Below are 71,644 nucleotides of genomic sequence, written 5' to 3' on the forward strand. Positions count from 1 at the left end.
TTCTCCTCAGTATTTATCACCGTTTAATGCACTCCGTATTTAACTTATTTAATGTTTATTATCTCCCTTCACAAGAATGTAAACTCCTTAAAGGTGGGAATTTGTATCTACTTTCTTCCCTGCTCTATACCTATAGAACATGAATTAATCCAGTTTTTAAATTAATTATTTAATTTACAATATTACTATTTTTCTCGGTTTACTGCTCTAGTGAGAGCCTCCAATAAACTGTACAATAGACGATCTGGTATTTTACATCCTTACTCTCTTTGTTTTCACATCTGGCTAACTCCATTGTCTTTTGAGACTTCTACTTGCATCAGGTAAGGACTTGAAGCTCCAGAATTCAAGTCCTTACTTTTCTTTCAGGTCAATCACAATCTTGTTTGGGGGACAGATTAGTATAAAGGGCACCAAAACACATAGTGATGTCACATAGTAATATCTCACAAAATATGTGTATTTTTAATAGAATTATATGTTTATCGTATCAGGTATAGTCGTTTATTAGTATTGATATTTTCCCTAGTGTTCTTGTCACTACAGGCATACCTCAGAGATACTGTGGGTTCAATTCCAGACACCTCAATAAAGTGAATATTGCAATAAAGCTAGTCATACTAAATTTTTGGTTTCCCAGTGCATTAAAAGTTGCACTATACTGTAGCCTATTAAGTATGAAATAGGATTATATCTCAAAAAGTACATACCTTAATTTTAAAATATTTTATTGCTAAAATATGCTAACCATCATCTGAGCCTTCAGCAAATCTTAGTCTTTTTTCAATAGTAACATCAAAGATCACTGATCACAGATCACCATAACAAATATAGTTAAGTTTGAAATATTGCAAGAATTATCAAAATGTGTCACAGAGACACTAAATAAGCAAATGCTGTTGGGAAAACGGCGCTGATAGACTTACTGCATGCAGGATTGCCACAAACCTTTAATTTGTAGAAAAAAGCATTGTCTGAGAAACACAATAAAGCAAAGCACAATTAAACCAATAAAACCAGATACGCCAGTATTTTAACTTCAGTGAATTTTATTTTTGTGTATCAGAAATACATTTTTATTTTTATTTGAAAACAACCTAAATTTTTAGACAAATGATTTTAGTATATAAATTTGATTTTGTTTTTATATAGAATATAAAGATTTTCCTCACTGATCTTCCATGTGAAAGGGATTACAAGCCTGAAGGGAGATACCTTCTGCACACAAGTGTGTATCTTATGTGTAGGGTACTGGAAACCAGCGTGTAGTGCTTCCACACATAAATTAGGTCGTGACACCACCTATTAAAAAGGGGATAAGAGAAAAATTCTATTAATCAGACTCAAGAAGCAAACATGACACAAAAACTGCAGGTAAGACCAAATGAGTAATTTTAGTTAGAACACTGCAGGTTATACTGGAGTAACGGGTTTGTGAAGCTACAGTGTGTACCACATTAAAACAGCAAGAAAGGGCTATTTATATAGAAAGGCTGGAATGAGGGATTTTTTCACTAAAGCAAATTAACTTCTTGTCAACTGCCAAAACAAAACAAAACTGAGCATTATGAGTTTAGTATACTGAAGGCATATTATACCAGTTTTTATGCAGCATACTAAAGTTAGAGCTTCTTCACTGGTGCATATGAATCATTAATAGTCATGGAAAGTTTTTTTTGCCCCTTCTTGCCAAATTTCAGGCATGTCTTATTTTTGATGGAGCATTACTTGTATCTATAATTTCATCCTGTAAAAACATATGAAGACAACATTCATTCTGTGCCAAAGGATGACCAGCGACCTTGTTCATAAACTGCTCCAGCCCTTGCTTCCTTTCTTCAATAAAACTGTCATCAAATATTCCATCATCTCTTCTAAAAGAAAGTTGACGCAAAAATGCTTTCCCAGGGACTGGGGGAACTACAACCTTGATCTCTCTTTCTAATTCACTTCGCAGCTACTCAGTCACTGTATCTTCTAACGGCAGATTCCTTCAGCTTGAAAATAGGCAGATTTGTCTTGACCCTGATTTCGTAGGTGGTGAACCGACCCCGGCCTACCCGCACTGTCTGCGGGTTGCTCACATCGATCTCGAGGAAGTTGCTGCGAGGCCCGCAGGCGTCGTTCAGGTTCTGCGGCTTGGTGATCAGCCGCCGGGTACCCGCCACGGTCTCCGCCATTTCACGGCTGTAGCCGCCGCCGCCGCGGGCTCCCTCCTCCCCTTCCGCGTTCTGCCAACCTCGCCGCGGGGACGCCGAGCTCGCGCGCAACTTTAGTGAATTTTACAGTGCATTTTTAAGTACAGTCATTTGAAAATAATCGTTTTCAGTAAAGACTTTCTAATTAATGAAGGATGAATAAAAAATGATTCATCTACTGTTGCTATTCTGTTTCTCTTTTCTGTTTTCCTGTGATCCATGCTTGCTTCCCTCTGTTTAAAATGAGCAGTTGTGATCATATTTAATGATCTTTTTTTTTAAAATTAATTAATTTATTTTTATGGCTGTGTTGGGTCTTCGTTTCTGTGCGAGTGCTTTCTCTAGTTGCGGCAAGCGGGGGCCACTCTTTTTTTTTTTTTAATTTATTTATATTTTTATTTTTGGCTGTGTTGGGTCTTCGTTTCTGTGTGAGGGCTTTCTCTAGTTGTGGCAAGCGGGGACCACTCTTCATCATGGTGCACGGGCCTCTCACTGTTGCAGCCTCTCTTGTTGTGGAGCACAAGCTCCAGACGCACAGGCTCAGCAATTGTGGCTCACGGGCCTAGTTGCTCCGCGGCATGTGGGATCTTCCCAGACCGGGGCTTGAACCCGTGTCCCCTGCATTGGCAGGCAGATTCTCAACCGCTGCGCCACCAGGGAAGCCCCGGGGGCCACTCTTTATCGCGGTGCGCGGGCCTCTCACTATCGCAGCCTCTCTTGTTGCGGAGCACAGAGCACAGGCTCCAGACGCGCAGGCTCAGTAATTGTGGCTCACGGGCCCAGCTGCGCCGCGGCATGCGGGATCTTCCCAGAACCAGGGTTCGAACCCGTGTCGCCTGCATTGGCAGGCAGATTCTCAACCACTGCGCCACCAGGGAAGCCCTTTAATAATCTTTTTAAACTTTCATGGTGTCATGTTGAGTGGACTGTGTCTAATTAGAAGTTACAACCTCTCTTCTCTCCCTCTCTCACTGTATTTCTCTTGCTTTTTCCTGCTCTCTTCCTGGAATCCATGAATGCTACTTCATATTTACAAAATAAAACATATCAAGGTCATATAATGGATTTCTGGGGGAGAGGAGATTTTTCTTTAGAAATGTTCTTTTCTTTATATAATTCTGTTGGATATAAATAGTTGGCTGGTTGGGTAAGAGGGTCCTTGAACAATGCATTTTCTTCCACCTCACCCTGTCTTGAGGGCTCAGCAGGAGCTGATAGACAAGGGGTAGGAGGCATGGAGGTGGCAGCCTAGGCCTGTGCTTCTTAATCCTGGGTGCACAGTATAATCACTTGAGACTAATTTTTTTTAAAGTTTTATTGGAGTATAGTTGATTTACAATGTTTTTAAATTTCTGCTGTACAGCAAAGTGAATCAGTTATACATATACATATATCCACTCTTTTTTAGATTCTTTTCCCATACAGGTCATTATAGAGTATTGAGTAGAGTTCCCTGTGCTATACATTAGGTCCTTATTAGTTATTTTATGTACAGTAGTGTGTATATGTCAATCCCAATCTCCCAATGAAATTATTTTTAAATTACTGATTCATAGCCCTGTTCTTTTCCTCCCTTCCCCCTCCCCTCTCCCAAGAAATTTCTATCTGATTAGTCTATGATGGTACTTTTTACAAACACTTAGGGTAATTTTGGACAGGACAATCCTGTGCTCTATTTCACAAATTTTACATGTAAATGAATAACGCAAAGAATGGAAAGTGTTTTAAGTCTTTTGACAACACTGGAAAAAGAAAGGGAATTTCTCCTCTTTTCCCTGAAGGTCTTACATAATCTGTTGATGGGGAGGAAAAATTTGACCAGAAAGAATGTCATCAGTGCTAATTTCCAAGAATGTTCACCCAGAGACTAAAGCATAACTTATCTAGGCTACCTGCCTCAATCTTTCTTAGCTTGAAGTGACTTACTGGAGAATTACCCTCTTCAAAAATTCTTACCTTTCTAGCTTTATGAAAGGAGGTTGTGTATTCTCCTTATTTTCCCAACTTTATAGAAAGATGAGAGGTAACCCTAAGAGAGGCAGTCCCTATTGTTTCCACTGTTGTTCTCCTTTTTTTTAAATTGAAGTACAGTTAATTTACAATATTATATTGGTTTCAGGTGTACAATATAGTGATTCAATATTTGTATAGATTAAACTCCATTTAAAGTTATTACAAAACAATGGCTATCATAGCAATCAGAGAAGAAAAAGAAATAAAAGGAATCCAAATTGGAAAAGAAGAGGCAAAACTGTCACTGTTTGCAGATGACATGATATTATACATAGAGAATCCTAAAGATGCTACCAGAAAACTATTAGAGCTAATCAATGAATTTGGTAAAGTAGCAGGATACAAAATTAATGCACATAAATCTCTTGCATTCCTATACACTAATGATGAAAAATCTAAAAGAGAAATTAAGGAAACACTCCCATTTACCATTGCAACAAAAAGAATAAAATACCTAGGAATAAACCTACCTAAGGAGACAAAAGACCTGTATGCAGAAAACTATAAGACACTGATGAAAGAAAATAAGATGATACAAACAGATGGAGAGATATACTATGTTCTTGGATTGGAAGTATCAACACTGTGAAAATGACTATACTAGCCAAAGCAATGTACAGATTCAATGCAATCCCTATCAAACTACCAATAGCATTTTTAACAGAACTAGAACAAAAAATTTCACAATTTGTATGGAAACACAAAAGACCCCGAATAGCCAAAGCAATCTTGAGAAAGAAAAAAGGAGCTGGAAGAATCAGACTCCCTGACTTCAGACTATACTACAAAGCTACAGTAATCAAGACAGTATGGTACTGGCACAAAAACAGAAACGTAGATCAATGGAACAAGATAGAAAGCCCAGAGATAAACCCATGCACCCATGGTCACCTTATCTTTGATAAAGGAGGCAAGAATATATAATGGAGAAAAGACAACCTCTTCAATAAGTGGTGCTGGGAAAACTGGACAGCTACATGTAAAAGAATGAAATTAGAACACTCCCTAACACCATACACAAAAATAAACTCAAAATGGATTAAAGACCTAAATGTAAAGCCAGACACTATAAAATTCTTAGAGGAAAACATAGGCAGAACACTCTATGACATAAATCACAGCAAGATCCTTTATGACCCACCTCCTAGAAAAATGGAAATAAAAACAAAAATAAACAAATGGGACCTAATGAAACTTCAAAGCTTTTGCACAGCAAAGGAAACCATAAACAAGATGAAAAGACAACCCTCAGAATGGGAGAAAATATTTGCAAATGAAGCAACTGACAAAGGATTAATCTCCAAGATTTACAAGCAGCTCAATAACAAAAAAACAAACAACCCAATCCAAAAATGGGCAGAAGACCTAAACAGACATTTCTCCAAAGAAGATATACAGATGGTCAACAAACACATGAAAGAATGCTCAACGTCATTAATCATTAGAGAAATGCAAATCAAAACTACAATGAGATATCATCTCACACTGGTCAGAATGGCTGTCATCAAAAAATCTAGAAACAATAAATGCTGGAGAGGGTGTGGAGAAAAGGGAACACTCTTGCACTGTTGGTGGGAATGTAAATTGATACAGTCACTATGGAGAACGGTATGGAGGTTCCTTAAAAAACTAAAAATAGAACTACCATAAGACCCAGCAATCCCACTACTGGGCATATACCCTGAGAAAACCATAATTCAAAAAGAGTCATGTACCAAAATGTTCATTGCATCTCTATTTACAATAGCCAGGACATGGAAGCAACCTAAGTGTCCATCGACAGATGAATGGATAAAGAAAGTGTGGCACATATATACAATGGAATATTACTCAGCCATAAAAAGAAATGAAATTGAGTTATTTGTAGTGAGGTGGATAGACCTAGAGTCTGTCATACAGAGTGAAGTAAGTCAGAAAGAGAAAAACAAATACCGTATGCCAGCACATATATATGGAATCTAAGAAAAAAAAAAAAAAAAGGTCATGAAGAACCTCAGGGTAGGATGGGAATAAAGACACAGACCTACTAGAGAATGGACTTGAGGATATGGGGAAGGGGAAGGGTAAGCTGTGACAAAGTGAGAGAGTGGCATGGACATATATATACTACCAAATGTAAAATAGATAGCTAGTGGGAAGCACCCGCATAGCACAGGGAGATCAGCTCGGTGGTTTGTGACCACCTAGAGGGGTGGGATAAGGAGGGTGGGAGGGAGGGAGACGCAAGAGGGAAGAGATATGGGAACATATGTATATGTATAACTGATTCACTTTGTTATAAAGCAGAAACTAACACACGATTGTAAAGCAATTATACTCCAATAAAGATGTTAAAAAAATAAAAATAAAAAAATACTGAAAAATTCACAATTATGTAGAAATTAAACAACACACTCTTAAACACCAATGAGTCAAAGAAGAAATAACAAAAGAAAATTTTGCAAATATCTTGAGACCAGTGAAAACAAAAATGCAACACATCCAATGTCTGAGATACAGTGAAAGCAGGGAAATTTATGGCTGTAAACTATTAAAAGAAGAAGTAACATACCAAATCACAATTAAACTTTACAATTTAAGGGGCTTAAAAAAAAAGAACAGATTTATCCCACAGCTAGCAGAAGAAAGAAAATAATAAAGATTAGAGTGAAGACAAACAAAATAGTAGAAAAACAATAGTGAAAAGCAATGAAACAAAAAGTTGTTTCTTTAAAAAAAAAAGTTATTCACCATTTGATCTAAGATGGCCATTTTAACATTTTCAGTACTTATTGTGATTGCTGAATGCTAAGGACTTCCAATATTTGAAAACAGCTTTTACCTTCTCCACAATTTTCTCCATTCAAAGCTAAATGTCATTAGTCCCTTTAAATTTTCATCTTATTCCAAGTGTTCAGACCCTTCACAATTCTGTATATTATACCTTTGACATACTCCTTATTACATTTTTTTCAAATTCAATTTCCCAGCACTAAGCAAAGAACTCTAGCTAAAAATATGACCATAGAAAAGTACATTGACATCTCTTGCTTGGAGATTACTTCTGCACTGAGAAGCTCAGAATATGTTCATCTCTGTTCTCAACTCAAGGGTAAATTATTTTAGGAGGGGGGGTGGTATTCCCTTTAGATCACAAGATGATTCTGACTTACCGTTTTCATGTGGCTTCTAATACATGAAATAACATGTGATTGCTATCAGGATTTATATACATATGGCCAGACTGATATTGCATAAATTATTCCAAGATGGATATCTAAAAAATCCACTCCAGATGTGTTTATGGTGGACTCACTGATCAAACAATGTTACTTCTTAGTTCCTTCCTTTCAAGGACACTCTAGATACACAGCCGAGCTTGGGCCTCCCCCAGAGTTCAGGCAACCCCCATCTCTCTCCAGAAAGGAGACATTGAATTGATACTGGGGAGAGCTTGGGTAAATTGATTTATGAATTTGTGTGGCTATGAAGGATCCTCTTGCCTTGGTGGGCAATGAGTGTGTTACTTCATGTGGACCAGAGTAAGTGAAGATAACATGTCTACTCTCAGAGGAAGCTTCAAGCAGTTCACAGTGATAATCATATCCATAGAGGCAGAAAAAGTGTATAAATCTTATGTGAAGGTAACTTGAATGCCACCCCATTAATGGCAAGAAATAACTTTTCTTATTCGGGTAAACCTTTCCTCATTCACCAGTTGTGCATGAACAGACATTGGTAACCTGTAAACTTTGTCAAATCGTTGTTTATCTTTCAAGACAGAAAAGGTTAATCATTTGTTCAAAGTCTCATTTTATATACTTTTTCACTACTTAATATGAATTGGAACTATAATCACTAGAGACTGGATTTCTACTCCACCCTTAGAACCTCCAAATAGTGCACATTAAAATGTTTTGATCATGCATATTAATATCCACTTATAATTCCATATCAATATATTATTTTAAAGGTTTGATTTCGTTATTTTGCAAGGTGCCCAGTATGAGAGTATTGGTTTTCAATTTTACAAGGTGATTTTTCCCTACTTTTGGAATATAAAAATGGATGGATTAAAGTGAGATTACTCAAGGAGTTTGAATTGTGAGTTTGGAGTAGAGAGAAGATTCAGAATATGCAGGAAGCATATTACCAGAAGCATCACAGATATGAAGAGGAGAAATATGGGAAGAGTGATAGTATCCACAAATTAAAGTGTACTGAAAGAAGTGAGGTAGAAGAAAGAGGTGGAAGAAAAATCAGTATATAATGAGAGATAGATTGGTGAGGTAAGAACTATTTAAAGATGGCTAATTAGGGAATGAGAAGACAGGTTGACCAGACCTCAAAGTAACAGCTCCAACCCCTAGGCTTTGTACCCTGCGGTCTGCTCTATCTTTGTGGCCCAAATACTTTTACAGAGACTCTAGATACATAGATTCATACATACATATACATATAAAAACAAGCAATAACAGTAACAAAAAATCAAACTTAACTTCTCAACTCTCAGAGTTTGTAAACAGTTTTCTAAACCAACTCATTCTCTGAGTCAGAAGGGCGTTTGTTTCATGTCTGTCACTCTTGGTCCACAGGAAATTCCCGGCTTTATTCTGATCTGGGTTGCCAGAGTTTGAAATGTCTTTGTGCTTCCTATACCAGTACAGAAGAGAGGGACTGTACCACCCAGGGCGGTATCCTTGGGGCAGAGAGCTTCAGTGATGTGAACCACGTTTCTTGCTCCTGAGCTCTGTAGCCAGGTAGAGTATGGAGTATCTCAGAAGCAGGGAAGGAGACTCTGGAGTTTTGTCCTTGTAGGGTGATAAAACAATATTTTAGTTGCAGGTATCCATTTGCTCACTTGAATGCACACACAAATTATCACATATACACACCAAGTTCAGTTGATAAGTGGCTTTTTTTTACCCCCTTCATGCAGTTAAAGCCCAATGAGACTGTCTAGTGCTGGAAAAGGAAGAAATTTTATGTTCACTTGACAATCTATGAGAACCAATAAAACTTAAGCCAGGGTTGTTACAGAGTAGGCAGTGATTCTGGGTTCCTTTCCTTTTCCCCCAAACTTTATTTCCCCCAAACTTTTGATTCCAGTCCTTGCTCCAGGATTATACTTCTGCAGTCCAAATTTAGGACTAACCTCTATCCTTCTCAAATTCTGCCTGTCAATGTAAACCTAGACTCTGCTTTGTATATTTCTAATCCTTACATGGGTCCACATTAATTTTATGGTGGAAAAATGTGCCATGTGTGGCTGTACCACATTTTGTGTATGCATTGATAGACATTTGGGTTCTTTCCACTTTTTTGGCCATTGAGAAAAATGCTGCTATGAACATTTTTGTACACATTTTTTGTGAATGTATACTTTAATTTCTCTTGGGTATATAACTTGGAGTGGAATTACAGAGTGATGGTAGTTCTATGTATAACTTTTTGAGAAACTTCCAAACTGTTTTCCACAGTGATTGTGCCATTTTACATGCAACAGGCAATGTATAAAATTTAAAAAAAAATTCTATTGGGGTATAGTTGACTTATAATGTTGTGTTAGTTTCAGGTGTACAGTGAAGTGAATCTGTTATATGTATACATATATCCACTCTTTTTTAGATTCTTTTCCTATATAAACCATTACAGAGTACTGAGTAGAGTTCCCTGTGTTATACAGTAGGTCCTTATTAGTTATCTATTTTATATATAAAAGTGTGTATATGTCAGTCCCAATCTCCCAATTTATCCCTCCCCTCCTTACCCCCTGGTAACCGTAAGTTTATTTTCTATATCTGTAACTCTATTTCTGTTTTGTAGATAAGTTCATTTTTACCCTTTTTTTAGATTCCACATATAAGCGATATCATATGATATTTGTCTTTGTCTGACTTAACTTCACTCAGTATGGCAATCTCTAGGTCCATCCATGTTGCTGCAAATGGCATAATTTCATTCCTTTTTTATGGCTGAGTAATATTCCATTGTATATATGTACCATATCTTCTTTATCCATTCCTCTGTTGATGGACATTTAGGTTGCTTCCATATCCTGGCTATTGTAAATAGTGCTGCAATTAACATTGAGGTGCATGTATCTTTTCAAATTATGGCTTTTTCCAGATACATGCCCAGGAGGATCATACGGTAGCTCTATTTTAGTTTTTTAAGGAACCTCCATGCTGTTCTCCATAGTGGCTGTACCAGTTTACATTCCCACCAACAGTGCAGAAGGGCTCCCTTTTCCTCACACCCTCTCTAGAATTTGTTTGTAGAATTTTTGATGATGGCCAATCTGACCAATGTGAGGTGATACATCATTGTAGTTTTGATTTGCATAGCTGTATGAGATTTCTAATTTCTCCGCATCCTTTCCAATACTTGTTATTTTCATTTTTGGGGGGGGGTGTAGGGAGGGCATAGGATAGACATTCTAGAGGGTATGTGTGATATTACATTGTGGTTTACATTTCCCAAATGACTAATTGTGTTGTACATTTTTTCACGTGCTTATTGATCATTTGCACATCTTCTTCAGATGAATGTCTATTCAAATCATTTGTTCATTTAAAAAATTGAATTGCTTTTCTTTTTATTGTTTAGCATTAAGAATCTTTATATATTCTTCATACTAAACTCTGATAAATAATTTGTAAATATTTTTTCCCTTTCTATGAATTGCCTCTTCACTTTTTTGATAGTGTCTTTTTCAAAAATTTATTTATTTTATTTATTTTTGTCTGTGCTGGGTCTTCGTTGCTGCACACAGGCTTTCTCTAGCTGCAGCCAGCAGGGGCTACTCTTCGTTGTGGTGTGCAGGCTTCTCATTGTGGTGGCTTATCTTGTTGCAGAGCACGGGATCTAGGCGCACGGGCTTCAGTAGTTGTAGCACGTGGGCTCAGTAGTTGTGGCGCACAGGCTTAATTGCTCCTCAGCATGTGGGATCTTCTTGGACCAGGGCTTGAACCCGTGTCCCCGGTGTTGGCAGGTGGATTCTTAACCACTGTGCCACCAGGGAAACCCCTGATAGTGTCTTTTCAGACACAAAGCTTTTAATAAAGTCAAATTTATTTATTTTTCCTCTGTTTGGTTGTGCTCTTAGTATAATATCTAAGAAGCCAGTGTCTAAGTCAAGATTTATACATATGCTTACATTTAGATCTTTAATCCATTTTGAGTTGATGTTCTATATATGATGTGAGATAGAGGGCAACTTCATTCTTTTGCCTGTGGATGTTTATTGTTTCTTCACCATTTATTGAAAAGGGTATTCTTTTCCTATCAAATGGATGAAGTGATTTTTTTGATGCTTGTGAAAAATCAATTGGCCATAAAAGTGTGAGCTTATCCTGGATTCTCAATAAATTCCATTGACTTATATGTTTATCCTTATGCCAGAACCACACTGTATTGATCACTGCAGCTTTGTAGTAAGTTTTGAAATTGAGAGATGTGAGTTTTCCAACTTTATTCTTCATCAAACCATCTTGAGATGGTTTTGGCTTTTCTGGGTCCCTTGAACTTTCATCTGAACTTTACAATCAGATTGTCTATTTCTTCAAAAAATGTGTTTGGCATTTTGACAAAGATTGCATTGAATCTGTAGGTCACTTTGGATAGTATTATCATCTTAAAAATATTGAGTTTTCCAATCCATGTACACAGAATATCTTTCCATTTATCTATATCTTTGTTAATTTCTTCCAACAATATTTTGTAATTTTCAATTTGTAATCTTGCACTTCCTTGATTATATTTATTCCTAAGTATTTTATTATTTTGATGCTGCTATAAATAAAACTTTTTCTTAATTTTATCTTTGGATTGTTCATTGCTAGTGCGTAGAAATGCAACTGAATTTTGTATGTTGATCTTAAACTTTGCAACTTTGCTGAATTTCTTTATTACCTCTAATAGTGTGTGTGAGTGGGGATGTGTGTGTGTGTGTACTGTATGTATTTTCTGTATAAGAGGCTTTTGAGTCTATAAATGATGTAGACTTCAGGAAGTTTTTTCATGTGCCAGGAGCTGCTCTGTAGTCCTTCCAGGTGCATAAGGCACAGGTAATATCTGTCACTGTAAAAGGATACTTCTGAATATATTCAGCTTAACAAGATGCATGTTCAACTTCAACTTAAGGAATTTAAAGAATTCTTATATTTAATAAATACATTATCTAGACTCTGCAGTTTTTATGAGGTCTCAATTGATGACCATAGATATTTTCCATATATTTTAAAATGTAACAATGTTTCAACGTGTGGTTGTGAGATTGTAAAACTTTAATTCTTGTTCACCTTAATGGGATGGCTTCCTAGCCTCTAGAACTGTGAGAAATAAATTTACACTGTTTACAAGCCACTGAGTCTATGGTGTTTTTTGTTATAGCAGTCTGAACAGACTAAGAGTGATTTCTTTTCTTTTTTTTTTTTTTTTGCTGTGTGGCTTGTGGGATCTTATTCCCCCAACCGGGAGTCGAACCCGGGCACCCTGCAGTGAGAGCACGGAGTCCTAACCACTGGACCACCAGGGAATTCCCCTAAGAGTGATATTTGGATCTTGAGTTTATAATGATCAAATTTAGAATATATTTTAGACTCTCATTTTCTCAAATCTTTTTTCTGTTCACACACCTCTCTCTTCAAGGTCTCTAATTACTTTTGTTTTAGGCCCTTTAAAGTTTTCCATCAAATCACTGATACTCTTCATTTTTTAAATTATTTTTTCTGTACATTTCATTTTAGATAGTTTGAATTTCTGTCTTCAAGTTCACTAACCATTTATTTCTGCAATGACTAATCTACCGTTAATCATAGCCAGTGAAATTTTCATCTCACACATTGTACTTTTCATGTCTAGAAGTTCAATTTGGGTCCTTCTTTTAAATGTATATCTCTAGTGAATTGTTTGAACATATTTTAAACTATTTGGAATATCGTTATAACGTCTGTCCATGTCTATAAATTTGAATACCTGTACCAGTTCCATGTCAATTTTAACTTATTGATTTTCTGTTCATTATATGTTGTATTTTCTTGCTTCTTTCCTTGCCTGGTAATTTTTGATTGAATGTCAGTGTGAATTTTTTATCCTGTTGAGCTTTGCTCTGGAATGAATTTATGATATTTGTAAACGATTTGGTCCATTTGAATCTTGCTTTTAAATTTGTTCATCAATATTGGATCAATATTTAGTCTAGTGCTAATTATTCCCCGTTACTAGGGAAGGACTTTTGTGGGTACTCGATACAGTGTCCACTGCATTTACAAGGTTTTCTAGTCTGGGTGGTAGGATCACACTCTCTTCTCACCCTTGTTTAAGTATTAGTTACTGTTTCCTCTAATCATTTCATTTTAACCTAATAGATAGTTTTGATTGGAGGGAGAAGAAGGGCCTTTCCTTACCTTTGCTGGTGGACATACTTAGAATTCCCCAGAATACAAAGTAGTCATTCTCCTTATTAACATCTTAAGCAAAGCAATAACATTTCTCTCTCATCATTCAATAGGATAAATACCTCAATGTGCTCTCAATTGTTTCTAGTTTTCCCAGACCTCCAACATGTTCACATCATCACATTTGTTAGAATTGGATTGTGATTGATATTTATTTTTTTCTCTCTCAAATTATCCTTGCATTTAAGATATAGTTTAGCTTGTTATCAAATTGTAGTTTAACTTTTCTCCTTCAACATTTGAAAATAGAACTCTTTTGTCATTTTTATTCAGTGTTGCTGTTGAGAAATGTGAGGAAGTGTATCTAATTTTTATTCCTTGAGCAGTGCTACTAAAGTGTGATCCTCAGACCAGTGCATATTTATAAAACGTTTCTTACTAGTTCTTTATGAAACAAATACAGAAATATAGTATTACAAAACTTTAGAGCAAATTGACAGAAAATATTAGTTATATTTTATCTAATAATGATATTACCACTTGTATGTCAGTTTTTAACTCACTTCATTATTTCCAGTAATTTATTCAGAAAAGTATGTCTGTGATATATAATATATAATGCAAGAAACATTTACAACAATAACCAAAAGAAAGAAAAAGATTCTTCTCTGCAGATTGTTTGAGAAACACTGCTTGATGTGGTTAGAAACTTTGGTCATGCAGATTCATGGAGCCTTAAGCCAAGAGGCCTCATAATCAGTGGTCCTAGGGTTTACAGAGAATGGGCTACTATCTCCATGGTTTATAGGTTCTTCTTCTAAGTCACTTAATATTGTACAGATGGGGAGAGCTCCATGGATTTAAGTTTGAAGTAAGGATAGAGTGACCCAGAGAATTTGGCCTGAGTGAAAGAGAAGATGTGGGTTCCATCAGTCATGTTATAGAAAGAAATGTCACTATCCTCATAATCCAAGAAAATCACAATCTTTCGTGGACACTTTTCTATCAGGAGAGGCTCTCCCAGGAAAATGTTTTGGGGAGAACAGGTGAGAGCCCTGTATTCACGTCCCTTCTTCTCTAAGACGCTGAACTTCCTCTGTGGTAGATGGCTGAGTAACCCACTGCTCTCCGTGGGCGTCTCATAAATGCCTAGAGTCCATTCATCAGTGTCCTCAATGTCCACCTCCCAGTAATGTCTCCCTGAAGTGAATTCTTTCTGACCAAGTTTGATAAGGTTGCAGTCTCCTTGCTTATTACATAATAATACCCGTGTTTCCTCTCTGACGTCCTCTTCTCTCTCTGGGTCAGAATTGTTCTGATGAAAGCTTTCATGATTTAGAGTCACAAGAGCTGGAAGAAAAAAAAAGGAAAGGAAAAGGCCAACGTTGTATATTTCAGAAAACTGTTTCCCCTGTAACTGTTTTGTTACAGGGGAAACCTTAACAAAACAGAGCAAATGGGTAAGGAGTAGGGATAGAATGCGTCTCCTCTGAACATGTGTGTTGGGGGAGGTGGTGCTGGGAGGCGCTGATGTGCTCCCATCTTGAGTTCTAGGCTACTTATCTTATCCTATCTATGCAGTCATATAGGTCAGTGTCTTGGCAGAATGCCAGAGTGAGCAGGGGACTTGAAGTGTTTATTGGAGAATGGTGTTCTTTCCATGTTCTCTGCAAATTAGACCTATGTTCCTCAATTAGTAACAGGCTCCAAGTGAGCTGACCTCTCTACAAAGAACAGCTGAATTGCTATTTTGAGCACTTCTTACTTAGTTTGGGGTCTCCTCAGCTGAGGGGCTATCTTAATTTCTGTTTTAGAACCAAGTGGACCCCATAGACGAGGAAGCTGTGCCAATATTTGAAAGTGGAATCACGACCAGAGTAGCTAAGCCTAGCAGCAATTTGCAGTTCAGGCTAATATTTAATGATTTTTATGTTCTTCCCTGTCTTTACCAGAACAATAGTGCCTCTGTCTTTTCAGCGAGGAGATGATGTTTGGAAAGAAAAGCGGGGTCTCAGAGGGCAGGTTGGAAGGGAGCCCAAAAGATAAATAAAGAACAACTTACCAGGTTGGAAATGTTCTTTCCTCCAGTCTGAAAAAGAGCAATACAAGTTGAAACTGGGACGGAAGCATACCCAGGGAATGAAAAGGAGGTAAGATTCTTCCTTCCCTGACTCATCACGTTCTCCTGTCAACATTCTCTTCCTCCTCTAAACCCCTCAAACTCTGGTAGTATCCAGAAACTACAGGACAAATAGTATGCTTTTTGCGCTCTGTCTCAGACTAGAAACTATCACATATTTCAGCCCGAAGCTGGGACGTATTCTCCAGTCTCAGCCAGGTTTGGAGACCCCTGGAGCAGGGTCTAATGTTCTACATGCCCCTCTACTATGCTCTCAAGACCTTTATGGACCTCCTCACTGACGATGAGAGCTATAAAGTGTATTTTTAAATTAAATTAAATTTTATTTTATTTTATTCTATTCCATTTTATTTATAGTTTTTCTAGCCTGTGATCTCCTCAGAGTAGAGTTTAAGCTTATGACTAAGGCATTTAAATGGGCCCTTATTACTTTGACCCAGATTGTAATCAGATTACTTATATTTTTCTCCAGAGACAGATTCCTCATGAGAAATAGAATTGCATCTGCTTCTGCCTGTGGCCACTTCTCTTATGACAGGACTTGTGATTTTATTTAAACATTGGGTATTCTCATAAAGTCTTGGGACAATAGGCAGATAAGGACATATCCATAGTTCTTGATTGAAGCAGCACTGTGGTCTCTCACTAAACTGCCCTCCTGTCAGAAATGTAGCACTCAGATGCATAGAATCTATGAATATATGAGTCAAGGAGGACATCTGCGATCACGTATTCCAGTCTTTTTGTCTTAGAGATAAGGACACTGAGCTCAAAAAAAGAGAAAATAACCTGACTTCTCAGCTGTAATCGGTAGAGTTGGAACTGAAAGTCAAAAGTCATTCTTAGTACTTTGCTCACTCCTTTAGAAACACGGGAACATTTTTCAGTATCTCATGAAAGAAAACTCAACAGAAACTGCTTAATCAACCTTAATCCTTGGGAGGACCTCCTCTTATCAAAGCACTTATCAGGCTGTGTGTAGTTGCCTGGTTCCTGGCTTACTTCTCCCAATGGACTTTAAGTTTCACAGGGTCAGACTATAACAGTTTGTACCACCAACATCTAGCACAAGGTCTGGCATATAAAAATTGCACAGATACATATTCAAGAAATGACCTGGTGTGCTTTTGAGGTCCAACTCTATATTACACACACACACACAAGTTATAAACTCACAGAATACATGGACAAATTTTAGAAAGTATAAATATAGCCAATTCCCCCACCACCAGATAAACATATTTTTGCAAATGATATTCAAATATTTTTAAAAGTTGTTTTTCAACTTTTTCACACATAAACCTTCTCCTTATATATTGAATTTTACTTTTTTTATTTCAAATAGGTAAAATAAGTGAAATCATAGTTAATATATATTTTTCCAAATATAAAATATAATACATTTTCTGCTCTTTTAAACTTTATTTGTAGAATAGAAATGCTGATATAATATATTCTTTATTGTTCCCAAATCACCCTTTATTCATCAAAATCACTCTGTGTTCTGTCCCTTCCTTCTTCATAGTGGATGAGCTAACAATTCTTGCTGAGTCCTACCCTAGCCTTGTGGTGGAACTGACCGGGCAGCAGTTACTTCTCCTTCATCATTAGCTCTGGAAGACAACTGATTATTTGAGCCTCCAAATACAAAATACTACAGAGTGATACCAAATAAATTTTCACAACGTTCAAGTGTGTGTGTGTGTGTGTGTGTGTGTGTGTGTGTGTTTATGACTCTGCTTATTATGCTCAGAATACCAAAGGCACTTGGCAAGACTAGGTCCATAGAGTTACGTACCAGGATATAGCAAGGCCTTCTTCCAATCTAAAACAGAATGAATAGAGGTAAGACAAGATGAGACATTAATCTGGGGCCTTGAATTTTTCTTCCTTCCCCTTATTTCTCTTCCACTAATCATCATTCAATCCTTTAGTCTTTTCCTCTAAGGATAGGGAGCTGAGAACTTGTTGGTCATCAGGACATCAATTGACATGACAGAGTCTCTTACCTTCATTGTATAATGCCTTTCGCCTTTCTGAAAGAAACAACATTCAATGAGAGACCCAGAACAGGTGTGAAAAGGGGAACAACTTCTACACAGGGCATGAGAAGAAGCAAGACTCACCAAGCTCTGCCTTGAGGTTCACTGGAAGAGGAGGAGATATAAAATCCATCAAATTGGGTTTTAGCTGCTCCTAAGTTCGGCGACTAGCTAAATGATTTCAATTTGACCTTCTCTTAAGGGTCCCATAGTTAAGTAGGTGAGGAAGATTAGCAAACATATTAGTCAAATGTAAAAGGACAGGCGCTAAGAAAAGTTACGTGGGAAGTATCATGGGGTCACACAGGAAGGAGAGCCCATGCTTCATAGGAGTTTAAGATTTCTTAGGTGTTTCTAAAGCCTATTCTTGAAGGACAAAAAGGAAGAGAAGATAAGGGAAGACATTTCCACAAAGAGAAACAGGTTGAGGCACAGTGGTGTGAAAAGGTATGGTGTGGGTTGAGCTGCAATTTGGAGGCTTCGTGACCACTTCCCACAGACCTCCTAACTTCCCAAATGATTTTCTCCTTTCCATAGGACTCCCAGCTCTGTGGAATTCTTGGTACCCTGCGTTTCCCTTGGGGTTCTTCAGCAATCTTTTATTTCCCCATCCACCCTACACAACCTGTATCTGCAGCTTTTCCATGAACCTCTGATTTGACCTGCTGCCCTGATTTACTTTTGAATCTAAGTGCCGCTTCCTTTTCTCTCTTCATCTTCTCTGTTTCATGTGATTCTTCCTGCCTTTTCTTTACTTCTCTCTCTTTGGCTTTATGTTCTCTCCAGCCAGTGTAGCTGATCCCGACGAGGAGAAGCACCAGCAAAGGCAGTGTCCCAGCCAGGGCTGTCTTCCACGGAGACGTCCTGGGGAAGAAGGGCTCTGACACAGGCATGTGGAGACACAGTGAGAGACTGACCTGGAGGAAGCCCTGCCCTCTCTCCAAGGCTCCCTTCAGCCTTCCTTCACTCACTCCTCCTTGCCCTTAATGCACCCAACTCTGCCTTGGAGTTTGTGCCTTACTGACCTGGGAGGAAGATGGCTGACACTTTCTCCTGGCCAGAGAAGGGGTTCTGGATGGAGCAGGTCACATTGTCCAGAGAGCTGTCCGTGACCACAAGCGATGCCTCCACATGGAACAGCCCATCTCCATCTTGGGTCTGAGACTCAGAGACGGATGGTAGCTTCACTCCCACCATGTCTCTCCACTGCACCCTGGGTTTTGGGAACCAGCCACCTGAGGAGCACAGAACTCGGATCCCGCGATCCTCAGGCCCCATCATGTACACGTGAGGGGCAGAGCCCAAGCCTGAGGAGAGAAGACATGTGCCTGAGGGCTGTGGTCCTTGGGGCTCAGGAGTCCCTGAGGCTGAAGGTCTAACTGCCTTTCACTAGGCTGGTGAGCAAACTGAAGCTCAGAATTCAAAACTGCTCACAGCCAAAGTTAGGCTTACCTGTGATTCAGTGTTTAAATCAACTTAATGCTTTTGCACTTTACTTGGACTGAGAGAGCTTTGGGGTCATTCCAAGAAGAAAAAAGAACAGGGACAATGAAAGTTAGAAAAAAGCAGTTTAATTCTACAAGTTGTCTCTCTCTCCTGATTGGGTCAAAAATATTTGAAGGCCTCAGTACCTATCTGAATTAATACTAGTTAATTAATTTTTATGATCCTTTGGATACCAAAATATCTTCAGAAGGATTGCCTCCTTTACTGTTTAAAAGCAGAGTATGTAGTCTTATCCTCACTGTACAGTTTAGGAAATTGACATTCTGCAAGGCAAAATATTATATCAACATATGGAAGATCACGAGAAATGCCAAGTTAGGAATCCATATGTTCTCACCCTTCCCTTTGCTCTACACCATGACACATACATTGTGTGCTAAGTTAACTTACCTATCACACGCAGCTCCACAATGGCTTCTTGGGAGATGTGACCATCCTTAAAATGACACCGATATTGGCCATCATCAGAGGCACGGATGTGTTGGATCAGCAGGGCCACAGCGCCTTTGCCAATGGAGTCGCCCACCAACTCTGTCCTGCCCCGGTACTCCAGCATTTGCTCCCCTCCTTGTTCCTGTCCGTTCTGGTACACAAGCACCGTGGAGGAGAGCTTGGCTCGGTACCACCGGATCTGCATGTGGGCTGCACTCTGCTCAGGAGACAGCTGGCAGGGCAGACTGGCATCTGCCCCTAGCAGGACCATGATGGGCTGAGCTGGTCCCTTCACGGAAAACCCAGACACTGCATGAACATTAGAGACAAATTGGGGGAATGAATGGGGGTGGGGGGCAGGATGAGATGGTAGACCCACCTGCATTCTTTATGTAGGGACCCAAACGTATTTCTCTCTTATTTGTGTTATTTTTTGACCTCAAATTAAAGAGACAATAGCAGAAAATGTCATTATTGTGACTTCATAGCTGGTTCTCTTCAAACCTGGAGTCTGAAAACTTCATCTTGAGGGGGCCCTTTTATTTTATGAAGAAAGGACTTATGTCCCAGAAAGAATAAATGGGTTGTCCAAGGTCATAACCAGATAGAGCTCAGGGATCCTGAGTCCAAATTCTTTGTGCTCAGACTTGGGTTTTCTTGGCAGTGAAAACATTACAAAGTATGTTTTAACAAACAGGGCTTCTCTGGTGGCGCAGTGGTTGAGAATCTGCCTGCCAATGCAGGGGACACGGGTTCGAGCCCTGGTCTGGGAAGATCCCAAATGCCGCGGAGCAACTGGGCCCGTGAGCCACAATTACTGAGCCTGCGCTGCGCAACAAGAGAGGCCGCGACAGTGAGAGGTCCGCGCACCGCGATTAAGAGTGGCCCCCACTCGCCGCAACTAGAGAAAGCCCACGCACGGAAACGAAGACCCAACACAGCCAAAAGTAAATAAATAAATAAAATTAAAAACAAACAAAAAACAAACAGTTACATCAAATTTAAACAGGCTAAAATCAGTCATACTCAATAAAGACTTAGATAAATATTATAGCTATGAGTTTAATGAGGTCTGCTCAAAGGAGTAAGGTGTGTTGATGTGAAGGAGATCACTCCCACCCTTCGCCCGACCCTTCAAGCCTTCTGTTAGCAGCAGGCACAGCCACAGTTTCCCCAGAAATAACTGCTTTGAGAAGATGCAGAGTTGGGACTGATGGACCATTATATGAGAAGAGCCACTGAAAACACACCTACAGATAAAAAGCATGAGGGAGAACACTGACCTGGGGAGCACCACGTGGACACCTGGAGAAGGAGAAGAGTGGGGAGAAAGCCAGCAGGAAGGAAGCTGGGAAAACCCGCCATCTTCTTCAGAGCAGAAATTGCAGCAGGTGGAAGCACAAGATGTTCACTCTGACAATGAGGTGCTCTGTTGGAGAAGGTGCTGAGAAGCTAGCCGAGTGAAAGTGCTTAGAAAACAAAAATCCCGTGTTCAAAGACATACTTTTACACACAGGTTTTTGGCTATTTTCCCTCACAGACCTTGAGACAAACACCACCAACGCCCACCCCTTCCCAATGGGTTTTTTGTTTTTCTTCCCTCCCTCTTTTTTTTTTTTCTGAAAACCGTTTCCCCAGCAGGTGTAGAAAACTGTAAACTGTTCTCTTGTGTCCTGTGGGCTCACTTGCTTATCTACAGATTCACCGTCTCACCGGGACTCTCTTGAAACTGAAAACCCTGAGTTCAATGTTGAGAGATGAAGTCAGACACAAAATTTGTCCACTCCACTCAGCCAAACTATTTTCCCCCTTCATTCATTCATTCATACATTTATTTATTTATTTTGACTGCAAATACTCTTGTGGCTTAACTCCTGAAAGGGAAGGGAGTTTTGTCACCACATGACCCAGAGCTCAAGCCCTTCTTTTTTCAGGACCCACATGTCCCACAGACACACCTGCACATCACCATATGTTTCTCTCTCACCATCCAGATTGAGCCAAGGGGGGTTGCTGGAAGCTCCTGGAAGCTTCAAGACCTGGCATCTACAAGACCCAGCTCTAGAGACAATTTGCACCTGGTTGTTCTTGAGGTCAGCCTCCAACGGTGTGACTTCAGGGGCTGGAAACAGCAGGTTTCTAACCCATTCCTGGATTAGGAAAATATTCTTAGGAAGGAGGACAAACAGGGCTGCCAGTAGGCACTGGCATTTGAATGCCTCTCCTGGAATGGGTTTAACGAGAAAGCCTGCCTGCAGCTCTTTTACTTACTTTGAAAGTGGAAGTAATAAAGGTCACCCCAGGGGACTTTGGACTGGGCTGAGCTATAGAATGATAGGAACTCTAAAGTTGCTTTGGTCAAAAATGCTCAGTGTAGCTCCCCCCTCCCACTTGCAAAGGACTGAAATGACATTATTTGGGGAGAGGGAATCATCTTCCTGTATAATACTCAGTTCGGCCGGTAATCCAAATGTCCATCTAACAAAGCTAGCTGATTTAGAGAATAAGCCCGGGAGAAGCACGCTTACTCTCACCACACTATGATTGACATTGGAAGCCACGTGCAGAGCTGCACAATATTGGGGGAAATAAGAGGTTGGAAATGGAGGGCTCTGTGCTCAAAGAATAGAAGGTCTGTATTTCCAAAAACCTTAGGGCTCCCCAAAGTAGAATAGATATAACTACACAGTTTTACTGTGCTAGATACAGAACGCTCACATGGCATTTTCTTTCCATTTCACACGCTTTCCAAGTTTAATTCATGTTTCTTCGTGTCATACAAGGTTTACAGATAATCAGGGACACAAATAGCAATTGCATAAATATTAGTATGTAAGCCCCTAACAGTCTGGCCAAATGAATACCAAGATCCTAAATAAATATTTTCTAGAGACAATGAGGTACATTTCCCTTTTTAAGAAATCAAATGTCTTGAGATATAATTTGCATGCAACAGAATGCATGGTTTTAAAACATGCATTTGAATGAGGTTTCACAAATGCTTACACTCATGTAACCACCACCTCCATCAAACTGTGGAATTTTTTTGTCTCTTAAAAATTTTCCTCATGTCCATTGTCCATCAATCCATTCCAGGGGGTGGGAAAACAGTATTCTAATATAAATCATGATAGCTTAATCTTGCCTATTCTAAAACATCAACAAAAATGGAGTCATACAGTATGTATGCTTTTGTGCTTGGCTTCTTTGGCTAAACAAAATGTTTTTTGAGATTCAACCATGTTGTGTGTATCAGTACATTAAAATTTTTTTTTTATTGTTGCATAATATTACATTGTTTGAATATAGGACCATATAGTCTTCCGCAATTCTCTTCGGTGCTGTCTCCCCACCTCGTGCATGACCTCTCTTTCCACTCAAATTATTTCCCACCAAGCTGGGCAGCCCTCCTCCATAAGGCCCTCCTGTCTCATTTGGGGTCTGACACCTACCGTATGGTTAGGGTCTGAAATATTGAGGAATGGGAAGGGAAAACTGAAGGAGAGAAGGAATGGGCTGAAGACATGACTTGCTTTTTTTGTTTACTTTGAAATGTATATGTTTGTGTGTGTATTCTATCTCAAACTGTAAATATTCTATTCTCAAAATAAATTTGAAAAATTTATATACATACTTATATATTTTTCCCACTAATAGAGAATTGTTGCATAAAATCAATTAATCTGTGGAGAATATTTTGAGGAATTTCATTGAGTACATACCAGTGTTCGTGTGAGAGAGAAAAGTGAAGAGGGAGCGAGAGAGAACTACAAGATATTATTGATTTCAAAGAGCAGTTTTTAAAACAGTGTAAACAGTATGATCTTGTTTGAGAAAAATAGAAGGATAGACATCAAAATCACAGAAAAATAATGATATGGTATTTCTTTCTTTTTTTTATGCAAAGTACTTTTTCTTTTTTTTTTAAATTTAATTATTTTTATTTATTTGTGGCTGCCTTGAGTCTTTGTTGCTGTGCATGGCGCTACTCTTCATTGCGGTGCACGGGCTTCTCATTGTGGTGGCTTCTTTTGTTGAGAAGCACGGGCTCTAGGCACGCGGGCTTCAGTAGTTGCAGCACACGGGCTTAGTTGCTCCGTGGCATGTGGGATCTTCCCGGACCAGGGATTGAACCCATGTCCCCTGCATTGGCAGGCGGATTCTTAACCACTGCACCACCAGGAAGTCCAGGGTATTTATTTCTGAGTAGTGCAAATATGGGTGTTTCTATCTATTATTTTTGCTTATCTCTAATTTTCAGATTTCTCTAACATAAAAAGGTAAAGAATAGTGTGTGTATATGAAGATTTTTAATACAAATATGAAGTATATTAGGAAGGATTCCTTCATAGGAGATACAGGATTGAAGAAATAATCAGCATTCTTGGGAATGAAAAATTGGCTTAAAGTAGAAAACAAATGGAAATGTCAAATATCAGAGTAGACACTCCTGAAGGTCAAAATATTGGGTTAGGAAAATGGAGTTACTACATGATACTTTAAGTCAAAGAGATTTAAAAAATTAGCAAATATAAGTTAAGCAAATAGATCCAGAACTTCAACATTCACCTAGTACACTTTCCAAAATAGAAAGGAGATTAGGGGCAAGAATCAAAAGGAAGGGTACTTCACAAAAAGTTGGAGTATTGCAAAAAAAACACAAAAAACAGTCATTTATACATGAATTCTTATAAAGTTTTAGAGCTCCAAACAAACAACTAAACAAAAAACAAAAACCTCAAAGCTTCCAGAGTCCAGAAAAATGTGTTATGTACAAAAGAAATAAATCAGATTCCATCATACATCTGTCATTCATTATTAATTACTAGAAAACAATTGAAATTAGTCATTATTTTTGTCGACAAAAATTCAACTAACAATCAAGTTAAGAAAAAAAAGTGGAATTTTATTTGAGCCAAACTAAGGATTATAACTTAGGAGGCAGATTCAGAAGTTCTGAGAACTGTTCCACCTGTTAGAAGTTGAAGGCACAGTCACACATATTTTTGAGACAAAGGATCACACATATTTTTGAGACATACTGACATTTTACATAAAAGTTCACCAAAGATACATAGTCCAGGTAAACATGTACAAAGCAAGCAGCAAGTCTCCATGATCCCCTACAGAGTAGGGAAAGAATGCTATTCTTTTAGGAAGTTACATTGCTGTCATCACAAGAAAGAAAAAAAAGAATTGATCTTTACAATCAAGCGGGCATTCCCACCTTTGAGGAGGTCTGGTTAATGTATAATGCAGATACACATTGCATGTTACAGGGGGAAGAAGGAGGCCCAAACAGACAGAGAGAGAGAGAATTTTTGTTTAAATTTTCTTGTCCTGCTTTAAAATATAAATTTTATTTTATCACTTTCCTGAGTAGAAACTAGAATTATCTAAGCAACAAAACATTAAGTGTAAGGGCAAAAGAAAGAAAATTCTGGACAAGCAAAGAATCAGAAGTTTTCTCCTCACTAAACTTCTCTTAATGAAGAAGGAAGGTTGCAGGTTTTGAACACAGGGGATTGGAGCAGGGAAAAGGTACAAATAATTTTGAGATACATCCCACATTCTGTTTACACCCGCCCTTTGTGGGGTACTGTTATTTGACTTGGAGTAAAGTGGAAGATAGGAGATTTCAGATATTGTGTCCTGGCATTAGTCACCTAGGAATGGAGGAATCAAGGACTGACTTATTCTCCTTTTCTGATAGCTTCTTCCAATAGAGTAGTTGCCTCCACGGAGACTGCGTGGCTTTCCTGCGGTAGTGATTTACTTCATAAATTTAAATCATTTTCCCAAAGCATGATAGTATTATTCATACTCATGTCAAATCCCTGCCTGTTTAGGAAATGCAAATCCAAATCTCTAATGAGATTAGATACTTGAGCAAGTTTCAAAAGGAATACTTAGAATAAGCAGATATTTTGGTATTAATTTTATAGGCAGACCGGGGAGAGGCTTGGCATTCCAAGCACGGTGGAGGAAAGGGTTAGGTTAAGTATCACACTGACTCATTCTACTAATCCATCTTAATTGCCTGAAGTGGATTTCTGTTAATCAAAAACTAAGAGAAATTGTTAGATCCCACCAAGTCATAAAGTAAAAGATTTGATATAGCATAGTTGTTTAAATGTAGCATATTATTTAAAATCTCTATGACTTCATTTATACGTTCTGGAATGATTCTGTTCATTTCTGGTTAATTATAATTATAAAGTTTTTTGAGTTCCCAACTGATTTTGCGTTTTTAAATTCTGCTGTATGCCGTTAGCACCATGCAATCCTCGGAAGTTATATGCTCTTAATGGATGTCCCTATTTGAAGGCACAATCTTGTTTCTTTGAATGATTTCTCTCTGAATTTTACTTTTATTTTAAAATTAATACTACCATATCTAAAATTTTGTTAGAATATATCTGGTTTATATTTGTTTATTTCTTGTTTTACTATGTCTCTTACAATTTATACATAGATGTTCAATCTTAGATCCAGAATTTCAAAAAATCTAAATTAGAACTTTAATTTTTTCAGGCTCTAACTCAGAATGTCTTTCTGTCATTCTAAGCAAGAAAAACAATTATTCTAGAACTCATAGGATTTGAAGGATCTTCAAAACAAAAATCAATTATGTAAACAGAGGACAGCGATCTCATCCTCACCTCTTCTCATTGTTTACACTATGGAAGGAGGATGAAAGTTTGCAGAGAATCATTTTGGGAATTTTATACCGCTTTTCTTTCATCCTGGTTGAGATGGATATAACCCCCATGTCAGTGGAGGAAATTTCTTTGTCTGGGAGAAGGTATGAATATACCCGTGTCTTTTCAATTCCCTGTCTAATGGAATGAGGGGCCTAACTGATAGATGAAAATTTTCATCAGAATGGCAGATATATTGAGATCAATTGAACAAGACATTAAAATAAAAATTGCCAACACTTACACAGAACGTAAAAGTTACTGACGCTCTTCTAAGTGCTTTGCCTATATTAATTCATGTAATCCTCATGAAAACTTAGGGTAGGTACTATTATGAAACCCATTGTCAGATGAGGAAACTGAGGCACAGAGAGCTTATATAACTTGCTCAAAACCGTGAGCTTGGAAGTAGCCTTACCAGGCTTTTAACTCAGGCAGTCAAGTTCTAATATTTATGTTATTAGCCTGGATACTATACTTCTCAGAGAGAAAGAAATCACTTGTTTTTGATCCTCTCCTTTAAGAATGTAATTATTAGATAGATTTATTATTCATACAAGGTCAAAGTTCTCTTTCCTTATCTTATTTTACTTTCAATTTTGAATATGTCGGTGTGACAGAGGAGAATCGCACTGCTGAGAGGTTCCTGAGCAGGGGCGGTCTTTCTTCCCGTTTTCTGAAACCTTTTAAAAAAAAATACCTAAGGTTTCCTTCGGGACCCCAAGCTTTCTAACGTCTGGTATTCCCCTGGCTTCTTGGAGCAAGTGTCACAGGAGAGACCTGTAGGCAGCCAACAAAAGGTAACCTGGAGGAATGACGGAGAGCATATATTCCTGGTGCCTGCGGCAGTGAGGGTGAGAAGTTCCAGGATGCCTTCATCTCTGTAAGAAACACTTCGGAGATGTGGGAGTTGCATTTTCTTGGTGACGGGCAAGAGGGAGGGAAGTGAGAGAATCTGGGCAAGGACCCTGGGGGTTGACAGAGGAGAAGCCAAGTTATATATGTTCCTTCCTCCCATAGGAATGTGTGGGGAGAAAATTGGTTGAGGCCAGAGTCATGTTTATGCTAAAGCCTTCTCTCTCAGTGACTGCTCATTGCCTTTGCTCTGTCTTTCCGTCCATTGGATAAAATGTTCTTCTTGAGAGAGGAGTTTAGAGACATTGTGGTCAGATTTATCACATCAGAGCATGGCTATTGAGATAAAGACCTTTTTCTTGGATAAGGGAAACAAAAGGTCTTTTTTGGGAATGTCAAAGTCTTCCCTGATGTTCCCTGAGAGAGACACTACGGTCATTTGAGCGCTTCAGGAGGCCATTTCTTAGAAGCACTGTGAACCCCCTTGGCTATAATCTTTTTTACCTTGTGGGTCCCATTTTTGTCTTCACTCCAGCTATTTTCAGGGCCTCCCTCTGGGTCGTACTGTTCTCTGCTCTGGGAAAGATGGTGTGTTCCCTGGACTTCTCTCTGCCAAGAGACCTCTTCTTTATCCTGCTTCTCCAGGTGTCCATATGGGGCTCAGGTGAGAATATTTTATATTTTCTATACCTGGATTCTCTTGCTCTCTGAACAGAAGCATTAAACTACTCCATCATGTCTCCTATATACCTAGGTTAATTCCAAATCTTTTATTTTGATACAATAATGTATTTGTCCATATACGAGGACAAATAAATCATTATATGATTATTTTAGAGGGCAGGACCAGGTAGAATTACTTTACTCATGTCTTGTAATTCATTTAGCTCTCAGATTCTGGAGGAATGCATTTTCTGATGCCCAAGACCTGATTAAAAACCCTATAGCTTCTTGATTTTCCAGCACTCTCCCCTCCTCCTTCATTGAATTTACCACCATGGCAATTTAAAAATCTTCTGTTTAATATGAGATCACTCTGTTGATTGTAAGCTCCACAAGGGTGGAAATCCTCCTTGTCTTGTTCACTGCCTTCTTCAGCCTGAATGTGTGCTACAAATTATTGCTGTATGAATGAGAGAGAGAATGTCTATGGGGCTCTACTGGACCAATAATGATGCTGTGCTCTAAAAGGTCCAGGCAGGGTATTCTGATATTCTTTTCACTTGTGGCTCTATTTCACAGATTCCTTTTTGGTGATTGGTCCCTCGGAGCCCATTGTGGCCATGCTGGGTGCAGACACGGTGCTGCCCTGTCACGTGTCCCCAGCCATGAGCGTGGAGAATATGGAGATCCGGTGGTTCCACTCCCAGTTCTCAGATGCTGTGTATGTGTATCAGAATGGAATGGAGCAGGTGGGAGAACAACTAGTAGATTTCAAAGGGAGAGCAGAGTTGGTGAAAGACTACATCACTGAGGGAAGAGTAGCTGTGAGAATCCACAGCCTCCAGGTCTCAGACAATGGAATGTACAAGTGTTTTTTTAAAAAAGGAAGTGATTTTGAAGAAGCCCTTTTGGAGCTAAAGGTGATAAGTGAGTAATATCTGAGAATACATATCACTCTAAGGGAAATCTAAGTCTTCTGTACTTGATTTTGGGGACAAGGATGGTGAACAGGACAGAAGCAAAAAAGCAGTTATCCTTAGAGCTGGTCAACATCTTAGACACTGGATTTAACCCCAAATCCTCTTCATCTATTTATACATTTATTGTGCTGTACTTTAAAATTAAACTATTTCCATAAATATCTACCATAAAAATTGATCATTTATTTCCCTCTATGTTTCTCCTCACATATTTTGAAGGAAGGCACCATGATTAGCAAAAAGTACCAGTACTCTCAGAGACCAGAATTCCAGCTGGGTACCATGATGGACAGAGGCTTAACAGGGAGTGTTAGTGGTCTGGAACCAAATCCACTGTTTGGAGGAAGTGACTGTGAGGGTTTGACAGAGGAGATTGAAGTGCTGGTTAGTTTTGCTTGTTTTTTAATTTCACATTCATAGGCTCTTTTATGTCTGGCTTTTTTTTCTTTTTTTTTGCTCACCATTATGTTTGAGATTTTTCTATGTAGTTAATTGAATGTAGCTGTAGTTCATTTCTATCTCTTTTTTATTGTTTTGCTTTTTACATTTAGATCTTTCATCTAATCTCTTTTTTATTGTTTTGCTTTTTACATTTAGATCTTTCATCTATAGAAATGTATTTTTGGTATAAAGTTTAATGAAAAGCTCAAAATATTTTTTCGTAATGTATATATTCACTTATCTCCATACCAGTAGTGAATAGTGTAGAAAATCTCCACCAGTTTTCAATGCATTGTTTCCCATAAACTTCTCATAGGTACCAGGGTAAGTCTAAATTTTCTGTGTGGTTATAATGATTTATCTGTCTATTTCTTTGGTGTTTCCATTTCTAAAGCTATATACTCTCTACCAAGACAAACATGTTGGTTTTTTTAGTTGTAATGTTTTTCTCATATTTTGACTATGTTGGGCCTACCTTAAATTAATACTTCTCATTTAATACTATCTGACAAGATATCTATATATTCATTTTATCCATCTTCTTTATGTATAACTTTAATGGAAAAAATTTAATCCATTAGATCTTGAACGAAAGAGTGACAAACTCTCCTGAGCCATGTTACTGTGATCTCACTTCAGTATCTTCCCAGTAAGGGGTCAAAGATTTCATAGTTATGGAAATAACCTCATTCAGGTGACAGCATTTTTCAGTACCTTTCCCATATCAGTTCTTAGACTTACTGGTGTAAAGACAAGTCCAACCTTTAGAAGCAGTTGTTTGATTATATATCCATGCTTATCTTTCACTCATTTAAACTTTGTCTATTACAGCCACTTCTAATGCTCGGAAATGCGTATTCCTTCTTTTTGCTCTTTCTCAACATAGATATAGGTTTCATCTGCTTACGTCAACTTGGAACTTCAATGATTATATTCTTCCAGGAAATGCAAAGTCTATTTGGTTTATTAATTCTTGCTTCCTAGGCTTTGATCTGTTCCATTTTGCTCAGGAGCAGTTTCACTCACTAATGTTTATTTCCTTTTTTCAAGAGAATTGGCAGCTCCCTCAGGCAATTCTGAGAAGATGGATTGTCTTTCAGACTGCTTTCTGTTTTCCAGAAGTATATTCCCCCAGGAAGGTCAGGGATTGGTAGTTAAAATTATTAGCTCTATTATAATTTTTAGCCAGAAAAAAGATGATGTAGCTGAGGTTCCTGATATATTTCCCACAACTGAGAAACTAGAATAGGACTGAGCTATTGGTGGTTCCATACTTTGTGATATCAAGTTTTAAAAAGACAAAATAATATATAGTCTTAGAAGTTAGAATAGCCATCATTCTTGAAGAGACAGTGAATTCATCTAGTATTCTGGTGCTGTTATATTTTGATATGGGTGTTGGTTATGTGAATTTACTAGCAGACCTAGCCTGTGTGGAGTTGAAGAAGAGGAGGGGTAGTGGAAGGAAAAGAAAGGAGTGAGAATGGAAAAGTAAATAGATCTTGACTCTTTCATGGACTCACTTCACCTTGTTACCTTCATGTTTTAGATAATCTTTACTCAGTGGAAGAAAGAAAATTTGGAAAAATGACAAAAGGAGATTGTTTAAGGAAGTGACTACATGTAGTCTCAATTTAAGCACAGAAGAAGTCTTCCTTGAGACTCCAATAAATGGAATAGACATATGATATAGATATAGAATAGATACAGTGGCAACATGTCTACATTGGCAAATTTTACTCTGTTCCTTCCCTATTATCCTTCTATGGCCAATTGCAGATATGCTTGTGTACAGGAGATATGACAGGCATTAGTATAAGTTTCAGTATCACCTTCAATGTTCTTGTAATTTTTGAACTTCAGATACCCATTTATCTCATGGGAAAAGAAAAGAACCCCCTTCCATCCACAGAGAGCTATGGTGCTTTGTCCATCTTCTCCCACTGGTGTAGCTGTGAAACACGAGGAGCTTTTGGACAAAAAATGTCCAAGTCTCAGATGAATGACTTTCCTCTCCAGGTTTGGGTTCTGGTCCTCATATTTTCATGGTGGGTCCAGAAGATGAAGGAATAAGGCTGAAGTGCACAGGCAAGGGATGGTTTCCCCAGCCTGAAATACAATGGGCAGATGCAAAGGGAGAGAAGATCCCATCGCTCTCTGAGGACGAGACACAAGATAATGATGGGTTGTTTCAGATTGAGGCATCCCTTCTTGTGAGAGACAGCTCAAAGACAGAAGTGTCCTGTTCCATGAAGAACCCTTTCTTTGGACAAGAGCAAGTGGAAACCATTTTTATCCCAGGTCAGTGTTGCTCATTTGGGGGACAGGACAGGAGTAAGGAGGGGATATTTAGGACCTGGGATGGGCTAGACTTGCTTGGTGTATGTTTTTAATCAGGTTTGGGGGGTCCTGTGTCAGAACCCTTCTTCCCTAGGACCTCTCCTTGGAAGATAGCATTCGTTGTGACTTTGGTGATACTTGGGGTTTTCGTTGGTGCTGTTGTGTATTTGGCTCGGAAAGAACGACAGAAAAAGAAGAAACTATCAGAAGTCAAGAAGGAAAAGGAGAAAGAAAGTAAAGCCAAAGGTAAAACTGTGAATCAGACTTGGTGGGGATCTCTGAATTTATGGGTTTGTTAACATGATTGTGCATGTGGATGGCATCTTTTGGGAACAAAGAGATATGTGTAAGGATGAGTTAGTGTGCCAAGACCTCCAACAAAACATGGAGCCCGGGACATCTATGAGAAAAAAAAAAAAGTATTATAAAGTCCATTGGAGAGAGAAAAATCACTGGTATAAAGATAGAGTTTTTTTTTTAATGGTCATAATAATTCTCAATTAAGGTAATTTTTTTGTTTTAGGTATATGGAAGTAGCACTTAGGATCTGGGCTTAGTAACATAGTCTAGAAAATATTTATTTTCTGTTAAATCCATTTTGTTATTTTCTTTCCTTTTTAGAATCATTTGAGAAAGAGCTTGGTAAGTTTTCTACTTTCTTTGCTCTAATAGAGGAAATAGAGTCATTATTGTATGCTGTATGTCTGGCATCTCACAGGCTGTTATTCCTTTCAGCCAGAAGGAAGAAATTGTATCAGCAAGGTGAGTTATACTGATGTTATGGTTGGATGAACCATTTCATTGGCCCCTCTGTTCTGGTCACCTCCTATTTACCTTGTTGGTGAGGGAGGGATCCCATACCCTAAACAGTATAAGATGCTCAAACGCATGACACCCAACACTGGACAAAAGAGATTGACAGCAGTTTTTTAGTCACATGTACTCACATCCTGGGGGAGAAAGACACCTCACACCATGCAGGACCACATGGAGGCTGCACTTGGGAGCAGAACAAATTAGCAAGGTCTGCAGGAGCCAGGCTTTTCAGGAACAAGAGAATGAGGTGGCCCTCTTTTCTGTGGAAGTATGTAATTGGCTTGTTTGAATAATTTTTGCAGGCTGACAGGGAGGTAAAGTTCATTAGGTTGAAGTCCAGCTGGGGTTCAGCTGTTTTGGCCAACAGGGAAATTAGCTGAGAGGGGGAGCTTTTCCTGCTGGGTGGAGGACATACCTGGTGAGAACAGGAGAACTCACAATTAGGCATTTGGAGCCCTGTGAAGCTCAAAGGTATCAAGGCAGCACATAGAATTTTAGGCTTTCCAATACACTCTCACAATGTAAGCCTACTTTTCTTTTCTCCCCGCAAAAAACCAGACCCTCGTATTTTATCATAGATGTAGACTGTGGAAAATGTGAGAAATAAAACAGGAGATGTGAAAGAGGGCAAGTACATCAGAATTGTCATTGAGATAATGAATGCAGAAATATAGTACTATCATAAACCCTCAGATTTCATGAGGTCACTGCAATTTCACACTCTGAAGTGGCATTCCAATGAATGAGAGAATCTAATTCCTTTGTTTTATTTCAGACTGGAGAAAAGCAGAGTTATATCCTGGTGAGTAACCGATGTTGTCTTGGGGCTTCAGGTACTTCAGGATTTCATGAGGCATTTCCAGAGAATTTTTCAGATAGGTGCCCTCATCTGGAGATTTTACTTTGAATCTGGGAGTCCAAAAAAATACAAGAGGTAAAGGGATAAGCATCTCACTAGTTTGGAGGACACGTCCTTAGCATATTTTCTCATATGATTTTCTTTTTAGACTGGAGAAAGGAACAGTTCAAAGCAGGTGAGTGCCCTTACTATTTTTTCTCACTTAATCTCTTTTATACAAATGAGAAACTACTCTATTTGTATAAACTCCCAGTAATACCTAACTGGTTATTCATTTCATGGCTTTCACTTCAATCTCATGCAGAAATGTTAACAGATTTCTTACTGTTCTGACACCGTTCGTTCATCAGCATAAAATTATACAACTATTTATTCAGTGCCAAATAAATAAAGTGGAGCTGGTCTCTAACTTCATGGGAAAGCGCGTGTGCAAACTCTGATGAATCTTATGAAGGAATAAAAGATTGCCATGAGAAAAAAATCGTGGATTAGAGGAATTACCCTGAGGAATTGATATTTAATCTGAGACTTAAGTGATATGGTAGATCTATTCATGTGAATAACATTGAAAGAATAGTTCAGTCAGAAGGAAGTCTATTACGTACCCAGTCTGAGACACAGAAGAGCCTGTTGCATCTCAGTGGAAAAATGGCGCCTGACCATTTTAGGGTCTTTCCAGAATTATGAGTCGACTCTCTATTTCTACTGCTTGCTACTTCACTCTGAATATCCCTGTATCCACACACATTTCCTAGTTAAGTTAATCCTCTGAAAATTAAAATATATTATAATTGCTAACATACAAATTCTTATGAGAAAAATTTTAATTATTGAAGATGTTTGGTTTGACAAGAAGCAGATTAATTACTACTAGTATTAGCACTATTGCTACTATGAGTACAGGTATTAGTGTTACTACAACCATCAGAAGCTAAAATTTACCAAGTGTTCATCATGGACAAGATGTAGTACTAAGTTCTCTGCACATTATCTTGTTGACTTTTCACACTAGTCCTGTATGTACTGAGGTACCATAATGATGTACATCTTCATGAGATTAAAGTGGGACAGAGAGAGACAAAGTAACTGCAAGATCACTGCTACTAAAGACAGAGTGATTATCAAAATTCAGCTCTTTCTGACCACAGAGCCTGGGATTTCAACCATTAGAAATATAATAAGAGTGTATGAGAAGTAGATGACTTAGTTTTTACAGAAGCCTAGAGAAAAATGACACCAAAGAAGCTTAAATGAAAGTGGGTACACTGTGATTGGAAATAAGGCATGGCTTAACTATTAAGAGCAAGCAGTAAAGCAACCAGCATTTGCAGGAGGTTAGAGAAACACCAACTTGAAATATATGATCCTGGAGATTTTCAGATGAGACAGACTTCTTGGCTAAATGGTCTCAGCCTGTCTGGAACACATGGTTACCCAAGGTCCTATCCAACCCTGGCCTTCTATGATCTACGCATCATGTGTCTCCTATGAATGAACATAGGATAGAACATGCATTGTTTAACCTAATCTTCCATTTCTCTCCCTCTTGTTTTTCTTCATTCTCCTTTCCCAGTAATTTTCATCTTTCCTAAAACCAACCAGTCTCCACTGTGGAATGACCTTTATTTTTTTTCCCCCATACCTACAGTGGTTTTTACTCTGGATCCAGCCACAACTCATCCCAACCTCATCTTATCTGAGAGCAGAAAACATATTTATTCAAAAGAGAATGTTTCTCAGAATGGTGACGCCCCAACACACCAAGAGCAAGGGGAGTCTAAAGCCATCTTCAGTGTTCTGGGCAAGATTTTTCTTACTGAGGAGAGACAATACTGGGAAGTAGAAGTAAATATTGGGACAGAAGTTGGATCTAGAACTAGATGGGCTCTGGGTGTTTGCTCAGACACAGCAAAGAGAGACGGGTGGTTTGTAGAATGTCCAGAGAAGAATTTCTGGGTGGTGGTATACAAGGCAGGAGAATTCATATTTCCCACCTCCCAGAGAAAGTCTCTGTCACTGAGGCAGCACTCCTGCAGGATAGGAGTTTTCTTGGACTGGGATGCTGGGAATGTGTCCTTTTACAATATGATCGATGGGTCCCACATCTATTCTTTTACTGGAATCATCTTCTGTGGGACCCTTCATCCTTATTTTAGCCTTCAGGGTGCTGGCGCATCTTTGACCATCTGTGCAGCTTCAGATCACACTGAAAATTGTCCTGATTCTTCTCCAAAGACCTCTCTAAATCATTTGAATAGTTGTGATGCAAGCGTCCCCCAAGAAACTAACTCTCTATTACCTCCATAAGAAGTGAAGTGTCAGCACCTCTGCAGCCTCTGCTCAAGCTTCTTATAGGTATGTTGTCCAAGAAAGCTCTTCTTCTTGAAGAGCTGCTTGTAGGTCATTCTCACTAGGTATAAATCCAACCCCTTTCAAAGAGAGGTAGAGGGAGAAAGAGAAATGGCACAGCTAGAAAATGTCTGGGGGAATTTCCTCCAGTGTTCCCTTTGGGGAAATACTCTTTCTGGGCAGCAACGATTTGTCACGAGAAAACTCCAAGTTAATTCATGGGCCTTTCTTCAGTTCTGGTACTTACTGTGTTTTGAAGTAAATATGTTTAAAGCTACATTTAAAGAGAAAATCTCTCTTCTTACTATTTTTGTTATCAAATATGGAGGAGGGAGTGATGTGTAAAGGGAAGGGTCTCAGTTGAGCAGTACTGTTGGAGATACACACAGAAATCTGTTCAAGTCTTTTAAAAGTTAATGGCTCAGCTTGTTCTTTCTTCAGACTTTGGTGTCCATCAACTTCTAAACTTGGACTTTGCCAAGGTGTGTTGAAGACTGATATATAACTGTAAAACCATTTGAGGAGAACAAGCCTCCTGGGAAGGAAGAGCCCTTTTTTTAAAAAAAAAAAACAAGTTCTTACTGGTCAGCAAGTCCAGAACTATATGTGAATAAAAAAGGAATGGATGTCACAATTTATGTTTTCAGAGAAAAAAAAAATCATCAAATAGGAATGAAGAAACGTCCTCAGCCTTCATGAAGAAACAATCATCATTAACATTGCCTTTTTTTTTTCTTTCTGACCAAGTTCTTCCTGCTGTTGAGGGTTTTTCCTTTGCCTTTAATGCATCTAAGCCTTCTCCAGGTGTTTATCACAAAGCTTACATTTTCAAGAATATAAAATATGAGCTTCTCCTGTTGAATGAACCCTCTCTTTCTGACAGTAGACGAGATCAACTTACATCCACTTAGATTTTTCTGCACTTCTAGCAGATCTTTAAGTGGCAAGTCCCTTTAACAACCTCTCTTGGAAGATACACCGCCATAGCAAAAGTTCCCTAACACACAGCCACTAAGTGGTAGTCAGTATTTGAACCCAAGAAGAATAAATCCAGAGCCCAGAATATTAACTTTACTGACAGTAAAGGAAGGGCTTAAATAACAAGCAAGAAATAATAAAAGCAGGAGAGAGGTAAATGAACAGTGGGGAAAATATTAATAGGTATAATCAAATGGACATGTGGATGAGGATATGTGAGGGTAACAACAGAATGGGTACAAATGGTATTGGAAGTATGGTATGGAACAGGAAGGACAATGGGTTCAGTTTGGGATATTTCACTTTTGTCATATATATATGTGTGTGTGTGTATGTATGTATATATTTCACACAAAATGTGAACCCTGATGTAAACTATGGACTTTAGTTGAAAATAACATACCAGTATCAGTTCATCAGCTGCAACAAATGTACCACACCAATGCAAGTTGTTAATAATAGAAGAAACTAAGGGGTGAGAGGGGAGGGATATGGGAGTGCTCTAGATTTTCCACTCAATTTTGCTGTAAACCTGAAACAACTTTAAAAAAAATAAAGTCTTTTAATTAAAAAAAAAAAAAAAGGATGAAGTACTGGTACATGCCACAACATGGATGAACTTTGAAAACATTACACTAAATTAAAAAAATACAGACACAAAGAAATCCATATATAGTATTTTATGATTCCATTTATATGAAATACCCAGTATAGGCAAATTCACAGAAACAAAGTATATTAGGGGCTGGAGGGAGGGAAAAATGGGTGTAACTGCTTAATGGTTATGGAGTTTCTTTTTAGAGTAATCAAAATATTCTGGAGCTGGATACTGATGAAGGTTGCACATATTGTGAAGGTAAAAATACCACAGAATTGGACACTTTATTTTTTTCTTTAAATAAAATTCTAATGGATATGAAAATTAAATACACTTTGATTACATTCCTTCCTAATTTTGACTGAACTCAGATTTGAGACATCATTTCAGTAATTATGTATCTTTCTCATCTTAGTAATAACATCTTTCCCATTTTGCATTCTGCCATTGAGATTTCCCTCTTCAAGAAACTGTAAACTCAGAGTCTAAAAAGGCCCGAAAACTGTTCATGATTTTTGGTTCCCTTTAAGTTAAAACAACAATAAGAATTGGGCACTTTAAAATGACTAAAATGATGAATTTTATGTGTATTTTACCACTACTGGAAAAATTAAAAAACTAAATAAAATAAATGTGAAAATACTTGTGAAATAATAATATTACATACTACAGTATTACACTACATAGCTTCAAACATAAATTTATGAGTTTAAAAATAGAGAAAACATATCATGACCCAAAAGAGAAAACTCCAGAATGCCGCAGATGAATAATCCTCAAAGGACAGCTAAAACCGTGACGTCTGCCTTCCTAGAAAGCAGCAGCCTGTCATTTGCAGGTATTCCTTATTCTCACTTCAGAAGATTTTAAGACTTTTTCCAAATCTTTATTTCTTCACATTCTTTCTTCTCCTATGTGTGGCTTCTCTATTTTGATTCATTGTGACTTTAAAATATTTTTATTTCCATTGCATTTTATTACTTGTGTTGCATTTATTGCTTATGCTTATTCTATAATTGTTAATTTTAAATTGTGTGCTTTTTTCACTCTAAAACAGAAATTGATATTTTCATATACATCACACATAACACATTTTTCTCTTGGACTAAAATTTCTGAAAAATGTCCTTCCTCCACATTCTTAATTAACTTTCTGAAAAAGTCTGGTGCAAGAATTACACACTTCATGTGATTTTCAAGATTATGTCTTAGTGATCAGATTTTTCTCCTTATATTCAGCTGTATTTTCTTTACCTCATTTTAACTGTATTTTTTGTTTTCTCAGCCCCACTTGGATAATTAATGGTCACCTTCCTAGAGAAAACGATCAAATATTTGATCATTCCTTGCACTTCCTCCTCTAGGCTAAATTGCATTTCCCATTGGATTTTCTAAGGGTCTTTTATCACCGGATATCAGATTGTGATCCGTAGGCAGGATGTCAGAGAGCTTGGGATATGATAGGTCACAGAAGGGATCAGTCTCCAGGTCAGATTTGATGCCAGAGTAAAGTTAAAGCCTCTTGATTGGGTAAATGGGTGATCGTGTGACTCCCCTTCAAGCGGTTGGTGAAAGGAGAAAAGAGCTGGGACTTAGAATATAATCCTGGTTTCCAGAATCCAGGGTTATTGTTTTCCTTGGAGGTGTCGCTGAGGCTCTCTTAGGTGCAGGGAAAATGTCAGGAGAACCTACAGTAGGGGACCAAAGAATGAAGGGGGGTGCAGAATTTCAGAGAAGAAAATTGGGGGGGGAGGTATAGATGAGGAGAGGAAATGGCCCAGTACTCATTTCCATAGCAACTCACTGCCCGAACCCGTTCTCAGTTGACACAAAGATGACTCCTTCACGACACCGTCCTTGGCAACACTCAGGACCCATACTGTCCGGTCCCTAACCTCCGCTTCTTGTAACCACCTTCCTGAGATGAGCCCCTCCTGGTCCATCGCAGTGAGGAGGCCGTCAGATCACTGTAGGAAGTCTGGCTGCGTGACTGTCTGTGGGCTACACGCTCATTTCCCTCAGAAAAGATCAGTTCTGAGTGAGATGTATTTGGATCCAATGTCTCATTCACTGCAGAGAAAGAAAATCCATTCTGATAATAATCAATACAGGAATATTTTAAAATATCAATTTCATGATATTAACGCCCAAACAGGAAAACAAAAGTTACAATGACTTAAGAAATTTAAAGTGAAAGAACTTTCTAGGGCACACAAAACAGCCTATCAATACATGGGAAGTCCTTCACTGGCAGAGCAGGAATAACCAATAAGCAAGTCACCATATTTGTAATGATCTTAGTGAAATGTTCATGCCAACAGAATCCCAGTTAAGTCTCAACTCTCAACTTCAAAGTAAGGATGGCTTTGCCCCTTTTTTTCTTCCTCTGCCTTAACTAGATCACTTGGGAATGTGCACTGGGAGATTAAATTATTGTCTTTTAATCCTTTTGCTTCTCTTATCACTGTAAACTGATCTCTTTCAACACTGATCCTCAATTACATGGATGTAAGCCATGAACTCTCATGTTTCATCAATTATTGACTATCCACTGAATGTCTCTGTGCTTCAGTGCCTGCTGAAAAGAGAGGTTAGGGAAAGTGTACAGTAAGGTTCCCATCACAAAGTGTGCTCCACGCTGTTTCTGTTTTCCTAACTTACCTTTTCTACAGCTCTTCCTCCAGATCAAGCCTACAGCCCCAACAAGAGGAAGCAATCCCAAAATAAGCAGTATCTTCCATGAAAAAGTCATCCCAGGCTCTAAAATGGAAACCCCAGAATCACATTAAATCATAAAACTGGGAAAATTTCAAGATCGTTCTTTTCATCTGATAGCTCCTAGACTGGAGAGGAAGGTGAGAATTAGTCCTGTCAAGAAGAAAGTGGGTCTGCTTCTCCCTGCTCTGCAGAGGCTGAGGAGAGGCTGGGGGTTTATGCTAGCTTTCCTGTTTGCTCCTCTCAGAAACACACACAGACGCACAGACACACTTCTGCCCCTTCTCTTTTCCAATTATACCACCACAATCACTGGAATAATGAGGGCGGCAAAAGGATAAATTTACCGAGTCCACAGCCATGAAGATGGTGTTAAGGAAAATTAATTTCTAATCCAGAAGAAAACCCATCATGAGGGGGAAAAAATGATGTCATTGTTTTCACATTAGAAGAAAAGAGATTGTAGATATAGTGATGATAGAATCAATTATTGGAATTCAGTAGATAACAATGTAACCATATAACCTTAGGGCTTTACTTGGGGATTTCAGGAAGAAACTCTAAAGAGTAGAATCTCTAGGTGTCCTGAAGACCAGCTTTGCAAGAGATAGCAAGAGACTTCATCAGAAAGAAAACATAAAAAACAAAAAATAGAAAAGCAATAAAATGAGTAAGTTTGGGTTGGTCTTCATATTTATTTCCCAAAGCTGAGAAGAGCACACGGAATCACTAACCTGAAGGAGAAAAAGTTGTCATTTTCTCCTCACCAAGAAGGGGATTGCTGATGGAGCAGGTCACATTCACAACAGAGCTGTTTGTGACCAGTAGAAACGCCTCCACATGGAACAGGCCCTGGCTGCCTTGAGTCAGGTCCTGGGAAACTGATGGTATTGTCTTTCCTTCCATGTCCCTCCATTGCACATGGGGCTGTGGGAACCACCCTTCTGAACTGCACTTCAGCTTTGTTTCTCCATCCTTCAGTGCCTCCATGGAGATCCGAGGGGAAGAACCCAAACCTGGGAACAGAGGTCAAGGAAGGCAATTTAGAGTCTCTGCAAGTGGTTACATAGTCAGTGATTGCACAGAGCAGGAAGAGAAGGGTTCAGAGGCTCAGAGAAGAAAGCAAAGCTTAGGAGGGAATTATACTCCACTCAGGAAGGAGACTAGCTGGAGCCTTTACTTGTTTCCTTTTGTTTGCAAATTTTTATTTTTATGCTTTGTATTCCTAAAATCATTCTGGGACAGATTAAGGGATACAATACATTTCAAATCCAATTTTTTTTCTTCTATATCTGAAACAAAATAACTTTGACCAGGTAGGTCATGAGTCACATGGCCAGAAAAAAAAAAAAAAAAAAAAAGACAGAGAGAATATCCTCAAAGAACAAAATCTTATAAATACATGTGTCCAATGGCAGAAAATGATGAAGCTCATTAAAACTTTTAACATGTGCTCTCATGGATGTTTTCTAAACATATTTATTAATTTGAATACACCATCAATGGGAGAAACAAGTAGATTTTCCACAATTTAGGCAATGTCCTCAATGGCATTTGCTAACCTTGGCAAATCAATTCTCACCCACAAACATAGGCAGTGGGAAATCATGATGCAGGGATTGATTTTGTCTTTCCTCCTCCGTCCTGCCAATACTGTCAACGTTTATGATTTTTGCTTATGTGGTGGATCTAGTTCAGCCTTCAAATCATCATGCTTCCTAATAACTACATATTTCCCAGAATTTTAAAAACACACTGAAATAATGAGTCCTGTGTACTTATGGAGTAAGAATCTCACATTTTACTAGGTGTATGGCCACTTTATGGAGATCCTGGGAAGGATACAAATTCTACACACAAAGAATCAAATCTGGTCCTTTAGGGTTTGTGGACTTTATGTATTTATTACAGCTCCTGCACATGGGAGAGTTTACCATAAATTTGATGAGTGAATGGACATTAAGAAAATTTCAGGTGCCAGAGAAATTTTCCATGAACTAGCAAGTTAAAGCAGTGGGAACAGATGTCGATTTCAAAACATCTATCTAGAATCCTTACCTATGATCTTCAGATCCAAATCAGCCTCCTGGTAGACACCATCTTTTTCAAAAAGGCACTGGTACTTCCCATCATCTGAAGTCTTGGCATTGTTTATCTGCAGGGTCAGCCTCCCCTCGTTGATAGCATCACTCACCAATGCAGTCCTCCCTCGATACTCGGCCATCTGCTCTCCAGCCACGTGGTCCCCATCCATATAGACATAAACAGCAGGATAACGGTGCCATCGCACCCACCTCACCTCCATGCTCTGTGCATCAGTCTTTGGGGACAGGGAACAGGTTAATTGTATGTCTTCTCCCACTCTGACAAGGATGGGTTGGGAAGGTCCAATCACTTTTAAGGAAGCTGTTAAATACAGCAGACAAAACACAATGAAAGATTCAAACTGGAGCAAATAGTGTCATCAGTAAGAACATCTTGAGTAGGATTTAGAACCCAGGGACATCCCAGGGGAGCCCTGAGGTTCAAAGTCATCCCCTGGAGAGGTAGAGGTTTGGTGGAATCAGGATAGAGGTTGTCCCTATTCAAGGCAGAACCATCCCATGATGTGTGTCTGTCTGAATATTATCACTAACTGAACCCACACCTGCAGCCCCTACCTATAATCTTATGCAGTTTTCAGCCCAATAAGAAAATAATTTTGCAATTAAAATTTTATCATTTTAAATTTGCACAACCTTAAACTACTTCTTAATCTGTGTATGTCTCAGCTTCTTATACCATAAGACAAATGTATCACTATCAAAATCATAAGGTTTTACTGGAGTTAAAATAATCCATATAAAGAGTTTGATGACCATGCAGTGTGAGTGGAGACCTGAGATTATAAGACTTGAGGTCATTGGAGCCAATCCCACTCTAGACTTTGATAATGGGGAGGGAACAAAACTGAGTCAGGTGGCCTTTTAGTAATGAAATGTGAAGAAACCTTCCCCTAGTTTGTTTTATAATACCTTATATGTCAGATCCAGCCACCGTATTTCAGTTCCCCAAGCTCCCACATATGTGGGGCTCTAAACACACACCAGTCAATGTTCTCAGGTGATCTTGAGAAATGTTATAAGATCAAGAATTGGGGAGACTGGCAAAATACGAAGCACAAAGCAAGAATGAATACATAAAAACGAGTCTAATTCCCCCATTATGAAGAATGGAGATTTTCTCTGAGGGCTTTCCTGGCTTTTCCTGGATCCAACTTCAGTTCTCATCAGGTCCTGGCCATGCTGATTATGCTCTATACTCTATTTAGTGTCATCCGTTTCCATCAAACGGTAGAATGTTTTTACCATTCTAATGCTGAAGTGTAATGATCATTTATAAAGAAATACAAGCATAAATTTGTAAACTGTCTGGATGGGGAGTCAATGATCAAAGGCAAAATGTCCTCATTATGTATTTAGCCAAAATCTTCTAGGTACTTCTCCAGAGAGGAAACTCATTGCCAACATAATTTTAATTTTCAGATTATTTCATTCTATTCTTGCTAAAATTTGACTCCCAGTTATATCCAGCATGTTGTTTGCTTTGTTCTGTAATTTTACCTAAAACGTATTATCTCTACTCCATATGTATCTGTTTAAATCTAAAGACAAAAGTAGGAGTCAGAAGAAAAAAAAAAGAACTAGTAGTTAGTTTGTTGCTATTTCTCCATCCATGTATCTTATAGTAATAAAGCAGATTGTTTCCTCATCTCTGTTATCCATATGAGGTTTTTTTTTTTCTCCTGTCCATGACCTGTGGTACAAATCAACTCTCAAACTGGATTACTCTTCCAGAGATTGGTAATTAAGAGCTAAAATTGACTGTTTCCCAACTGTAAAATGATGATAAATCTATTCACCTTTAAATTATTGTAAGAAAAGAAAATAATTCCTGAAAAGCACTTAGCATCGTCCCAGGCACGTTATTACCATTTCAAAAACTTGGTCATTATCTGTATAACCAACAACATTATTTGCCAGAGTAGGGAACTAGGACTTCAGTCTCAGGACTTCTAAGGAAATCTCGGTTCACCAGCAGCCTCTGAGCTCTAATTCACAAGCTCTAAAAACACGGAGGTAGCTGTGAATCTCCTACTCTACTCTCTATTAACAGCTCACCCTCAAAGCTCCTGAGGGCACAGCCCTCCTCCTGACAGGGAGCCCAGGGAAGCTTTGTCTTTTCATATTGTTTCAATTTGGGCCCAGAAGGTGTGCACAACCTAGAAACAACAGGACATCAGATTGTATTTTGTGTGCTAGGTGTCCAATGGGCATGTCAATTTGGTTCAGATAACTTAGAGAAATGAGTCTTCACTTACATTTTTCTTAAGGGCCAGAGACGTGGGTCAACCTGCCCAAACACTGGCTTGGCTTTCTGAGCTGTAACTAACAAGCTCTGCCAGCCAAGGTTTCTGTCCTATCACAAGCAGGTGTCAGCTGGGTGGGAGGGTATCCGACTTGGAAAGTAAGGTTCGCAGATGTGCACTCTCCTCAAACTGTGGAGTTACCTTTGACCGTCCCAAGGCCCTTTCCTTTATCTTTATGGTCCAAAGGGGTCCAAAGTGTCACACTAGACTCTGACAGAGATTGGGGTGTGTTGGTCACCCTAATTTTCCTCAAACACTCCGACATGGGCCGAAAAGTGTGCTTAAACTCACCTAACATGCGCACAGGCACGCACCCACATAAGCACATATTCCTGTAACAGGTGACTTGAGGGAGAGCAGAGTACTGATGCAAGGAGAAAACGAGCAGGTAGGGGGCAGGTTGGTTGTCATGGGCTGGGAGAAGAGGTCACAGAAATGAGGAACGGGAGGAAGATGATAAGGCAACAAAGGAGAAACTGAAAGACGTTCAAAAATCAGTTGGTTACTGTTTAAACCACTTATCTTAGGTACAGTAAAATCATACCTGCAGCCCAACGATCAAGTAAAGAAAAAAAAAGGAAAATGATCACCGCAAGCACAGGGTCCCAGGCTGCATCTAAGAAAGTCACAGCTCCCTCCCGAGAGTGATGAGGTCCGGCCTGCGGGGGTGAAGAGCAGGTGCAGAAACCGTAGCAGGGCCAGAGGTTGCAGGTGGTGGGTGAGGACCGCCAGTTATCACGATGGCACTGCTTCCTCACACTAGAAACTCACACTAGGGCCTCCAGAGCTGGGCCAGCTGTCCTTTGCCTTGCCCTACACACTCCCTTTCCTCCCACCCAGAAGGACAGAGCTTAGGTCTGCACCCATTTTAGGCATCCACCTGAGGCTCATTGGGGTCCCAGGAACACTGAAAGTGGCAGGTTACGAGGTGCAAAGACGCCTGCAGGAAGCTGCGCTTTGCTGGTCCCTCTAGCACTAAATGTGAGACTTGGGAAGGTCATGCCTCAGTTTCTCATCTGGATCACGAGGTGTCACCTTCTCTGTGCACGCTTTGTCCAAGGAGCACCACCTTCCCCTGGGGAGGGCGGAGGCTCGTGTATACTCGCGAGAGCCACCACCTCTACTTACCCAGCTCTGTCTGGAGTTTTTCTGGAAAGAGAATGAAAATAACATATCAAGGAATTTGGTCTAAGGGAAAGGAGAGAAAATATTTCCAAAAAAAAAAAAAAAAAAAAAACCCCAAAGTTCTACATTTTATGGAAACACTTGATTCCTAAGAAAGAAATAAAATGTAGAAAAATAATGATTTTTCCCCATCCACCTCCTGGTGGTCCAGCTGTTTTTCCCTTTCTCTGCACAACAAAAATGCTCTCAGTTCTACCACCCCATGATTCTGCTTGTTTCTGCTTATATTTAACATATCGATATTTAACTATTTCATAAAAATAATAATATTCTTTTTATACATGTATGAAAAGTATAAAAATATATGGACATAGACAATTATCACCCTTAATTACAAACTGAGAGAAATATAAATATCTAATATCTATGTGTGTTTTGCAATTATGTACATATATGTATTGTTCCTTTTAACATTAACATATAACATTTGTTTTAACTTTTTTTCCTGTATCCATTTATATGAATAACCATGTACTTATTTCTTTATATCTAAATGTAGAGGGTGTCCCAAAAGTCTTAGTGCAGTTTTAAGTTATTTAAAGCCAATAATCTTTCCATGATTGGAAATATCTATTTATAGAAAGATAGATGATAGATAGATAGATGATAGATAGATAGATAGATAGATAGATAGATAGATAGATGTAATCTTTATCATTTAAGTAGTCCATCAGGGGGATATTTTCAACCATTAAAATTTTTTGAAAATACCATTTTTCATCAATGCTATAAGTAACATAAGACACAACACTCCACTGTTGTATTGGGGTTTTGGCTATTGTTTTTGTTGCTATTTATAAATGAGGCTATAATAAAGATGCTGCTATGTAAACAGCTGTCTCCATCTCTGATTATCTTCAGATGATAAGCTCCTAGAGGTAACTGGCACAAATACAGCGCAAGAAAACATTTCAGTTGAAAGAATATAGTTGTATTTCCTTTACAATGTAACACATACTTGTGAGTAAAGAAAATTAATAAAGAAAGAAGTAAAGGCAGAATCTGAAAGAAACTGGAATGTCGTTAACAAGAGCTATACAGCGTATATATTTCCAGCCATAAATGTTTTATAGTTTTTAATGCATATTACAAAATATTAGATATTCTTCTTGATTAAAAAATATTAGGTGCTATGGAACAGTCCCTGCAAACTTTCCTGCTAATCAGAGCATCTTGGTCCTAGAGGCAGAGCACTGACCTGGGATGGAGATGTCTGACCCCCTCTCCTCAGTGAGTGTGGGGCTGTGGATAAAGCAGGACACAATCTCTGTAGAGACATTCCTGACCACAAGAGTGCTTTCTACATAGAACAAGCCATCTTCATCTTGGATGCTATGCTTAGAGATAGTCAGCAACTTTTCTCCCGTGATGTCTTGCCAAGAAATTTGAGGTTCTGGGAACCAGCCTTTTGCAGTGCACACAAGCTGGAGTCCGCTTTCCACAGATCCGTCCATGTGGATGTAAGGGTCAGACCCCAGACCTGTGGTGGAAAGACACAGCCCTGAGTCCCTAAGCCCATGGAGGCACAAATCACAGAGGCTGGGAGTCTAGTGACATTGTTCATAGGGAGAGAGCAGAAGTTCAAGGTTCTTGGGAGCAAAAGGTGGCCCAAAGTCCTCTTCCCATTCAAACTGGAGTTCACATACACTTTATTTATACCCCAGTCTCAATCCTTAAATTTTAGCATATGAGCAGTATTTTTATTCAGACCCAGACAGGAAAATAAGAGAAAGGGACATAATAACATTTTGCTTGTGTCTCTAGCACTGCAAACGAAGATGTGTTAAAATTTACTCATGAACTCCCTCATGCCACAGACTCTGCCCTTTTCATCTTAATATTATTGTGTCAGGCACTTTGACTTGTTGGATAATATCTTGACTCCAATTTAAGTAGAATATTTAATATAAAGTGAGACATCATTTCCAGGGAGAATATTCTTCTCATTTCTTTTGTTGGTGTTTGTGAACTTGGGGTGCAAATAGATAATCTGGGTTATGTAAAATGGGAAGCTTCATGTTGAGTTTCTGTATCTAAATATTCCATTCCATGGGAAAATGTTTTCGAGACATCCCAGTTTTATATAATCATGAAATTCTTTCTCTATTCAACACAACTCTCAAACCCAGATGAAGAGGATTCTATTTTCCATAGATGGTAGTTCTGTCTCTATCACTTGCTGGGGACAGAGACCCATTTTCTTCACCTAGAGCCTTAGAAAATGCATGGTTTCTTTTCAAATGTCCATGATAGTGAAATGCCTTAGTACGTGCCCTCCCCACTCCACATCTCAGAAGTATGTGGATTCTTTCATCCATCTTGAATCAACTTGAACATAATAACATTAATAATCATACATAGGTGTTAAGACAAAATGTGTTAGGGAACAGAAAGAGGTCACATCAGCTAGAGGTGTTAACATCTCCAGAGAACTATTTCCCTGATAAGGCAAATGGATTTGCCTGATTTTCTCTTTAGCACATGGAGGAGTTATTCCTGCCAGGGAACCATACGATAGTTTACTTTTCAGATATTTGTTTCTCCACAGAGACATCCTTTCTTCAGTTGTTCCCTTCTTCTGACTCTGTCCTACTTTGCTAACACAAAAACATCATGCAGACCCTTGTCACTCACAATGGGTATGTCCCCAAAGCATCTGTGAACCCCCAATTCACTGAACACTAGTATACGGTAATCTCCATAAAAGCATCATGTTCTTAACCTGTTAGTCTCATCACTAGCTTTCTAACTTGAGGCGGCGTTACACAAAGAAGCAATGTGTTCACATCTCAGTGACTGTGTACTTGAGGCTGAGTAGAGAACATGGGTGCGGGGCAGTCCACTAGGGTCGCTCGCCCAGCAATGGACTTGCCCTTGCGCACTAGCCTATATGGCACGAATTCTTGCCTCAGCCAAACTGCTAGTGACTACGTGTCATCAATGTTAAATAATCCTCAAGAATAGGCAAAACTGTATAAGTTAAATTTGGGGGAATTGTTTGTGAGTTCACTTTAAAGATTTCAGAACCACCTGCCTCCAAATGAATCAGGATAGAGGACTGGACAGGAGCAATTGCCTTGATGATTCGAAGGGAATTCTTCAATTGGAACTAAGCTTAACACAAATTAATATACTTCTCCTTCTGAGACCCTATGTCTTTTCTGAGATACTCACCTGCTACTTTGAGCAGCAAGCTTGTTTCTCCACAATAGTTTCCCTCTTGGAAACGGCACCAGTACTGCCCATGGTCAGATGGCCGGATGTTGTGTATCTTCAGAGCCACACTTCCCTCAGTAATGTTGTCCTCTATCCACTCTACCCGGCCTCTGTACTCCTGCATCTGCATCTCTGTCACCTCAGCTCCATCCCGATACAAAAACACAGGTGTGCTGAGCTCTGAGCGGTACCACCTCACCTCCATGTGCATCGTGGTCCTCTTGGGGAGGAGCTGACAGGTTAGTAGGGCATCTTCCCCGACCATGACCAGGGTAGGATGGGCAGAACCAATCACTCTAAAGTCATCTACAAAAGAGTGACAAAGAGAACCGGGAAATGCCAACTGGAGGATCAATATGATTGCTTTGGGATGTCTACTCTATGAAAATGGAGGCACCTGGAGGAGGGAAAGTTTTATTTGCAATGTTTTAGAGAAACCCAGCATTATGATTTGCATGTTTGGTTGTACAGAGACAATCTTGTGTACCAAAAATAACATGCAGTTCAAAAATTTTAGTGTGAGCGCTAAATCTATTACTTACCAGCTGTGTGATTTGGGGGCAAATCCATTATTCTCGATGAGATTTTGAGATTGCAATCTCAATTTCTTCTTTAAGATTTTAAAACCACCATCCTGGGTTGCTTTTATTCTCAAATAAGTTAATGTGTAAACTGATTTTTTTAAATGGGAACTTTATTAGTTAGTGATTTATTTTATATTTTACAGTGATTTATTTTCTAGTTAGTAATTTCACTTTGGTGACTGACATTGTAATCACTTTCCCTAAAATTTAGATAATAGATTTATTCAATAGATTTTTCAGCTTTTCAGAATTGTTTTTGTCTTGTCCTATGTAACGAACTGGGTTTGTTTTGCTTTGTTTTGTTTCGTTTTGTTTTTGTATGGACCTGGCAAGACTCCAGTTACTGGGGCTATGTAAAATGCAGTTTTTTTTTTTTTTTTTGGTAACTCTTTCTTGTTTTTAATGCTACTAGAACTTATACCCCATATATTTTCTGGTGTGTTAAAATTAAAACAGCCAATATTAACCACATGCATATTAGGAGGCCTATAATTATTTTGATACTTATGAGAATTTATAGAATATAGATATAATAAATGAATTTAAAGAGATGTTAATATTAACCATATTAACCAACATTATTGTTTGAATTTCATAAAAAGTTTGTTATTTTGAAAATATTTCCTGGTTGATTACTTCTAATACTTTGCAATTGAAATTTGGGGTGCACTTTGATGATAATTTTAGTAGTGGTGCTTTTGAAGGATGATTTTTTTTTTATATGAAGAATTACCTTTTGTGCTATACGAAACAAAATTTCTTCCCAGTTCCAACCTTCCCATTGTTCCCTGCTTCTTTCTTAGAAATTCTTACCTAAATTTTTGATTCAGATAATATCTTGTTTCTCTCAATGATAAAAAAAACTTGAAATATGTGTTATCCTTATAAAAGACTTCTACAGACAAGTTTATTGACCTAGCTGGGCCATAAAATGCAGTTTTTGCAAGGACATTTTGTGGTGGATTAAGGGTAGTGATTAGTGAAGTAAGTCAGAAAGAGAAAAACAAATATCGTATATTAATGCATATATGTGGAATCTAGAAAAATGGTACAGATGAACCTATTTGCAGGGCAGGAATAGAGATGCAGATGTAGACAATGGACATGTGGACACAGGGAGGAAGGGTAGGGTGGGACGAACTGGGAGATAAGGATTGACATATATACACTACCATGTATAAAACAGATAGCTAGTGGGAACCTGCTGTATAGCACAGGGAGCTCAGCTCCGTGCTCTGTGATGACCTAGACGGGTGGGATGGGGGGGAGGGGGTGGGAGGGAGGTCCAAGAGGGAGGGGATATATGTATACATATAGCTGATTCACTTCGTTGTACAGCAGAAACTAACATAACATTGTAAAGCAACTATACTCCATGTAAAAAAAAAAAAAACAGAAAAAAAAGGCAGTGATTAGTATAAAGAGTTCAAACCTTCCAATAAAATTTTAAGTCATGTTTGACGTCTTCTTTATCTGCAAATTGAAGAGCTGTTTAATGATTCTGTATGTTCCTATGCTTAATAATTTCATATGTCATGTATATTATGTTTTTTCTCATCCTAAAATGCTGTCCAGGGCCATTTGCACTTTGTGCAGATCCAACCCTCCTAAGAAGGAACTTCATCTCGTTTAGTTGCTGCTCAACATCAAGTAGATGGTGCTCAAAAGGTCACTATGGAACATAGGTAGACATCTGCTTGCATTGTGTTGATGGAATCTGAATATAAAGCTAGAACTGAAGCCATACCATCTGGGCGACTTCTTTTACAGGTTAGGAAGGTGCATCCCATAGCAGGGAGGGCAGCCTCACCACATCATATAGTTTCTGACAGCCTCATTCTGGAGCCTGTGTCTTCTGATGTCCTATCCAATGTTTTTTCCCACTTTGCAATCCTGCATTTTCCTTGGGGCTCTGATATTACCCACTGACATTGAATTTTCACAATCCCTTTTCAAAGTACAATATTTTGACCAACAAAATTCAGCTACTGAGACTTCCAAGCCCATTTCTTAGAAGTCTCCTTCTAGTTTCTTATTTCCAAGTACTTTTATGCTGTTTAATTTATGGTAAGAAGCAGCCACTTTTTTCTCACCCCAGAAGTGTTGTACTAAATAGAAGCAGGAGAATGGATGACTTACTGTGTTCCAGGTACTGATTTAAGTGTTTTCTATGTACAGCCTGATTTAATCTTAAAGGCTGTGCTAAGCTATGAGATGTAGGTAGGTTGTTATTCTTATAATAAAGATGAGAAAACTAAGGCAGAAGGTATTCAAGTAACTTTCCAAAGGTAACACAGCTGGAGGTGGAGGAACCCTTTTTATAACACAGGTGCTTTGACTCCTGAATCCCCACTCTTAATATTGTACTCGCCCTTTTGAATTTAGAACTCTGCACCCAGACTGGACCTCTGAGACACTCAAATATGCAGTAAAGGGAAGAAGAGCATCCTACCTGATTGCTTCATGCTGAGCAGTACAAAGAAGAAGGAGGCAACTACACCAGACAGACTGTATCCTAGAAAATCCACCATCTTCCCTGGAACAAACACAAGAGAAAATATGACTGTACCTAAATGAGGCTGTAATACAGCAAGCATTTCTGTGGTTTCCAGTGGTTACGTAGACATAAAGAGAAATCAACATCAACACCTTCCACAATCAAACGATGAAATGGGCTTGGTTCCCTTTCTCTGCATTTATCGATCATTTCCAACCTCTTACTTACTGTGTTGTACTTTAAACTATTTGGGGTCCCCGAGGGAAGATTTCTGATTTAAATGAAAATATCTTCTGGGCTAAAGGGACAATAATATTTAGATAATTTTAAAAAATCTCTTTAGACCCATTTATTCTGAGCATGCAGAATTCTAGAGCCCTCCTTCCAGTCCCTCCTGCAAAGTCCTTCATCTCTACGGTCTCCAAGATGTAAAGGAAAGAGCAGAAAGGCTCTGCATCCTAATGCTATAGCCAGGAAGCCATTACTAGGGCCTCGGGAGGACCCAGGGACAGGGGATGCCTTGAAAAGGAAAGGAAAGAATAGTGGAAATGGTGATACAGAAGAAGACGGGCAAAGAAATGACCTTGAATGACCTTTCAGTATCATCTAGAGGACATATAGAAATGAATTTTTAAAAATAGCCCAACTGGCAGAGATGGGCAAACCCAACATGCCCATTGTACCAGCATTATAAAAATACTTCTACACAGATTAAAAAAAGTTTTAAAACTATCCGGAAAAAAAAAAAATAGAATGCTAACTTTAGTTTTGGAAAATGAAGAATTCAGAGTGAAGCACGTTTAAGACTTATTCTACCTGCTGTGTCAAGTGTTTTATGGAAAGAAAAACTTGCTTCACACCAAATAGAAGAACCTGCATAGGAGCAATGATAAGTTACTGCTTCTCTCTCCCTGTAAACTAATGTCAATATGATTTTATAGAGCAGGGGGGAAAAACAACAGTCATCTGAAATGGGGATGATGAAATGTGGTTCAGGAGATTATTTTTACTCCATTATGACTATTTACTTTCTAAAGTGATGCATAATTTCATCTAAAATATCTCTAGGAAAAGTGATACAAGCCCAGTCACAAAGCCACAATACCTGAAAGAGTGCTCAACTATTTATGGAAAATTAGACTGAGCATTAGAAGACACCACAGAACAGTACTAGTTTGCCACTTGAACTAGATCAGTCAGGTTGCCTCAGATGAAAGGAAATTGCCTTCTTGACTCCTTGACTCCTCCTGTGAAAAGTAGAAACATGTTATTCCACCAAGTAAAAGCAAAGAAAACCCACAAAGACGGTGCTAAGCATCACTGCCCTTTCCTGTGAGATAAGAAGGACTCACACTTGCTACAAACCAGTTTATAGGTTTGTGTTCCTTTAGGCTCTTTATGTGAAAGCCGAGGGGAAACCTACAAATGCCCTCTAGAAAAAAAGCTGTCCAAATCATTGAAGCTTTTGAAGAAATTGTGAAAATGCATCTTAACCTTCAGTGATGCTCAGAAAGAGATTTGTAAGAGAGTATAAACAGGGTGAATAAATGCCTTAGACCAGGGTTCTCAATGGGGACGGAGATGGTTTTGCCCTTGGAGGACACTTGGCCAATGTCTGCAGACACGTTTGGTTGTCACACCTCAGGGGAGGGGACTCCCAGTGGGTATTAGCCAGGGATGTTGCTAAACATCCTACAATGCACAGGAAAGCCCCTACAGCAAAGAATTACACAGCCCAAAATGTCAATAATGCCAAGGAAAAGCATTGCCATAGACCATCAGCTGTCAGCGTGCTGAAAATCTTTGGCACATTTTTTTTGTAAATAAATAACTGGACTCACATTGTAATCGTTAAATCAAAACATTTTAATCATAAGCTTTTGACATCTCCGTGTTATGACTTGAGTGTAAGCCAAGAATCTTCTGAAACCGCCATTGATATTAAATATGGTAAACTTTGATATTGTAAAGTGATATGTCCTAATATGCATGTGTTTCATCAAATTCTCAAAAATCCATGTTTCAATTAGTTTTCTGGATAAAGTGCAACTGTTAAGATGAGGTGATAAGTGATGGTATTTAGGCATTGGGTAAGTAACAATTCCAGATTTCAAGGTCTACGTATGCGCTATTAAAATTCATGCCAAAGAAAATTACAAGTTTCTACATGTCATGGGTTGTTAGAGGATATTTTTTTTCAGTAAAAAACCTCAAAAGTTAAATTCTCAAAATGCCAAGTAACCGTAGTAATTAACTGGTGTTAATGAATTAAATCAGTTCATGAAGTTTGAAGCTTATTTATCTATATACACTTGAACAATAGATCCCCATTTTTAAAGAGAGAAAGCAAAGTAGCATGAGATTTCTTGCAACAAAGGTGACTTTGTGTTTACTTCCGTGACCTTGAGAATCTCACTCTATTTCCTTGAACCTCTCCTTTCTCTCCTCTCTGAAGGAGACAATCATTCCTAACATTTTTCCGGCTGTATCATCACCATGTGACAGACAAGGAAGCAAGGCTCAGAGGCACAAGCCCAACATCCGACATGACAAATGAGTCATGTGATCCTGGTTTTCTGAGGTTTAATCTAGAGCCCCTTCCTCACCCAGCCTGCTTCACAGCAATATTGTGAGCCTCGAATACACTATGGCAGCACTTTGAAAAACGTAAAATGGAGTTGAGTATAAAATACAAGTAGGGGGGACTTCCCTGGTGGCGCAGTGGTTAAGAATCCGCCTGCCAATGCAGGGGACACGGGTTCGAGCCCTGGTCCGGGAAGATCCCACATGCCCCAGAGCAACTAAGCCCGTGTGCCACAACTACTGAGCCTGCGCTCTAGAGCCCGCAAGCCACAACCACTGAGCCCGCGAGCCACAACTACTGAGCCCACGTGCCACAACTACTGAAGCCTGCATGCCTAGAGCCTGTGCTCCACAACAAGAGAAACCACCTCAATAAGACGCCCGTGCACGGCAACGAAGAGTAGCCCCCGCTCGCTGCAACTAGAGAAAAGCCCGTGCGCAGCAACGAAGACCCCACACAACCAAGATTAATTAATTAATTAAAAAAAAATACAAGTAGGTGATATGACGACAAGGGGCAGAGGGTCCCTGACAGGTGTCTCTATGCCCTGCTTCGTCATCTTAGTCAACTTCCCTTTCCTCCCCGAGCTGTCCTCCACCAGAGAGTCTCCAAACCACTCACGTGTCCCCGTCTTTGCTTGGGGGAGAAACCTGGGGCTGCTGGGGCTTCTCCTCACTGCGTCTCAGCTGTACCCTGCATCAACAGAGCAGATGTCCAAAGACAGGTCAGAGCTTGAAGTGCTGACTGGAGCAAGAATTGAGGGACAGCCAGATGGGGTGGAGGGAGCCCCCATCCCCCAGGGCTTTGGGTGAAGGAGGATTTAAGCCACCTCACCCAAACTGAAGGAAGAGCCAGATCCCTGAAGATGAGATTCCAGTCAGAATCGCATGTTAACCTCCTGGCTGTAATCCTCTGGAAAGTGAAACTGAGATGGCGAGTGAACTTTGGCTGGGTTTAGTTATGAGTTCTTTAGAGCTGCAGACCAAACCGTGACATTTACACTCCTCACCCTTCCCCAGAAAGCCAGGTCCCATTGGACACCCATCTGTGCCATCTCATCAGGTCTTCACACAGCACCTCAGGCTGGTGGTCTGTCTACAGCAACCCCTCTACCTACCCACACGTCAAGGACTTCCATCTAATGCCAAGTTTCCACCAGAATACAGTGTGCATGGGGCTTAGAGTAGGAAGCACGACTGAATACCTAATATCCTTCCCCTCTATTCACTGATGAGAAAACAGAGGCCCAGAGAAAGGCATTACCTTCTCCAGGATCAGAGCGCCAGGCCAAGGTCTCCTCCGTGCTAGTTTATTGCTCTTTTAACTTTGGTTCTTTATCTCCCTTTGCTGGGTAATAAAGAGCTTAATTATTCTCAGACATTAAACCAAAGAAATTTAATAAGCTTCTCAACACAACGTTTAGGCACAAAAATTATGATGATGGAAGTTATAGGCACATTTTGTGTGTGTGTGTCTGTTTTGGTTTAAGTTAGATTTTCTTTTAAAGTCCTCTTAAGTCCATTTTCTTGAATCAGAGTGCAAGTACCCCTGGGGATCTGCAGATACAGGCATACTTCCTTTAATTATGCTTCCCAGATATTGCTTTTTTTTTTTTTAAACAAATTGAAGTTTTGTGGCAACTCTCAGTCAAGCAAGTCTATTGGCACCATTTTCCCAACAGCATCTGTTCACTTCATGTCTCATGTCACATTTTGGTAATTCTTGCAATACTTCTAACTTGTTCATTATTATTATTTTTGAATGGTGATCTGTGATCAGTGATCTTTGATGCTACTCCTGCAGCTCACCGAAGGCACAGATGATGACTAGCATTTTTTAGCAATAACGTATTTTTAATTAAGATATGTACTTTTTTAGACATAATGCTACTGTACACTTAATAGGCTACAGCACAGTATAAACATAAATTTTATAAGCACTGAGAAGCCAAGAAATTTGTGTGACTCGCTTTATTGTGATACTTGCTTTATTGTGGTGGTCTGGAATCACACCTGCAGTATCTCCGAGGTATGCCTGTATATTCTCAGGAATTCAAGAGTTCTCCAGAACAATTTTTTCTTTTTTTCTTTTTTATTTATTTATTTATTTTTGGCGCGTTGTGTCTTTGTTGCTGCGCGCGGGCTTTCTCTAGTTGTGGTGAGCGGGGGATACTCTTCGTTGCGGTTTGCGGGCTTCTCATTGCGGTGGCTTCTCTTGCTGCTGAGCACAGGATCTCCGTGCGTGGGCTTCAGGAGTTGTGGCACACGGGCTCAGTAGTTGTGGCTCTCGGGCTCTAGAGCACAGGCTCTGTAGTTGTGGCGCATGGGCTTAATTGCTCCGCAGCATGTGGGATCTTCCCGGACCAGGGCTCGAACCTGTGTCCCCTGCATTGGCAGGCGGATTGTTAATCACCACGCCACCAGGGAATTCCCTCTCCAGAACAATTTAAATTTAATTTTAGGTGTTCATTTCAATGTAAAATAGAAGCATATGCAACATTATGGTGTGGTAGTGTTTAAGCTGATTTTTTTTCCTGAAGTTTCTTCCTCTCCTCTGGTATGATCAGCCCATATTTGGGCCATCTAACTTGAAACTGCTATTCTTAATGATGAATGTTTTCCCTCCAATCTTCAGTGTAGATAAAGACCCTTCCCATTGTGGAGGATGAGGGGTTTGAAGAGGAGACAAAAATAATTAAACATTGGTGAAAGTTCCTTTACCCTGTTTCTTTCTCTCAATGAGGGTAGAAGGGACCGTGCCCCACTTCACCTCTGATTCCCAGAACGGCAGCGGTGCCACAGACGTCTCTCTCCTACAACAGAACCAAAGAGCAGCAGGAAAGGGAAAGCTACCCAAGGCAAGAAGAATTGTGCCCTGGAAGCTTCAACTATTAGAATGAAAATTTGCTGCCTAAAATGCTGGCATGGGGTGATACAGGAAGAGGAGAGTGATGGTATGGATATAACAGTCATCATCACCAATATGGGAAGGACAGGGACGAGCAGGGGCAGTGTGACCATGACATACAGTGGGAGCCAACGCTGTAAGTATGAGGAGAGCCTTCTGCACCAGCCCTGCACCACCTCCTACCTGGGGACTTAGAAATAACCCTGGGCAGAGAGCTGTTTTTAAATTATTAATTGTTGTGAAAGCCACGGAATTTTCTGGAAATTACTAGATTGACCCCTTTGCTCTAAGACATTATAGGGCTTGACATAAAAATTAGGATCAGTAATAGGAAAACACAGAAATTTATTTTTTCACACCCAATTTTGTGGTATGAAAATATTCTACTCATGACACATATTCTGTATTGTCTTGATGGTATATGTTGTTGGAATTTTCCCAGGACCTTAGGACTTGTCTTTGCGTTTTGTTTATGGTCAGTCACATTAGCACCAACTGACCACTTAAAGAAGCTCTATTTAAAATTTTATGCATCTCTTCACAAAAGGCCCGTACATACACTTTTTCAAGGGGACCCCAGTTTTGAAATAAGGACTGTGTCCTGAATTATGCTGTGGATTATGGATATTCATTTTGTGTAGGGACATGTTGGTATGTGGAAGAGAGAGGCATGAAAACAAGACAAATTCTCCTATCAGTGAGGAAACCAGGGAAAATGAGGATTCCAGAGAAGGCAGGAGGATGGAGGGAAAGGGTGTCATGCATCAATATGGCCACCAGATGGCAGCAGAGACATGCTCACTGTCTGCCCCTCAAGGGCTTTTGTTCAAAACCTGATTCACTCCAGACCTTTCCTCTTCCAAATGCTACTGTCCTGTATGACACACATTCATGATTCTCTTAGCTAGTAGATGACAAAAGGAGCCCTGAGCTTAGGATGTCTGAGATTTAAATTCTAGTTTTGCTATAAATTTGGGCAAGCTTCTTCTTTGGATAATTCTGTTCATTTCTGAGGTTTCAATTTCATTAGCTTTAAAATGTACGCTACTCACATTTAAACATTCCTAAAGGGTATGTGAAAATATAACTGTGACACAAAATCCCTATTTAGGTTTCATTATTGGGAGTAGAGAGTCTTGGAAAGGTCGGAGGCTAAAACAATAGGAGAGATAAATGAAAATAAGAGAAAAAGCCTTATTGAGAGAGGACATCAGGACTCTTGCTATGAATTCAGAGAAATTCAGGTGATCACTGTCAACTTCTATTTGGGGGACCTGGTGGAAATCTATTTTGAGAGTTGTCAGGTGGACTCACCATAAAGGTAATAATTATTTCATGGAGTCCCCTAGCAATGGGTCTTATAAACGTAGAGTTCTCTCTGGGCAAAAGAAAGAAAAAGTATCAACTCAACTCTCATATCCTGGTGGCATAGCAGTCTATCATTCTACTGTCTTCTTGGTTTGTTTTCTGACTAGAGGGGAGAAAGCACTGGCAGGGCTCTGAGATGCCCACCCAGATGCTGAGGCACGTGTCTAATGTTCCCCAAAGCACAGAGTGGGGAGGGGGGTTGATGCTCAGAGTTGGATGGTGGGCTTTCTTCATATGCATGACCACAGTGCAGTTGGCACCTCGGGAAGGGTAACCTTCTATGTCTCTCTCCTCCATCACCTTTGACGCTCTGGAACAACTACAGATAGGAAAGTCTGACTCTCGCTATTGTTTGGAAGAAGCCCGAAGATCTAAAATCTTGTTTAAAATAACATTTCTTGGATCTGTTCCTCTCGCAAATGTGTTTTTCTGACACAGGATAAAAGATAATTAGCTTTGATAGAGGGGGATGATTCCCTCACTTGAAGGCAATATTCGAGCCTAAAATGAGAAGTTCAAGCTACCCGTAACAGGGACAGTAGGGGGAGGAAGTAGACCCACCAGGGGGGCTTTGTGTGGAGGAGGAAGCTGACCAAACAGGGGCAAGTCAGCAACCCTGACCTCTGGGAATGTTGCACCCCAAAGGGTGGTGTGTTCCCAGGTATAAACAGCCTGAAGATTAACCCAAGTCCTGAAGGGGTAGAAGCAAGTTACTCTGTGTCCGTGGCCATATTGGAGGCCCCGCTGTGATATCTCAGGTCCATAGAGATGAAGGTGATGTGGTAATAAATGCTCGGGGAAGATCTCTGAGGACTCCTTGGTGTGTATGCCTCCCTGTCCTACTCTACCTTATCCAGTGTCACCTTGGCCTCAGTAGGGGACACAATGGACATGGAATTGTGCTTCTCTTCCGGAGACCTGCGGGGCTTAGGGCCATGACCATGTTCCTTTAAATCAAAGGGAAGCACGGCATTGCCATCTGGCCAAAACCCAGGAGGAAAAAGAATCAGTGACAAAGTGAGATCCTACAGACTGAGGAATCATTTAAAGGAGAAGGAAGAATATAGTGATTTCTAAAGTTCCTGCCACAAAAATGGGGTAACTGTAATACTGTGATTGGCCCCAAGGACTCTCATTCAGATCCAGCTTTCTTAACAAAATCTCCCCATCTTACAGATTTTCCACCAGAAGTCAGTATAAAAATAAAAAGCAGTGGAACTTTTGCACAGTGGTGCTTAAAATACCGAAACATTTAGGGTTGGGGGGCTGAGCTAAATCCTAGCTGAAGAGCTCATTGTACTGTTAGAGCCATCCCAGTCTTAGAATCCAAAAAGTGTCTGACAAACCAATTACTCCTCTGAAGTGTTTAAATTTTTTAAAATGTACTTTTAAATTTCAGTTTTTACTTTGAAATTTACTTTTGTGAGAAAGTTACAGAATTGTAAACACAGTCACTAATTATCATCCATGACTTTTCGAAAGTGATAAAACTATGTAAAATTGATTCCGCTGCAGGTTTTAGCCTGTAGGAGTGAAGCTCATGGGAAGAGTTGGTGAAACACACACTAACGCACTAGCAAACTAGCACAGATGCCTCAGTTTGGGAATTAGGAGGACCACAGGATGTGTCTTAATAACTGCAAACTCCTCCCAGGACCCCAGAGAATGCACAATCACAGAGATAGCCAAGCATCTCACACCAGAAATAGGAGAACCTTCTGAATGTTGGGGAAAAGAGGGTTAAAGAAAAGCACACCAACCTAGCAAGCCTCCTGCCTTTGCACCCTTGTACCCTCCCATACTTCCTTGGTTCAAATACTGTGCTCGGCCCTCCTGGCAGTCCCAAGCAGGCTATTGCAGTTCCTCATGTGACCAGTAGATGGCATGTTTGTCCAAGAACGTGCACCAGGTTTCAAGGAGGCTAGCGACTTTCTGAGTGCGGTGGGGAGGGCTGAGAGCTGGGTCCTAAAATGTCCCAGATCCTAACTTCCAATCTCTTCCTTTCGTAAATTTTGCGAAATGGGAGCAGAAATAGGAAAACTGATGCTGCTGAATCTGCTCCAGTCTCCTGGGGCTCCAGAATTCGGTGACTGAACCACCCTATAGATACAGGTGGGGATGGGAAAAGAAGAGAAGGAGAGAAAGACACTGAAAGAGAGACTGAAGGGGAGGCGAAAGGAAAAAGGAAAGGTTTCTTGAGAGAGAGGCTGCTTCCTTATCTTACATTCATTGTTACCGTGTTTCATCACCAGGCACTCCTAAAGAAGCAACGCTGAAAAAATTATAAATCCAGTTCTCAAGGGCATTTACAGTTTTAAGAGGAGAGAACATAGGCACTAAATTATAATAGTTCAGTGACGAATGAGGGAGTCAAGAAAATCTTTATGGAGGAGATGCTTCACGGGATGGAACATACGGCATGGTTCATACTTCACTGAGAGCTGTGAGCCACGGGTGCAGGAGCTGGCGGAGGTGGAGCAACTGTCAGGGACAAGGAGCTTTCAACATCGGAGAAATATCTACTTGTGGACACACGTGAGAATAAAGAGTATTCCAGATATTGGCAGAGAGAAAGGAAATCTACACCCTGAAGGCTATGAAAATTATTTAAACTGGAACATGGAAACAATTGGTGACTAGTTCCATGATCACGTCTAAGATGTTTAATTAACTGTATCTGGTTGTAATTTAACATAAAATTGGGTATGAGAAACAATCTTTAAAATATTCTTTAATTGTTTTGATTAATCAGGCTTTATTTCTCAAAATAATATTACTTTAAAGTTTAATATAAGCCAAGCAGATTTCCCGTTGTTTCAGACTCTTTTGGACAAAGAATGAACATTGCAGCCTGGAAAGCATTTTATATGATTACATAGAAAACCCTAAGAAAGTTATTAAAATGTCCAGAATGTGTGAATTTAACGATGGCAATATACAACAAAACAATTGTAATCTTATATGCTAGCAGCAGAATACTGCGTATAAAATTAAAAGGTAATTCCAACAGCGATAAAAACATAAAATACTTAAAGATGAGTTTAACCAAAATATGTTTGCTCTCTCTACAGTGAAAACTATAAAGCTCTGATGAGAGAGATTAATGAAATCTCAAATATATGGAGAGATAGTATATGGCTGGTTGTGGAAGAATTGATATTGCTGAAACACCAGTTCTCCTCAACATAATCCTGATCAATGTTCCCAGCAGGTTTGCTGTGTAGAAATAAACAATTCTAAAACTTATAATGTGCAGGGTAAAAAAAAAAAAGTGGTAAAGGCAAGAAGAAACATTCTACAGCCAAGATACCTAAATTATGTACAAATATGAAAAGTCGTTCAACCTCCTCAGTACTAATCAGAGGAATGCAAACCAAAAACACACTGGAAAAATAATAAAAATGTCGAAACATATCAGTTGTAAGCAAGGATGTGGAACAATGTTTCTGCCAGTATACAGCTGATGGGAGTATAAATTGATGCAGTCATTTTGAAAGTCAAAATTACATAGTAATATTGAAAAGAGGTACATACTGCATTATACTCTTAAATATGCACCTAGAGAAACTGTTGTGAGCTCATAACAACTTTATTCATAAGAGCGAAACATTGAAAACAACTTAAGTATCTGTTAACCATTGAATGGTTACATAACTTTATATATCTTCATATAAATTATAGCTAAATTCACAAACATAAATAACTTTCTTAGGGCTATTGAAAGTGACCTTCACCTGGATTTTCGGAGTGGTGCATATTCAGCATTGGCTCTCTCCTGCTGGCCACTGTGTAGGGCATTAGAGTCACTCTCGCATGGTAACCAGTCACTTTCTGATAGCGTTCCGTGCTGACAGTGCTCTGTAAGCAGCACGATAATCATAATTCCCTTATGGACGTGACCACCTCCTGGAAGAACTCAGCAGTCCCACAATCCTCACTTCTTGCCTAAATAAGATCAGCTCAGCTAAAATTAATTCCTGGTGCATGATGACTGGTGTGTAGTTGACGTAATCAGAAGACACAAGAGCAGGAAATATCACCAAGGAGGAGCAGGTCCACGTGGGGAGAGCGCTGTCTGCAGCTGCTCACATGGTCAGATTTTTTTCTCCGGTCTGGAAACCATTCAGAGATTTTTATCATAAAGAAACATTTACATCAGCAGAGGAGAAGAGTGAGGGAAAATCCAGGAACCGTTGGCGAAATTAGGCAGCTCTCTGCGACGAGCTCTATGTTTGGCTCCATGGTCCAGTGACATTATTTCTTCTGGGCACCAGTTCCAGCCTCTGCCTTCAGTTGTAGCTTCTGCTGCTCCAGTTACCGATACCTGCAAAGCCCAGGCCAAAAGTCCCTTATTCTAGGGCTTCTCTGCTTGTCCTCCCCTCCCTCATGATTACTTTTAACAGCTTCATTGCACTGTTGTGTGTCTGTACTTTATTTGTTCAACCTGTCACTTGAAATGGACATCTGAGCTGTTTCCAGTCTTTTCCTACTGCACATAATTTTGCAATAACTAGACTCATATGCCCCTTGGGCAATTTTTCTTGGGGAGCAGTAAGACTGGTAGGACTGAGGAGCAATAAATCTAAACAGAGAAGAGGAATGGCAAAAAAATTTTGTCAGGAAAGTACCAAAGCCCCCTCCAACCCTGGCCTGCACCCTAGCGCATCAGAGCCTATCTAAGAGGCGAACTTTATAGGTTTATGGACCCTGACCTTCTGCACCAAACTTGCTCCAACTTTCCAGAGCCATCACCTTGAAGCATGCTGAACATATAGGCAGATTGTCAAGGGCGAGAGATGCCTCCAGAACAGGAATATAATCCAAAGAACCGGCTTCTCTCTCAGGGCAACTCACAATAATGTATCAGATCCTTCACAAAAGAAAAAAATATGTATATCTCTAGGGCTCCTACCTTTTCTCCAGGGTCTTCTGTGTTGTGTACTGGACCTCTGATGAGACCCATCCTTGTGATTTCAGATTTGGGGTCTGAACAGGCTGAGTGGGTATGGGGGTCATTGGCAGCCCTATCACCTCCCCTCCACCCTTATCTCACTGCCCAGCACCACACAGCCGTCCCTACTTGAAACTTTATCCTTATACCTTCTCCAGGTGGGAGCCAGCAGAAAGCAGAAATTGATTCTTTGTGCAGTTTAAGTGCCTGATCGTCACTCTTGGCTTTCTCTCTTGGCCTCCAGACGTGCCTACAAGGCTCTGCATAAGCAAGTATGGGTCTCTAGCTGCTGACCATTATCAGCAGTTGCTCTGCTGTCTCGTCCAGGGCAAAACAGCCCATACCGCAGCTGAATATGTTGAGTTGTTTCCCCACATGTGACATCAGTTTCACAGAAGCCTGACAGAAAGTCTACCCAATTGCAACAGGAGTGCCATTGAAACCAGCCTGATGAGGGGACACGTGGGAACGGTGTCATCCAGTGCCTGGTTGTTTAATGATGCCCAGTGAGTACACTGGTGTGTGATCCAGGTGTGACATGGTGCAAGCAATATGAATGGAACGTACCTCCACCATCCATATGGGGTCACCATCAGGGACACATCCTAAGTGTTATAAAAGCTCCTACCCAAGACTAGGTTTTCCAGATCATGGACTTTACGTGCCTAAAGGTTTAATGATGGTAACTCTCATCTCACTTTTTCACAGGAGACTTCCTGTTCACTGTATTCCCCACCCCTTTCCCCAGAATCCCAGGGACATCTGCAGAGTCCAGGTGAGCATCAATCCATGTGAGGGATGGAGGACCCTTTGCCCACACCTTCATTTGGGGGCTCTAGAGAGCTTCTTAAGGAAAGTCCCAGCTTTGTACGAGGGAGGAGGCTGCAGCGGTGGTACGTCTCCCTGGCATTGAGCATCAGGACGATCCCAGACAGGGTAACGCCAGAGGAAGAGGTGCTCTCCCGTGCTGTGAGTGCTTTCAGAGTAGACAGAAACGTGTTTCCTGCAATCCACATATATTGAAAACCTAAATTATCCATGCAGGTAGGAGCAAAGCAATTCACAAAGAGAAATGGTAGAATTTCTTGATTCCCAAAGCAGCGTTGATAGACAGCAAGAGTGACGTCATGCAAAAAAAAATTATGAGTCTAAAGATAAAAATAGCATCTTAAGGATATTCAAATACCGATTCCAAAAGTATTATTTTTAAAAAAAATTTTTTTAGTGTTTTCATGTGATGTACATTGGGACAAATCAGAAGAAATACAAATGTTAAATGTCATATGGAAGTTAAACCCATTGGTTATTAGACTTAATCATGAACATATAAGGAAACTACCTGCCTCAAACTTTCTGCCACTTTGATAAATCACAAGGTGGTGGTGATAAGGAGACTTGTTTGGGGCTATGGTCCCACTACAGGAAAATGGGGGAAGAGTGATCAAAGCAAGATGGGACATTAGTAACCCCTTTATCTGTGTAAATGTAGAAGCAGACACTTATTAGAGGGGGATCTCTAATAACACCGAGGATGTCTCATATACACATATATGTGCAAAAAATAAATAAAATGAAAACGGTCCATGTATGAAGGCCCAGGGAATCTTCTTAGGTTTAATCAAATATTCAGGCTTACTTAGCTCTCAGATTCACTCAGAAGGATAGCAGACAGAATCAAAGCATTTCAAGGGAGCAGCATCTTATCATTCTCTTCAGTGGGAGAAGTTCTTGAAACAGTCCATAATGCAGACCAGGTGCTGGTCTCTGCCCACCTCGCCCCTAAGTGACAGCTTAGGTGCAAGATGAATTTGCACCTGTGAAAGTGGCATCTACCCTGCGGTAGAATCCTCATCTTTTTGGAGTCAATGCCCTTTGCATCAAGTTCATGAGCAAAGCTTCCAGACCCCTGGTAAGTGCATGCCCAATTACAAGGGTCACTGCATTCAGAGATGCCCAAGCTATGTATGGGTTCCCACACTTGTTATAATTCATCAGATATTCCTCCTAGCCAAATACAACTTACCAAGCAAAAGCCATTTTTTACAATAGATAATTTTGTCTAGAAAGTTAGCTGACATTCTTCCTTTCTTAGGTTTCCTAAAAAGAGCTAGAGATTTAGTCTAAGATTAAATTTGTCCTGGAGAAATAGAAAGGGTATTAAACTTTTACCCACAAGAATGAAAGTGATTTACAGTTACTTGTTTTCTTTATCAAGCATCATTTTAGTTTTCAAATTACTTAAAAGAAACACATTCCATGTTTTGTTTGTGTGCTTATCCAAAAAAAAAGCATTGTGATGCTTGGTATAAAAAGGTTTTAAAGGTTTTTAAATTGCAAACCATTTAAGCAACCTAATTAGATCAAACACATCTGGGAATTTCTGAGTACGTACATGAGGAAAAAATTAGTTAAAGCATCCTGATTTTTAAAATCTTGGATCATTCACTAGCTCTCTGAATGCTCAATGTCAGAAAAACTGATATGAAGAATTAAATACTATTGACCACAAGAGGGAAGTCTAGTCCCACTTTCACTATGCTTTAGGGAAAAAAACCAAAACAAAAAACAAAAAAAACCCAAAACAGCCTCAAAGGAAAGCCACGTTTACTAAGAACTTTTAAAATATTCGCCAATAAATACGGTGTACAAGACAAAACAACTGTCATCCCCACCTGAGGCTGCATTTGTGGTGGGAGTGGTTTTAGCGTTTTGACTGGACTCGTTCTTGGACTCCACATATTACTTACTGGCTATAGAGTTAGAGACGTGATTTACAAAACTACCTTCCCACTTTCTAAGTGAGACATTGACCAAAGGGCTAGACTTCTGTAAATCTCGGTTTCCTCAGAATAAATTGGAAATATAATGGTAGAAAATATAATGGTAATATTTAATATGATATTTACTATTTTATTAGTAATATTTTAATTGGTAAGGGAGAAAGACCGCACCCAAAAAAAAAAAAAAAAAAAGACTTTCAGTAAAACCAATGACAGTTCTCTGGGCGATTTCTCACCTTTCTTTCTACCATAAAACTTCAAAGTTCAAAAGTAACCTTAGATCAAAAATAGGTAATTCTCTCTCATCATAGTTAGATAAAAACATGGATTTTGCTAAAGCATTTTACGGCATTGGTCATTTCTCATGTATTATCCTATCTAAGTCTTGAAATGCCCTGTGTGTTAGATGACATTCACACACTCATGTTCTCCCGTGTTCTACTGTGATTACCTAACAAACTTCCCTCTTACACTCTACGCTTGACCCGTGCTATGTCAATGCGCACGAGAGCCACCTTCTCATCATGACCTCTATTTTTTGAAAATTTCTTTCGTTTATCATAACATTCAGACTTGAAACCTAACTACAAGGTACTTTTTGATCATCTTCTACCACCTTCCTTATCCTAATCCAGCCAGTAAGCAGGCCTAGGGATTCATTCCTCATGTTTAACTTTGCCACGGGGTGGCAAAGATGATAGACGGAGCTGGAAATGGCTCTGAAAATAATTTGCCAAAACATGGAAGGAACAGAAAGTTGAAGGAGTGAATCAGCCATTGTCCAGGCACAAGGAGGCAGCTGGTGAAGGCAGCCACTCTCAGGCTTCGCTGGTGATTTTTCGAATGAAACTTTTCCTTCACAGTCTCTCAACTACCAAGTTCAGCCTATTAGAAGAGACAAGAAAATTGGGAATTATAGAACAATCTGACTCTAGATGCTCAAATCATAACAATGGGGCCTGTGGAAATACTCTGAGATGTGGATTTGAAGTTTCCAACCCCTCTCCCCACGTGTGTGTGAATGTGTGTGTGTGTGTGTTGGCAAATCCTTATTTACAAAAGCTACACAAAGAAAAGTGATTTCGCACCCCTGAGAGCCTGTACAAACTCAGGCCTTTGAAGCATCAGATTTCAAGTGGAGGTAAAGAAAAAAATGAATCAAACTCTCAAACTCTCATCCTCCCAGGGTAGAGATGAACCCAAACACCATGGACCCCTTTATTCACACAGGACATCTTAGGAAGGTCCATTAACCCATCATCCCAGCACATTTGTTGATGTCATCAGTTGGCAGTTTTCAGTCTGACACAGATTTATTTCAGCAGATTAGCCTTTGCCCCCTCTCAGGATGGAGAGGAGACATGATAGCGAACAAGGAGAGTTTTTTACATGGGGACTTGGGGAGGAAATGCCTAGATCAACATCCCCAAAGATCCTCTGGTAGGAAGTCCTCAGCAGGAGAAACACCATGAAGACTCTGAGTACTAGAGGGAAAAGGAGGGAAAGGCAGCTAAAGGAGGGGGTTGGAGGCTCTCAGAGCTCAAACCACACAAGCATGAAGCAGCGAGGTCCCAGACTTGACCTGGGTCCAAGGAGAAAGCGATCTCATTTCCAAGCCCTCGCCTTTTACTCCAAAATAACAATTTCTCCGGTTCTAAGTTTGGACTGTGGGGAGAACCCGAGTGAACTATGGGGGAAATAGAGATACAGAGATAGAGGTAGAGAGATATATTTGCATTTAGCAGTTTTTTTAAAAATTCCTATTTGCTTCTATGGTCTTGTCTGTATAGTAGGGAATAAAACCAAGAATATTACATTTCCCAGGCTCTCCCTACCCCCGGTTTCTGAATGTGGTCTACATTCTGCAAGTGAAACTTAGGATTGTGAGATTCGGGAAGCAGAGACAGGCTGAAGGTTTCTCAGGTCGTGGATACAAGGGTTCACGGACCGGGGTCTTGTGTTGGCGGCATCCTTGTGTTCCCGAGACATTCCCTCCCCCTGAGCTCTAGAGGAGCCATGATGCCAGCAGTGGCTCCTACAGGTCCCTCCCTCACAAAGTTAGGGGTCTGTAACTGACCTGTGCTCCTCCAGGCTTCCAACAGTTTTGAGGTATAATTCCCTACAATAGAGTAGAATTGTAACAAATAATCCCATTTAGGGTGTCCTCAGGGATTTCTATTTCCTGAACGAACTTCGACTAGTACAGAAGCTCCTCGCCTTTTAATGTTACCGAGACAACCTCGTTCAGGCGCCCTCAGAAATTCCCGCAAACACACAGGAAGTTAGAGGTCAGGAGAAAACAGGGAACCATGATTAATGTCCAAATAGAAACTTCTTTCTCATCACAGAGAAAGGGAACTGAAAGTCTATTCTAAAGACTCCCCAGTTTAGTAATCTCATGAGGAGAACCAATCAGTGTTTTAGGACTAAACGACATCATAAGTTGCTGAGCAACATCTTGGGTTGAAGGTGCTATTACAACATGTAGAACACAGAGACATATATATAGTCTCTGAGTTTACTGTACATATATTGAGCATCTTGTAAGAACAAGGCATTATGGCAGCCAGCAAAGGGCAAGCACAGAAAAATTATATTGGTTAAGTGTGATTAGAGGAGGTTAGGATAGAGGAGATGACAAACCGAAATTATAGGATCAGACTCTCAGCAGAGACTGATACTGTAGAAGTCTCCTCTGGCCCATTCCAGTGCCTCCAGGAAACACAGTCCTCAACAATTTTAGGGCAGAGCTGTGTGTGCATCCTCCCAGGCATCTAGAAGTCAGTATCAGAGGATGTCCAAAGCCCTTAGATACAATCAGAAAATCAGCCATGTGTAGAGTCTTGGCTCTTCTGAACTGGGAGGGGAGTTGTAGGGCAGGATAAGACCTCAGCAGTGTAGAAAACACTGTGGAAAACCCACCCTAAGTATATGTGTCATGACTGATCTTAAAGAGTAAACTCACCATCTCATGAGCTGCCTCACTGCCAGGTCTCTCCTCCTTGCAAGTATTTGGATTCCAGCCCTTTCTAGGGTTGGTTTAACACTTTCCTTTCTATTTTGCTATATTTTCAAAAAATGAGGGTCAGTCAACATGTGCTAACTTTCAGTATTCTCAACAGTGAACATCAAGATAAATTCTTTGAATCAGAACTTTCATCATGAGGAAGTAATGGTAAAGCCCTCCTACAGGTTATTATCTCTAGTCTTCCAGGTAAAATAAGCTCTGCCCCATTTACTCTCTTTATTCATCTATCTGATTCTTCAGGAAAGGTATGTGCCCAGAAGTCTTTTCCAATCTCAGGACATATTTAAGGTAACAGGAATTAGGAATAGAATTCCCCCTTTCCAGTCTACTGTCTCCAGTAACCACTACCTATGTTCCACGGTGTAGCTTTCCATACATCTCGAGCTTTGGGAGTGTTGGAACTCAGAGTTTCTCTTCTGATGTTCTCCTGAACTGTCAGGGATCCCAAACTCTTGGGCAGAGTTGGCCACCTTGGAGTCTAGGACACTGGAGGGAGCCTGAAGCAGTAAGAGGTGCCTTAAGGGCAGCTCTGTCACCGGACACTGCCAAGATTCAGGCATTCCTCATAGCCTGACCATTTACCTTCTTTTGAGATGAACTACTGTCCCTTAAATAAATTCCCCGGCTGTCACAGCACAGAGACATGATCTGCCATTAACTCTCATCTTAGGATATTTCCATTGATTCTATTCTCACTAATGTGCTTCAGGCAGATCCATTTCTGGCACTTGGATTGGGATGGAAGAGTCTCTGAGTGATTGCCCATCATTCTTGAAAACTCGATTTTTTTGTTCTTTTTGTTTGGTTGTGAGTTTGTTTGATTGATTAAGAAGTTCCTTTTCATCTAATGAACAAAGCATCACCTTTCCTGGACCCTTTGCAAAAGTCCTTCCCTTAGCAACAGCAGTGTCATCTCAAACGATTTTTCTGATTGGCTGCAGCTCAACTGATTCTAAATTTTAATCAGTCAGACTCTGACACCCTACATTCTCTTTACTTGTATTCCAGTCTGTTGTGACCCACCTTGAGCTCTACTGACCCTCATCGAGACGCCTAAAAAGAAAATGGCCATAATTGGAGTCCCAATACCAGGATTTTTCATCGCTGTTCTGATAAGCCTTCAGGAATCATGGGCTATCACAGGTAAGTGCTGAAAGAATCAAAAGTAGGGATAAATAAGTTCTGAGAGCATCGGAGAAGTGAATTGTGGACATTTGAAAGACAATCTTTGGAGTGAAAAAGAAGAGTGACAGGTATTTTCTGGGTCTAACTCTAACATTATAATAAATTGTAATTAGAAGAGTTCTCTGCTCACCAGCAATTGAAGTAAAATTTAGATTAGAGAAGCAAAACTGAATTGTATACTGATTAATACTATTGACTTTGATATAAGCCAAACTTTCAGGGAAATATTTTCTGACAGGCATTAACAAGATACGTTTCTGCTCTTTAACTTTTCATTCCTGGAAAATTAGTAAAAATTAAAAACCTCATGTAATTTCATGAGGATTAAGTCAGAAAAAAATATGAGATTTCTTGACACCTGTTCTTAACTATTTTTGCCACGGTAGCTATCTTTTGGCCTGTCAATTCTGTCAGCCTATTTGGAGCACAGACATTATACTAAAGATCACTAGAAAGGAAAATCACCAAAAAGCAACCATTCACCCAAGGGAGGGGGAAGGGCAGGCATGCTGATATGAATTGCATTTAATTTACTGTCTCTTGGGACGGTGATAACCCCAATTACAGTGGATCTTAAAAGGATCTTTGGTCACTGTAACTTAGTAATATTCTTAAGAGGGTAGAAAAATGAGTAAGGAAGTGAAGTGTCTGATATTACTCTCTACCATCTCCAGAGCAAATATTGTGCCGTTGTGAAGGTGTATTGTGAAAAAACATTCTTCGCCCAGAGTGCCCCCCAAAGAAGGTGGCAGGTAGACTGGAAATAGGTAAAGTAATAACCTAGCTCCAAGACCCATGATGACAGTGTAGGTTTCTATTGCCCAGAAAGAGCCACATACAAGGATGTCTTCCAGGAAAGATAGCTTCCCTTGGAGCTAAAAGAGGAAGTTAGAATGTGTGTGTGTGTGTGTAGCTGCAAATGCTAAATAAATCCCTAGGTTTATCA

The 71,644-nt window shown here is 39.6% G+C and overlaps 5 protein-coding genes across 5 annotated transcripts in view; 2 read left to right on the forward strand and 3 right to left on the reverse strand.

Moving 5' to 3' along the window:
• Positions 1–1,696: 1,696 nt before the first annotated feature.
• LOC309637313 (sorting nexin-3-like) lies at positions 1,697–2,230 on the reverse strand (the record flags this gene model as incomplete). Its single annotated transcript, XM_082411730.1, has 2 exons — positions 2,025–2,230; positions 1,697–1,933 (listed from the first exon to the last, which is right to left on the reverse strand). The coding sequence occupies exons 1-2, from the start codon at positions 2,178–2,180 to the stop codon at positions 1,697–1,699; spliced, it is 393 nt and encodes a 130-aa protein (XP_082267856.1). The 5' UTR covers positions 2,181–2,230.
• An 11,844-nt stretch (positions 2,231–14,074) lies between these two features.
• Positions 14,075–20,115, reverse strand: LOC309638170 (butyrophilin-like protein 1). Its single transcript, XM_082413771.1, has 6 exons — positions 19,670–20,115; positions 18,799–19,080; positions 18,379–18,653; positions 17,741–17,767; positions 15,654–15,680; positions 14,075–15,146 (listed from the first exon to the last, which is right to left on the reverse strand). The coding sequence occupies exons 1-6, from the start codon at positions 20,094–20,096 to the stop codon at positions 14,418–14,420; spliced, it is 1,767 nt and encodes a 588-aa protein (XP_082269897.1). The 5' UTR covers positions 20,097–20,115; the 3' UTR covers positions 14,075–14,417.
• Positions 20,116–27,850: 7,735 nt separating this feature from the next.
• Positions 27,851–37,275, forward strand: LOC309637321 (butyrophilin subfamily 3 member A2-like). Its single transcript, XM_082411742.1, has 9 exons — positions 27,851–27,931; positions 28,510–28,857; positions 31,371–31,652; positions 31,770–31,937; positions 32,313–32,333; positions 32,427–32,453; positions 33,283–33,309; positions 33,515–33,541; positions 35,015–37,275. The coding sequence occupies exons 1-9, from the start codon at positions 27,853–27,855 to the stop codon at positions 35,671–35,673; spliced, it is 1,638 nt and encodes a 545-aa protein (XP_082267868.1). The 5' UTR covers positions 27,851–27,852; the 3' UTR covers positions 35,674–37,275.
• Positions 37,276–37,368: 93 nt separating this feature from the next.
• BTNL2 (butyrophilin like 2) lies at positions 37,369–54,227 on the reverse strand. The gene is made up of 7 exons (XM_082411748.1): positions 51,851–54,227; positions 48,773–49,120; positions 46,797–47,078; positions 45,542–45,562; positions 42,064–42,411; positions 40,740–41,021; positions 37,369–40,050 (listed from the first exon to the last, which is right to left on the reverse strand). Exons 1-7 carry the CDS (start codon positions 51,993–51,995, stop codon positions 39,824–39,826), a joined length of 1,653 nt encoding a protein of 550 aa, XP_082267874.1. The 5' UTR covers positions 51,996–54,227; the 3' UTR covers positions 37,369–39,823.
• A 16,263-nt stretch (positions 54,228–70,490) lies between these two features.
• LOC309637306 (HLA class II histocompatibility antigen, DR alpha chain) overlaps positions 70,491–71,644 on the forward strand; it is a 4,695-nt gene continuing 3,541 nt past the window's right edge. Inside the window, exon 1 of the mRNA XM_082411724.1 lies at positions 70,491–70,656. Coding sequence (XP_082267850.1) covers positions 70,578–70,656 — 79 coding nt within the window. The 5' untranslated portion in view covers positions 70,491–70,577. The remainder of the gene's footprint in view (positions 70,657–71,644) is intronic.

The sequence above is a fragment of the Balaenoptera physalus genome (genome assembly GCF_965194825.1).
Source record: "Balaenoptera physalus genome assembly, chromosome: 11".
NCBI classification, from domain to species: Eukaryota; Metazoa; Chordata; class Mammalia; order Artiodactyla; family Balaenopteridae; genus Balaenoptera; species Balaenoptera physalus.

Bases quoted from the DNA above. Each gene is read 5' to 3' on its own strand.
- LOC309637321 (XM_082411742.1), top strand. From the start codon at position 27,853: ATGGTGTGTTCCCTGGACTTCTCTCTGCCAAGAGACCTCTTCTTTATC. The intron at 31,653-31,769 runs GTCAGTGTTGCT...GTCCTGTGTCAG, and splicing joins GGAAACCATTTTTATCCCAG to AACCCTTCTTCCCTAGGACC. The intron at 33,542-35,014 runs GTGAGTGCCCTT...CCATACCTACAG, and splicing joins AAAGGAACAGTTCAAAGCAG to TGGTTTTTACTCTGGATCCA.
- LOC309638170 (XM_082413771.1), bottom strand. From the start codon at position 20,096: ATGCAGGTGGGTCTACCATCTCATCCTGCCCCCCACCCCCATTCATTC. The intron at 18,654-18,798 runs GTCAGTAAGGCA...TGCCTGTGTCAG, and splicing joins GTCAGCCATCTTCCTCCCAG to AGCCCTTCTTCCCCAGGACG. The intron at 15,147-15,653 runs GTAAGTTGTTCT...TAAGATAAGTAG, and splicing joins GAAAGAACATTTCCAACCTG to CCTAGAACTCAAGATGGGAG.
- BTNL2 (XM_082411748.1), bottom strand. From the start codon at position 51,995: ATGCTTGCTGTATTACAGCCTCATTTAGGTACAGTCATATTTTCTCTT. The intron at 49,121-51,850 runs GTAGGATGCTCT...ACTCTTTTGTAG, and splicing joins GCTCAGCATGAAGCAATCAG to ATGACTTTAGAGTGATTGGT. The intron at 41,022-42,063 runs GTAAGGATTCTA...CTCTGTTCCCAG, and splicing joins TTTGGATCTGAAGATCATAG to GTTTGGGTTCTTCCCCTCGG.